The sequence below is a fragment of the Papaver somniferum genome, chromosome 9, assembly GCF_003573695.1.
Source record: "Papaver somniferum cultivar HN1 chromosome 9, ASM357369v1, whole genome shotgun sequence".
NCBI classification, from domain to species: Eukaryota; Viridiplantae; Streptophyta; class Magnoliopsida; order Ranunculales; family Papaveraceae; genus Papaver; species Papaver somniferum.
The window spans coordinates 114,113,982-114,186,070 of NC_039366.1; the positions used below are offsets into that span (position 1 = coordinate 114,113,982).

At 37.1% G+C, this 72,089-nt stretch overlaps 2 protein-coding genes and 2 non-coding genes across 4 annotated transcripts; 1 reads left to right on the forward strand and 3 right to left on the reverse strand.

The window, feature by feature from the left end:
- Positions 1-27,790: 27,790 nt before the first annotated feature.
- On the forward strand, positions 27,791-28,468 carry LOC113312443. Its single transcript, XM_026561196.1, has one exon. The coding sequence runs from the start codon at positions 27,791-27,793 to the stop codon at positions 28,466-28,468; it is 678 nt and encodes a 225-aa protein (XP_026416981.1).
- Positions 28,469-47,272: 18,804 nt separating this feature from the next.
- LOC113309903 (flavin-containing monooxygenase FMO GS-OX-like 4) lies at positions 47,273-54,490 on the reverse strand. Its single transcript, XM_026558421.1, has 7 exons — positions 53,741-54,490; positions 53,153-53,223; positions 51,066-51,218; positions 50,866-50,948; positions 48,235-48,370; positions 47,944-48,117; positions 47,273-47,801 (listed from the first exon to the last, which is right to left on the reverse strand). The coding sequence occupies exons 1-7, from the start codon at positions 54,387-54,389 to the stop codon at positions 47,610-47,612; spliced, it is 1,458 nt and encodes a 485-aa protein (XP_026414206.1). The 5' UTR covers positions 54,390-54,490; the 3' UTR covers positions 47,273-47,609.
- Positions 49,173-49,244, reverse strand: TRNAP-UGG. Its single transcript has one exon. It is a non-coding gene; the product is annotated as a tRNA-Pro (tRNA).
- Positions 49,800-49,871, reverse strand: TRNAP-UGG. Its single transcript has one exon. It is a non-coding gene; the product is annotated as a tRNA-Pro (tRNA).
- Positions 54,491-72,089: the final 17,599 nt, after the last annotated feature.

Genomic DNA, 72,089 nt, shown 5'->3' on the forward strand with positions numbered 1-72,089 from the left:
GCCGAGATGGAGATTACTGGTAATCGCTGGTACTTTAAGTGAGTCTCAGTCCTGGTGATGTACAACAGCAACAAAGAAGTAAATAGTGTTGGTTGAGATGGCCGAAAATTAACAGAGAGAGAAAGTGAATAGATTGAGCGACTGCAACGGGAATTCAGAGATGGACTGTACGTTGTTGATCTGTTGCAGTCAGTGGAGTTGATGGGTTTTCGTCTGTCGTTACCAAGAGAAGCAGAAGATGTATCGATAGTTTGATCGAATAGCATCAGGGAATCGAAGAATCAAGGGCAAGTAGTGGTGTTTCACTCTAGCATCTATGCGTCAACGAAGTAATGAGGAGTATGGATCGACTGACGGAGTTTTCAGCGTGAGTATGGCTCGTTCGAACTGTGTATCTGATCTCGATTGAGCTTGCCAAAGAGATGTGGATTTTATACTCTCAAGCTGGTGTTGGTTGTGGTGGCAATGACGAGAGGAGTTGTGAATCGATGATCGGCAGCGAATAGATTATTTGAGCTGCTGGTGTTGGAAGGGCCTGAGGTTATCGGTTTGGTTATAAAATGAATGGTTGTTTTCTAGTACCTGCAATGGAGCTGGATGCGTTCGACGGAACGGGTTATGTATGATTGGTCGGAGTTGGGAGATGGATCTTCTCGGTGGACTTATGGCTGGACGAACGGACAAAAATCATAAGAAGGTGATGGGTCGAGACGAAGCAATGACGACAGTTGTTGGCTGAGATGGGAGATTGAAGTTAGTGGTGATAAACCAGGCAGGTGAAATGATTGCAGCAACAGATGCCGATTGGGTTGGAGAAGGGTGTGCGAAAGGAATACAAGGAACACCGAAACTGGTTGTGCGGCTGGCCTGGCATGCTGATATAAAGAATTATCTTTATAAAGCTAAGCACCTGAGCCGAACTCAAGGACAAAGATGGGAGACGTGGCCAACTCTTTACCACATTTTTGTGCGGTATTTATTCCTCGTAACAACAACAGGATCTTCCGTTTTTGTCAAAGCAAAGAGATTTCATTTCTCATTCGAGAAGCTACTGCCATCCTTCACTTTGTAATGGGAGATTGAGACTTCGCAGAGGGGTACAATGAACAGAAGATGGAGATGTCATTCCACATAACGACTCAGTCCATGAAGATTACAGTGATGGTATAATTTGGGGTCTGTTGATCAAGACATTATGAAGAGAGTACATGCATGAGCTGTGGTGTTGAGTGACAAGTCTCAGCTTCTTCTTGTGCCTTTGAAACTTTAAGTCCAAACTCCATTGGTATCTTAGTTGGATTACAAGTTTCAAGTCCTGCTTCTTTTAGAATTCTCCTTGCATAAGCTTCTTGTTTAATCTGAATCCCATCTACTCCTTGATGGACTTCTATGCCAAGATAATAAGTGAGTTTTCCGAGGTCTGACATCTCAAACTTTGATGACATTTCTCTCTTGAACTCATTGATCACCTTAAGGGAGTTGCCAGTCAAAAATAGATCATCTACATAGACTGCAATCACAAGAAGCGTTCACTTTTCTTCTCTTCTGTATACTGATGTTTCTTTAGAACACTTTATGAATCTCATTCCCTTTAAGATTTGATCTAACTTTGTATTCCAGGCTCGAGGGGCTTGTCTTAGACCATAGAGAGCTTTTGACAACTTGTAAACCTTATGCTCTTGTCCTTTTACTTCAAAACCTTCTGGTTGTTCAACATACACATCTTCTCGCAATTCACCATGTAAGAATGATGTCTTAACGTCTAAGTGGTGAATTTCTCATGAGTTTGATGCTGCTTCTGCTATTAAGAGACGAATTGTCTCTAGTCTAACAACTGGTGCGAAAACTTCATCAAAGTCTATGCCTGATTCTTGAACGTATCCCTTAGCTACAAGTCTTGCCTTATATTTGTTGACAGTACCATCAGCATTCCGTTTTATTTTGAAGATCCACTTAAGACCAATCACTTTTACCCCACCTGGCTTATCAACTAGAAACCAAGTCTTGTTTCTATTGATTGAAATAATTTCTTCTCTACATGCTTCATTCTTTTCTTTCATAAGAATAGACCACATATATCTTGAGAAGTCATCTATAATAACAAATATGTATTTGTTATTTGCAAGGGTTTATGGTGTAATAGGACCACATAAATCAGCATGAAGAAGCTCTAATGGATTTGAGGCTCTGAATGTTGTTGCTTTCGGGAAACCTTGACGAGTTTGTTTCCCAACTAAACATGATTCACAGATTTTTGCTTCATCATTTATCTGTGGTAGTCCTCGAACCATCTTGTTCTGAGACATTGCCTTTAAAGTTCTAAAGATTATGTGTCCTAACCTTGCGTGCCACTTCCATGTCTGATCTTCCACTCTCATATTCAGACATAATGGCCTTCCAATCATGAGACTTATCTTGTAGAGTCTATTCTGTGAGCGTGAGACTCTAACTAAAAGTCTTCCACTTGGGTCATGAACTGTTAGATAATCTTGTCGCATTCTAACATCACATCCAACTTCTGTAGCTTGTCCTAAACTTAGAATGTTGCTTTGTAAGTTTGGGATGAAATAGATGTTTGTGACAAGATTCTGTTCTCCGGTCTTGCTCTGAAATAGAATTGATCCTTTTCCTTCAATTTCTACAGAAGATCCATCCCCAAACTTCACTTGTCCTTTGATTTTCTCATTGAGTTCAGAAAATTAGTGTCTCTTACCAGTCATGTGATTGCTGGCTCCATTATCTAAATACCAGATTCCTTCTTCTCTATCCTTTGATTCGTAGTTCTTTGGTATTAGTTTCCCTTCGTTTAAGAATACAACTTCGTGCATGAAAAGAGCTGTATCTGCTTCCCTTGTTTCATTCTTGTTTGTTTCTTCCATCTTTTGTATTCTTTCAGGGCATACAGAGGAGAAGTGTCCTGGTTTATCACATCTTAACAAATAATGTTTGATCTATCCTTCTTTTCTTTCCCTTGGTTTTGATCATTCTGACTTGTTGTTCTATCTTGTGATTTAAACCTTCCTCCCCTTCCTCGGCCTCTGTTTCCTCTACCACCTCTTCCACGACCTCTTCCTCTTGTCGCAGAGTTTTGTTGGTAAGAGTTTGTGTACAAGAGTTTTCCTTGAGTTTCTCCATTGTTTTCTTCATCAAGGATTCTTTCTTCATATGCTTTCAATCTTCCAATTATATCTTCATAGCTAGTCTTCTTTAAATCTAAGACTTGTTCGAGAGAAGCTATGATATGAATATACTTGGATCTTGGTAAACTATTGAGAAACTTCTTTACCAATTTATCTTCATCAATGGATTGTCCAAGTGACGCAGCTTTTGAGTCTATCTCTGATAGCTTTCCTGCAAAGCTATCAATAGTATCAGTGTCTTTCATCTTCATTCTTTCAAATTCATACACTAAGGTTTGCAGACGGGCTTCTTTAACTCGATCAGCTCCGAGATTACGTGCCTTTATTGCATCCCAAATTTTCTTTGAAGTTTCCTGTTCACCAACTTGTAGAACAAGACATTCTGGTATTGCTTGAAAGAGTAATCCAATGGAAACATTGTTTTTGTCTGGGTCCAACGTACCAGGATCAGTTGTTTCCCAAACTTTGTAGATTTTCATCAGTACCTTCATTCTCATGGCCCATACTGTGTAGTTTGTGGCGTTTAGGATTGGAACTTGTATTGATGGTGGCGTGAACTGTTTTGCACCCACAATGGTGGTTTCATTTTCCATGGATCAGAAACAAGATCTGATACCAATTAATGGCAACTGCAAGATGAAACTTAGCTTATATAAAGACAACTCTCTTTATTGATGTTTAGAAAATCTCTCAAAACTAAACACAAGCTCTAATCTTGCTCATATGATCAACCACAACTTTGGTGATCATATATATATAGAACTATGAATTGCTTTTCCTAGTCCTATTACCTTATTACATGTCTTTCCTTTTCTTAGAACTAGATGACTTCTAATTCCCTTATGATTACATCAATTTCCTAATCTTGTCCTAACCAGCTTGTTAGTGACTTCTATGTTGAAGTTAATCCAACAACAAGTTGTGTTGGCAGTACCGGTTATAAGATGGGTTTGATCTGAACTGGATGCTGGTGGCGATGGACTTCGTTTGCATGTCAAGAAAAGAACAGAAACTTCATTCTACGCAGCAACAACAAAGATGGTGTTTGGGGTTTATATGCAGCCTGAGATTGGATCTAAAGTGAAACTGTGACCAGCAAGGAACGAGATATGAACGTAGCTGAATGAGGTGATCAGTGCAGTGGCCTGAGAGAAAAGAAACGAATGAGAGGAAGAAAATGGAAGCAAACATATGCACTGGATTGTAAGCTGTTAAAATGCTTGCAGGCAGTGCTGGTATTAATTGATGGTTGTGTTTGAGGCGTAAATGGAGATGTCAGTTCCAATCGGTACTTCGGTGGATTTCTACTCGGTATAATTGGGGTCTGGAAATTGGTGTTGGCTGCAGTCGGTGGCCGAGACTGAGATAATTGCAGTTAGCAGTGACGAGATTCAGGAGGGCAACAGATGGACAAAAATTAAGATGCTTTTGTTGCTTTCATGGCCGTGAGCAATGGAGCAGTCAAGCTCTCGAGATTAAGAGACGAAGTGATGCTGTGAGTTTTGGCCTGAGATGATCTCGATTGTGAATCAGTCAAGATGGGTTTGTTTCGGTGATAATTATTAGTTTAGCCAGCAGTGGTGCTTTGTGGCGATGACGTTGTGTGTTAGATGAAGTGGTGATCGGATAGACAAAAGTTGGGCTTAGGTGCTGGAGCTAGTAATGGACCGGTGGTTCACTGGGCCTTGCAGAAATTCGCGAGGTATGATTTCTCGCAACACCTATATGAACTGAAAAGAAACAGATGAAGGGGGGAGAGAGGCTACAGACGGAGGCCGTTTTGGAGTTCTTTGGAGGCTGCGGCTATACAGCCGTGCTTAGGGTTTGAGAATTTTGATTTCATTTTTCTCTTTTGATTAGCTAGAGTTTTATTGAGATACTTTTATGGCTTTTGAGAAAGCTATTTCTAGCTAATTCATGTTAGGGTTTTGGTAGAACCCAATTTTATTATGAAAACTCTACATTTATATGCTTAATAATGAGTTGATTGATTAGTAGTTTTTCTTCATTTGGCTTGGTGTTTTATTGGTGATGTGATTTTCTAGATTATTTATGCTTTTGAATTGATATTGCGTGCTTCGGTTAAATCCCTTGACGTGGTATGCAAGGATAGATAGGTAATACTTTAGAATCACTACCCATGAAGCGAAGAAAACTATAGCGGAGAAACAATATTTGAATAAGCATGGAATTATATTTTTAAAGATTAGTAGAGTTTGCATAGATAATTGGTGGAAACCTAAAACCCTAGCAACCCATTCCTATATTGTTTATCGTTAGAATTATTGTCATTTCAAATTTTCTAAATTTCTGAAAAATTGCTAAAACATCATCTTGTCGATTAGTTACTTTTGATATTAGTTAGTAGTAGTATTTTCACACTCCTCGTGGGAACGACCTGTACTTGCCATTGTCCTACTAGTTAGACACTGTGCACTTGCAGTATTTTATTGTAGGTTTCCGATCCTATCAGAGGATCCCCAACTTTTCAGATTATTGGTGTATGGGGAATTCAACTTGCATGTCGGGCTGACGACTTTAAACCAAGCGCTGCATGGGAGGCAATCCACTGGTTTTGTATTTCTTATCTTTTAGTTTTTTTCTTGTCTTGTTTTTATTTATTTTTTGATTTCTTGTCGCATATCATTATAATATTTCCCACCTTGACTTTCTTAAGACGATTCAATTTACATTGAGGACAATGTAAAGTTTAAGTGTGGGGGAGTGGTTAAGCATTTGCATTGTAAAAATTTCAAAATTTTCAACTTTTTTGTAAATTAGTGAATAAAAAAACTCCAACTTGTAGTTAGTTTAGAGTCACATAGTATACATGTCGCTATGATTACATCGAAATTCTCATAAGAGTAACTGAACTTAGAGATGACAGAGAACGTGATCGGGTTTCTTACTTGTATGAGAGTTAAAGTTGGATTTAACCATGCCAGTGGCAAATGAGGTGCATAATGAATTCAGTATTAGAGTTGTGGTCCCCTATAGTGGAGACTACCCATGTTACATAATGTGAGGCACCGACCTTCAATTCTTTGTACCTGTCTAAATATGTGCTTTTAGAGTGTGTGTCACCGTACGGTAATTCCGAGTAGAATGGTGAGCTACCCAACCTCCCACCAATAGAAGCACTATTTTTATCTCTTGAGTGCTATCTTGTCAATCATGATGGTGACATCGAATTGCTAACTTACATACCACTTGTAATCTTTTTCGCAGTTAGCACTATCCACTTTATCTCTCTCTACACCAACAGGTCCATAGAAACACCATCATCATCAACAAGAGGAGCATCACAAATTCGAAGGAAAGTTGAAGACGTTCAACGTTTACAAGCAACGGTACAGAAATGAGCAGATTTTAGATTCAAGTAAAGCAACAAGACAAGGAGCAGAATTTTTATAAGTTGAAGACTTGTGTACAAGAGCGAAGATTAGCAAGATGAGAGTTCAAGAAGATTATGATATCGAGACATACAAGTTGTGAAGAATCAAGCGGTAAAGTACTTACACCATGGCCTTTGTACTTGCATTTTCATTTTATCTTTATTTGTATTTTATTTTCTCTTGTCACACGAAAAAAAAATCAAAAAATCAAAAAAATCAAAAAAAAAAAAAAGAAAAAGAAAAAAAGAAAGAAAGAAAAAAACTTGGGACATGGTCATCAATATGCTAGGTCTCTTGTTAATAAAAAATTGAAAAGAAAGAAAAAAGATTGAAGAAGAAAAAAAAAGACAAGAGAAATTTTTGCTAGGTTCATTATTAGTTTTATTGTATTATGATGTTTGGTTTTTATTTTGTATTTGGTTTATTTCTCTTGTCTCATAAAAAAAAGAAAAAAAGAAAAAAAAAAAAAAAAAAAGAAAAAAAAAAGAAAAAAAAAAGAAGAAGAAAGAGACAAGAAAAATGTGTTGTATTATATTTTGGTTTGTTTTTAGTTTTATTGTTTCAATAAAGCATATGGAAAGAAGGAATATCTATAGTGCAGTTTCAAGCAAAAGGAATTAAAGGAAAGAATCACATTGTCAAGATTCTACGAAGTTCAAGAGTTATCATCGACAGTTGAAGACCGAAGACGAAGATGAAGACACCGATTGAAGACCGAAGACGTTTCCATGGATGCTGTGAGAGTGGTGCTAGCTGCACGTCGAACGGATAACGAGGTAAGTAAGCATATTCCCACCTTCGTTAAGTGGTTGATTTCCTTTCTTAAAGATCGTCAGAAAAAATGGTTTTCAAAATGAATAAAAGATATGGGTTTTCAAAACAATTCGGAGGGTATTTGCCATCCTACCATTCAACGTGTCGCAGGATTCTCTCTTCATTCCTACCTCGACACATGTGTGACCCATAAAAAATTATTTATTATTGAGAGCAACTTCATAAAACCCTTTCTTGTGAGGCAGAGTCGAGACTTTTGATCACTCCGAACCCGGATTCTCTCGATAAGGGATGGATTTCTCTCTCAACTTTTAAGGATGAGATTGTGTTCATTTATGTGTCTAACTTCTTATGACTAGTGTGGATGATTTCTTTGTCTTCTTAGCGCGTTGGATGTTATCATTTCGGAGAACTAGAAAGTTGGAAAAGTAGGTTTTGTGGGTATATCTCTAATAATAACCGTAGTCTCGACGACACAGAGTTGTTGTATTTTATTTTTATTTCGTTTTGTTTGCTCGAGGACTAGCAAAGTCTAAGTGTGGGGGAATTTGATAGGTGTTTCAAAACACCTCTCTAAGTATCGATTGATTATGCTTTCTTAGCTAGTTTGCTTGTTGAAATTGTATTATTAGCTTTCTTTTATATTCTATGAGAATTTTGGAGTTTATTCCCGAAAAGAATAAGAAATCGTCCAATATGCTATAAAAGATGCACAATTATCTAGGAGTCCTTGATATCATCTCGAAGAGCACGAAAAGACGAAGCCAATGACGAAAGAATGGAATGAATCCGACGTCGTATGAAGAATCTGAAAGCATATGAAGCAAGTCGAAGTTGTCGAAAACTAGAGAACCTACAGAACTGTTATTGGCACCCGATTAATTTACTAAGGGCCACCTGCTTCTTCTTCCTAAAACTACAGAAGTTGGTCGAGATTTTCATAACTCAGTGTTCCCATTCCAGCTCAATCATGAAGACTACCTCTGCACCAAGTCCTTCTCGCCGGAAAGCCTTATGTGACGATGGCTCATCGGTTAAGGCAAAGGCATTGTGTGTTATATTGAGAACCTGGAGAAGATTCAGATATGGTTATTAGCCGAGACAAGACAGGGATGAAGAAGAGCTCGTTGCCATTGAAACAGAGAATGAATGAAGGAGATAATGAAGTTTTTAGAGTTCTCATAGAGCCAGGAAGGATGGGTCTGGATTGTGTATGAATTTCAATGCTGCAGGGAAGGAGATGTGCAAAGTATCATCAACAACAAGCTCGATATCTGCATTACCAGCGAATTACACGAGAAACGTTTGTAAAAATGCCTGAACGACCTGTGCCTCCAGCCGATGGTAGTGAACCTCTGGTTGTCTGAGTTCGGGAACTGAGATGATAAGCTGGGATTGCTGTTGGTTAATGAGAACCAGTCGAGCTCAAGTCGAACAGAGAAGATGCAGGGAGAGCTTGAGAGGTCTGTTAGGTGATCAAACTGAAGCATGACGATGGAAGGTCGAGCTTGGTAAGAGCATGTAGCTGCTACCACTATCGGTGATGGTTACTAATGGGACAGTGACTGTGACGATTGGAACTGAGAGAAGATGATCGATGGAGTAACTGCCAGTGAGATGAATTTGGCAGCTGCCATTGAAGATGGAGTTGAATATGAAGCGGAGTATAGCCAGAGTCGAGACCTAGGATTATGATGTAAGAGATAGAATCGAGTTCGGGTCTTTGAAATTATTTGATGGGAAAACTAAATCTGAATGGACCATGACATCATCATCATGTGGCCATAAGTGGTCCCTCATTAATCACACCTTTAGCCTTATCGGATGTTAATCAATCCGTTGGTTATTCTTATTCCATAAAATCATATAAATAGAGTTACAGGAAAATCTGGGAGACTTTATTGCATATCGTATATTCTCCCAGATAAATAAGGTAACAGAAATATATTGTCTATTACACCCCCTTAGTCATAACGGGAGAGGAGCACACGTTAAGACTAGAACGAAAACGAACAAACAATACTCGAGGAAGGCCCTTGGTGAAGATGTCTGCATATTGACTGTCAGAAGGAACGTGCAAAACATGAATCTCACCGATACGTACACGCTCTCGTACAAAATGAATATCAATCTCCACATGTTTAGTGCGTTGGTGCTGGACAGGATCCCCTGACATGTAAATAGCACTAGTGTTATCACAGTAGACAATTGTGGCACGACGTAGAGGGATGTGGAGCTCGAGAAGTAAGTTGCGTAACCAAGTAGTTTCAGCAACGGCATTGGCAACTCCTCGGTATTCGGCTTCCGCACTAGAACGAGATACAGTGGCTTGTCGTTTGGACGACCAAGAAATTAGGTTGTCCCCAAGAAAGATGCAGTAGCCAGATGTCGACCGACGAGAGTCCGGGCAACCCGCCCAGTCAGCATCAGAGTATGCAGTCAAGCCCGTGATAGGGGAAGCGGAGAGAAATAAGCCGTGATCAAGAGTGCCTTGAAGATACCTGAGAATGCGCTTAATAGCTTGCATGTGTATCTCCCTGGGATCATGCATAAATAAACAAACCTGCTGCACGGCATATGAAATATCAGGGCGGGTGAACGTCAGGTATTGAAGAGCCCCTGCCAAGCTTCTGTATAAAGTCGGATCCTCGAGTGGAGGGCCAGATGTAGTACTGAGCTTCGGTTGTGTATCAACAGGAGTAGTGACTGGGTTGCAGTTCGTCATTGATGCACGAGCAATAATATCTTGTGCATATGAGGACTGTGATAGAAATAATCCTGAATCTGAGCGAGTCACAGTAATACCCAGAAATTGATGTAACGCGCCAAGGTCAGTCATAGCAAATTCACATTTCATCAACCCAATGAAACGCTCTAAAAGTGCATCATTAGAAACGGTTAAGAAAATATCATCCACATATAATAATAAGTATGCAGTGTCCGAACCAGAGTGATAGACAAAAAGTGACGGATCACAAACACTTCCACGAAAACCGCAACCAGTAATAAATTGTGCAAACCTTTGAAACCATGCTCGAGGGGCTTGTTTAAGGCCATAAAGAGACCTACGGAGGCGACAAACATAATCAGGATGAGCGGAATCAACAAAACCTGGTGGTTGATGCATATATACTGTTTCAGCCAGATCACCGTGAAGAAAGGCATTTTTGACGTCTAGTTGACGAATGCCCCAAGAACGAGATGTTGCGATACTGAGTACAGTGCGTATAGTCGCTGGTTTAACAACCGGACTAAACGTCTCAAAACAATCAACTCCAACCTGTTGAGATTTGCCATTGGCCACTAGTCGAGCCTTGTAACGTTGCAAAGTTCCGTCAGCGTGAAACTTGTGACGGAAAATCCACATTGACCGAATGATATGAGCGTTACTAGGGCGAGGAACCAGCTCCCAAGTGTTGGTCATAATCATAGCATTATATTCGTTCTTCATGGCAGCATTCCAGTTTGGGTCCCTAAGTGCATAAAGATGAGAACGGGGAAGAGGGGAAATGGGAATTGTGGATTGGACATGAAGATTGAGTTTTTGGATGGGACGGAAGATGCCCCGGGAGGCCCTGGTGGTTGGACGGGATGCCGCTCGAAGCTGTGGGCAGGAAGGTGTGGCTTGGTGAAGTGGGATGGAAGAGGTAGGCACAGAGATGGGCTGAGTTTGTGAGGTTGTTGGGCTGTCGAGGGAGATGGGCTGTATAGAAGTTGGCAGAGGAGAAGTGGGTTGAGTGGAAATGGGCTGAGTAGAAGTGGGCTGAGTAGAAGTGGAAGTGGGCTGGGTGGAAATGGGCTGAGAGGGATAAGCTAGCCTGCGGTGTGGAGGAGTGTACAAGGTCGAAGGAGATGGGCCTTGTTCAGGAGGTGGAGCGGAGCTGGGCGTGAATACAGGCTCAACGGAATTTGAATGCACAGGTGATGGATAGGTGGAGGAATCCAGGAATGAATAGAGAGGATGGGTTTGTGGGTCGTGAGTATGGGAGGAGCTTGGACAAGAGGAAATAGAGAAGGGAAATACGTTCTCATCAAACGTGACATGTCTCAAAATAATTATTTTGTTTGTGGAAATGTCAAGACAACGATAACCACGATGATTGGGTGGAAAACCAAGAAAAACACACCTAGTGGAGCGAGGAGCAAGTTTGTGTGGTGTGGTGGAGGAGAGATTAGGGTAGCAAAGACAACCAAAAATGCGAAGATGAGTATATGTGGGTTGGCGTCTATATAAGATGGACATTGGGGATTGGAAATTGAGGAGTCTAGTAGGAAGAATGTTGTGGAGGTAGACAGCCATAAGGAGAGAATAAACCCAATATTTGGGAGGAACGGAGGCATGAGACATTAGAGTACGAGTGATATCATTGATTCGGCGAATCATGCGTTCAGCCTTACCATTTTGAGATGATGTGTGAGGACACGAGAAGCGAAAAACCATGCCATTTTTACTAGAAAAGTTGTGAAAAGAGGAATTGTCAAATTCGCGACCCATGTCGCATTGGAATGATTTAATTTGGCGTTCGAATTGAGTTTGAACAAAAGATTGGAATTCCAAAAATTTGGTGAAGACTTGGGATTTTAATTTTAGTGGAAAAACCCATAAATAATTGGTGAAATCATCCAGAAATAGAAGATAATAACGAAATCCCGTATCGATATTCAACGGAGACGTCCATAAATCACTATGAATAATATCAAAAGGAGCAATACTAGTAGACTGAGAGTCATAAAAGGGAAGACGAACATGTTTGCTAATTTGACAAGAGTGACAAAGATTTGGAGAATTATCCTTATTACATTGAATAAAAGATTTTGTGCGTAAAGTATCGAGGACAGCTTTGCCAGGGTGGCCGAGGCGACTATGCCAAACGGTAGGTGAGCATACGGCAAGAGAATATTGATGAGGTGGTGGCGAAAAAGAGGATTGCACGACGGAGGTGGTGATGGGATAGAGCTCCCCAGAACTATCACATCGGAGAATAGTCTTCCTCGAACTCAAGTCCTTCACAGAAAAACCATAAGGATCAAATTCAACAGACACATGATTATCAGTGGTAAATTTTCGAACAGAGATTAAGTTTTTGATGATGGAAGGGACGACAAGGGTGTCGTTGAGGTGAAGGGTGTGAGTTGGAAGATTTATGTACTTAGAGCCACTAGCAGTTACCGGAATGCTATTGACATTTCCCACCAAGATAGAACGAACATTACTAGAATTAAAAACTTTTTGTAATGTACCTGGATCCGAGGTAATGTGAGAGGTTGCTCCGGTGTCCATATAGAAATCATCATCAGGTGTCCGAATACTCATAGAGCTGTAGGCTTCGGCGATATCTGACGGTTGTAGGTAGTCTGTGGTCGGAGCAATGTAGGCTTGCGGTGATCGGCCGGCAGTAGGATGGCGACCACGACCTCGTCCTCTACCACGGTTCTGGCGACCTCGTCCGCGGCTGGCAGGTGAAGCAGCATTCCAGGGAGAAGCCCAGTAGGGAGTAGCCGGATATGGGCCAGGTGCAGCAACGTTCCAGGGAGTAGCCGGATAAGCCCAGTGTGGGTAAGGGGGAAATGGGCTTGCTGGGTTGGGCAGTAGTGGGCTTCTGTTTGATTCAGTAGGGAGTTGCGGTTGAGAAAACGCTGGGCCTGTTGGATTTGGAAGCAACGGCGCTGTGCGATCCAGACTTTGTTGATGACGCTGTGCAACAACAGGAAGATGATGGGAGGTGTGCGGTGTTGTTGGTGTTTTTAGAAGAAGAAGGAGGAGGACCGTTTTTGGCCTCGTGATACCATATCGGATGTTAATAAATCCGTTGGTTATTCTTATTCCATAAAATCATATAAATAGAGTTACAGGAAAATCTGGGAGACTTTATTGCATATCGTATATTCTCCCAGATAAGTAAGGTAACAGAAATATATTGTCTATTAAGCCTGAGAATTACATTGTATATATAGTCAGAAAGGCTTGTTTTGAAAACATGATATTTGATCAGTAAGAATTTATACTTTATGTGTTCTCTCTCTCTCATATTTCTCTTTAGTGTTAAACTCACTTAAAAGATAATTGAGAAACCCCAATTGGTTTGTGTTTGATTAATTAACTAATAAGGACATTGAAGATTGATTAAATGAAAGTGATTAATCTAATAACAGAAGTTGCATCAGATCATTCAGATTGAGCAAACGATGCTAGGTGATGGGTTAAAGCTCGAGTGCAGGAATAGATTAATGGCACTGTTAGAGACAATGGAGAGACTTGAGTTATTTGTTGCTGAGAAGAGATTGAGCAAACGATGCTAAGTGATGGGTTAGCTGATGGCAGTTGCAAGTGAAGATGGAGATGGGATGGTAGCTCGAAATGGTGTGAACCAATGTAGTCAATATCGTCCGTACCGGCAGATATACCGACTCGAAACGGAAACAACAATATCGCGATATGATATTTTGCCGATAATATCGGCCGGTAAGGGCGAAAACCATACCACCGGTCTTCCGGATCTTCCCGATATTTGATATTTTAGGAATTTGTTGTTGAACATTAGGGTAAACATTGTTGTCAACCATCAAAAAAAACTAGTTTCATAGTACTAGCAGAGATTTGATAATCAAAACCTCAGCCCACAAACAATATCGATTAATATTTTATCTTGATTTGGTGGTTTTATGGTTAAGATTTGGTACATAGTGAAGGAAATATGAGTTTAGAAGAAGACCCATATTTCCATTTATCATGTATTGTTTGATTTTAGAATATTTTCATTCAATGTATTTACAGGACTTACACTTACAGAAGCAAAAGAGGAGATGAGTTAAAAAGAAGGAGACGGACAGAGGTTGAGAACATCTTTTTCCTTTTCTTTTCTTACTTTATGGTTTGTTTACTTAACAATGGGACACTTGGACTTTTGGGGATGTGCCAGCTTGTACTACACACATATCACCATTTGGGAAAAGAAAGAAAATTACGCACGTACATAAAGCTGGCTTGTTTTCCCGATATTTGAAAGCATATTCCGTATCTTGTTGTGTTTGCATCCCGGCGTGCGCTTCAATGGGTGTTTAAATTTTGGTGGCTGGTATACCCAATAGTTAATACTTAATACAATGTATGTTGTTTTTGAAATAGTCCGGGAAAATAAATTGAGTACCTCGTTAACACGGTAGCAGAAATTTTAATGGGTATTTATTTTTCACGGAACTATATATTATGATGGATAACTAATTTTGATGTCAGAACTATATATTATGATGAATTTAGAACCGATTTTGCACCGATATTTGAAACCGAAATCTCCCCAGTACAATGTTGTACCAGTGTATCGGTCCCTGGTCGAGACAAACCGGTATCCGATATTAACTATATTGGTGTGAACTGGTGAATGGTTTCGAGCTGAGTTTGTGTGGTGATGTTGGTAGAACAACACTGCAATGGAGTGTTGGTCTTGGCTTGTGTTGTCTGCTATTCAAATGGGGTTGTCTCGGGCTGAGTAATGGCATAACTAAGTGAATGAGTTGAGCTGAAACGATAGGTGTATGCTAGGAATGTAATTTTGCAGGGATTGAGTTCTGAATGGCCTAAGTTTGGTTGGGAAAACAAGCCAGAACACTCAAAACTCGGAAGGAATCGGTTATGTCTGAGTCGACTCAGTGAGTTATCCCGAGTTGACTGGGAAGGACTTGGACCTGTATTGGCTGCTAATGGGCTGGAATGTGGTGAGGCCTTGGTCGAGATTTTGCTACTCACACAACAGGAGGAGATATATAACTTTTCTTTTGGGATCTCTTTGGGGAGGCTTATATTATCTTTTGCTTCTACTTTTATCTTAGGGTTTGAACATGATAGTTCTATTTTTCCTTCTTGTTATGAACTCCATTCACATGTTTAGATAATTTTATCTTGGTTAAGGAATAAGTTGGAATTCCAACCATGGTTTTTATGCCATGAATTAGTTTTGTCTCCATACTTTGTTGCTTATGATTCACTATTAATATGGTTATATGATTTGAATGCATGTTTAGTCGAGTCGCGAATCGGTTGAATTAGTTTTCATCTCTATTGCTAGATTAGGGTTATTATACGTAAAAGTGATAATTCCTGATTGCAAGTAGCATAATTGTGAGTATTGCTTGTAGTGATGCATCCTAGTAGTCACAAGTGGATTATAACCTTTGTTAAATCGGATTAGTGCTTTTACACGTTCGATTGCTTTGATTAGTCTTATTCCATATAACTCAATGCTTTTAGGGAGTTAAACTTAATTGTGCTTTTACACTTTAGGTTGCTTTCTAGGAAGAATTCACATATGCATCTTTTAATGTGGTTGTGATGAAATCAGGGAATTAGCGAGATATACTTGCGATCAAGATATCTTAGGACTCTTAATAAAGTTGAGATTAAATATCAATTCTAGTTATTGTTGAAAAGCATGTTTGTGGATGAAAACGATATCCTTGACCAATCCTTTCACATATTTGAATTGTGTGTTTTATTTCTTTGTTTTGCTTTTATTTTATTTTAGTATATAAAAATCAGAAAATCCCCCTGGCTTTACATAAGAAACCGAAATATATCGACAATCTAGTCCTCTCTGTGGGAACGATCCTTTCTTACCCTTGCTATATTATATATTTTGAGTAGTGAGAAAGTAATATTATTTTTGACGCATACGACAGCGATCAGTACGTGACTTGTAACCCTAAGAAGCTGGATATTTATTCTTGGGGACGATTATTTAGGGTTTCATCTAAAGCATTGACTCGGGACAGAACAGAATCCGTTCGAGTACAACAAATACCCATTGAAAAATAAAGTCCTTAAGATTTTTGAAAAACAGGACCTAAACACAACTTTTAAGACAGTATGCAACATCTTCTTTTGACTTAACCAATACTTGATCTTAGCAGATCTGTCAACACAAGTTTATCTATGGACGATAATAAAATAGCTTAACTTAACAGATGCAAGCAACAAGTGTACCTGTTTTTTAACACTACTTACTCAACAAGAGTTTATATGAGTAAGTTCTCGATCCTCGTGATTAATTAGCACAAGTACGAGTCACGAGCTCATCACGAGGTTTATATCTTTGGTTAAGTTTGTTTTTCCTCTTAGTCTTAGAGAGGGATCCTATTTGACATGAGAAATTATCATAAAATTTACTGTCATCAAAATAAGAGACATAGTTAGAGTTCTTACCATAAGTGCCTTGACATGAGGAAGAGGATAATCTGTCGACAAGCTCTTTATATCTTCCAACTATATTTTTAATATCTTTTCTCATCTCATTGATTTTCCTTTCTTCTTGGATGACTCTCTCAACAGGATCAACGTTACTTTCAGAAGCACACCGGTTAACTTCCTTAGGATGATGTTTATTAAGACGTTTATTCTGCCTTTGAACATTGGAGGAACTCATTGTACTGACATTCCTAGTAGCATACACAAGATAGGTACGAAAATCAATTGGCTCAATTATACGTATGTCAGTCACACCTTTGAGAATCAAATCTAGGGTGTTTTGAAGTTGAACTAAGGAGTCTTTATTCAACTTAGGGTTTCTATTTTGTCTAACAGAACTCTTGGTCTCACAGACGAGACATACCTTTTGATTATAAGAATGATTGGAGGAAGTCGTCTTAATATCATCATCAGAAGATTTGTGCTTTTTACAGAATGTCCTAAGTTTGGTGGAAATATTAGGAACACCTGTTTTTACTTCTGAATGTAAAGCATCAGAAGTTCTTGGTATATTAGACTGCTTTGAACAACCTTGAACGGAGAGTTTATTCAAACGGCGTTCAATATCCAGTGCATCTTTTTCGAGGCTGGCCTCAAGAGTTAAGCACGAAGAATGATCTTCAGCATTGCCATGGACTTTGCAATCTCTTACAACACCAAGAAGAACATTGACATGGTGTTTTAGTTGATCCAATCTGACAGCTTGAATTCTAACAAGATTTAGAATCAAATTACTCTCTTCAGCTGTATCCCACTCATTAGAAGAGAAGGTCTCTTTCGAAGGGAGATCAAGAACACGCCTGCCATTGTTTGTCTGTCTCGTCGAACCACAAGATTTTTCTATATTCGAGATAGAATAGCCTTTCTCTTTAATAGAATTAGACGAGAGAGAATATTTATTACTGGTGACGCGTTTATCAAAGATAATACTCTTTTCCATAGAGTCAGATCACCACAAACACAGACTGATGAGGTCTTTAACGTGTTCACCTGCTCTGATACCAATTGAAAAGGCGGGGGTCTAACAACACCACCCAATATTTCGCTTAGCAATCTGTATGGACTAACTCCGAAATACTTTGCTAGAGAATTAACTAGACAGTCAGACTCAATCTAGATAAAAGTATCTCAAGGAGTTAATGTAACTCTCTTGATTTGATTTTTACTCAAGCTAAAAACAATAACGAGTCTTTATCAAATACAAGGAATACTTGGACAGTACCAAAGACCAATGTCCAAGGATCAATCAATATCAATCAACAACCAAGTTCCAATTGATGATCACGAACGCACAACCTGTATTATTTCAGTTATATAAAATATAATGCGGAAAAGAAATAACACAGACACCAGAAATTTTGTTAACGAGGAAACCACAAATGCAGAAAAACCCCGGGACCTAGTCCAGATTGAATACACACTGTATTAAGCCGCTACAGACACTAGCCTACTGCAAACTAACTTCGGAATGGACTATAGTTGAACCCCAATCAGTCTCCCATCGATCCAAGGTACAGTTGTACTCCTACGCCTCTGATCCCAGCAGGATAATGCGCACTTGATTCCCTTAGCTGATCTCACTCACAACCAAGAGTTGATGCAACCCAAAATCACAGACTTGATAATAAACAGATCTGTCTCACACAGAAAAGTCTGTCAAAGGATAAATATGTCTCCCACAGATAAACCCTAGGTTTTGTTCCGTCTTTTGATAAATCAAGGTGAACAGGAACCAATTGATAATCCGGTCTTATATTACCGAAGAACAGACTAGATTAATCAATCACCTCTCTACAATTCATCCTGACTACACAAGCGGATTTTCGAGGAATCACAAACAGTGAGACGAAGATGTTTGTGACTTATTTATCTTGCCTATCGGAGAACTCTCACGATATCAAGTCAATCAATCGATTGTACTCGTACGATAGAAGATGCAAGATCATATCACACAACTACGATAAAATAGTATCGGTCTGGCTTCACAATCCCAATGAAGTCTTTAAGTCGTTAACCTGATTTTAGAGAAGAAAATCAAAGGTTAATGGAGATCGACTCTAGCGGGCGCACTAGTAGCACACAGACGTGTGGGGATTAGTTTTGCATAATGCTAGATGTCTCCTTTATATAGCCTTCAAATCAGGGTTTTTCCTTAGTTACAAAGCAATACTTATTCACCGTTAGATGAAAACCTGATTTAGATTCAAGCTAATATTTCTCAACCGTTAGATCGAAAACTTAGCTTGTCACACACACTTGGGTAGACGTTTACTGGGTTGTGAAAACCATGCCCAAACGTGTACGTGTATGTTGGTTCAACATAGTAACCCAAAAAGGTCAACCATATGAGCATTTCATATTAACCTTGTTCTTCTCCACCATAACTAGTTCAATCGACTCAAATGAACTAGTTAAAGAGTTGTTCAATTGCTATGAGATATTATGTAACTGCACAAGACACAATTGAAACAAAGATGATTCGATTCGATTGAATCGTCTCATGAACTTTATAGCCACGGTTTGCATAAAGCATTCCTTAGTAATTTAAGTTTCATGTTCAGAGCACATCTTTAGATCATAACCTCTTAAGTTCACAAACAAGTTCGCGGACTTAAGTTAATCGGTTGAGTTTTCCAAACTAAGCAGAAATTCTCGGAAAGAGAACTTCCGCCAGTTCGCGAACTTAGTTCGCGGACTTAGCACACAAACGAGTTTTGGAAAATCCAGCAGAAATTCTCGGTCGAGAACTTCCGTCAGTTCGCGGACTGAGTCTGCGGTCTGGGTTCGCGGACTTGGTAAGCCAATTCCACAATCCTCCCGATTTCTCTTGATCAACAAAGTTCAAAAACTTCGGTTCAAGGAATACATGGTTATGTAATCTAAACTCTCATTTCAATCATTGAGACATTCTCAGAGGATGCTATGTAGCCGTTATTCACAGACCGATTCACGTCAGAGCAATTCTCAAAGTGATTGAAACTTTTCATGACTTTCGTCACTAGGTGAAGATAAACTTGATCAAAGCGAAACGCTTTACCAACACACGATTTCGAGATAAAAGGTAAGCAATGAATGCTCAGCTCGAAATGTCAAATGTGTATGATCTAGTCTATATAGAATACGGCTTTTGTCTCATAAGAAGTAGGAGATAGAAGAAATAGACTTTTGAGTGATAGATAAGTTAAAGTCTCATACCTTTTTGTTGATGAAGTTCCACGGTTCCTTGTATAGATCTTCGTCGTTGTATGATGAATCACCATGAAGTCCTTGAGCTCAATTACACTTTTCTATCCTAGTCCGAGACTTAGCTATGTAGGCTATAAATCAAGACTTATAGTTTTGATCACTAACATTGAAAAACATGCTTGAGATAACAACGCATGCGAGGTTGACCGAGCTATGCTCTAACAGCCACCTTAGATTTTTTAACCGAAATGTCCAACTAGAGGATGTTAACTAGAGAGCAGAGGTAATCATAAGGACCCAATAAAAGTTTGCGATGGATCGAGAGATCATATTGGAGCAGACATTGGCACTGGCAAATAAACTTTCTTATGAAAAACTTAAGGAGCTCAACAACTTTGCAGAAAGGAGGAGAAGAGAAATTAGAGCTCGGATTGAGATAGAAGAGTTGTATCAACTTGGTTATGAAGCTTTAGCAGAACTTGCTCCTGCCAATGTTGGTGGTGTTGCAACTACTCCCAATGTTGTTGTTGTTGATGCTACAGCTTGATGCACAATGATGCTTTATTATGCTAGTTAACTATAAGTTTGAGTTTTTAAGACTTTTAGTGGTTTGTAATTATTGTAAAACTTGTTTGGATGATGGTTTTCTTTAATTATGGCACGATGGTGTGATGCTACAATGAACTTATGAGTTTTAATTATAATTATTACTATATGTAATGGGTTTATGGTACAATATTTTTATGCATGCTTCAAATTGTGTTTTGTAAATACAAGCACACGATCGGTCTATATGACTATGCCTATGAAAATATTCTACGAGGTTCATCCATGAATCGTTTCTATAGGTATTTGTATAATCTGATTCTTCAATCCTTAAAAAATGTCAGTTTTCTGTATCTATTTCTAGAAAGAATCGGATTACATGTTGTTAGAGCATTGGTCGGTCGAACTCGCATGCGTTTCTATCTCAAGCATATTTGTCAATGTTAGTGACCAAAACTATATGTCTTGATTTCTAGTTTACTTATGACTAAGTCTCGGTTTAGGATAGTTAGGTATAGTTGAGCTCCAGACTCCATGGCTATTATCTTACGAAGACGAAGAAATACTCAAGGAACCAGTGGAACTTCATCCGACTAAAAGGTATGTGGAGAATTGAACTCATCTGTCACTTAAAAGTCTATCTACTCTATCTCCTACTCTTGAGATAAAAGCCGTATAAGTATGATAGTTTTCATACATACACATTTGCTATTTCGAGCCGAGTTTACTCGCCTATCTTTTTCTCGAAATATGTGTTGGTAAGATTTTGCTTTAACCATTTTCATCTTTACCCGTGACGAAAGTCATGATGACGTTTCAATCTTGAAAATAGCTTTGATGACGATAGTCGATTCTTTTTGTCTAACGACTATTATAACATTATAGAAGAATGTTTCAATGATTGAAATGTAGAGTTGAGATTACCAACTATGGATATAAGCATATAGTGTGTTCACACATTAGTGTATAAATCCATGTGCCGGAAACCAAGTGCGTGCATATGTGTGCATGCGTTATTGGTAAAGGAGACAGGTTAGGTACGCGTACCCGTACGCGTACTGCCGGAAGTTTTCATACCGAAAATTTCTGTTGTAGTTTGTGAAGTTTGCAAACTGAAAACCAGTCACCTTAGGTACGCATACCAATGAAAGTTTTCGAACCGAAAATTTCTGCTGAGTTTGTAAACTCAAATCCGGTAGCTAAGGTACGCATACCCGTACGCGTACCCAAGCTGGTTAATTCTCAAATCGGAAGTTTCATGAACTTAAACAATAAATCAATAAGGAATGCAATCTTTGCAAACCGTGGCTATATTGTTCATGAATTGATTCAAGTGAATCAAACCAATTTTGTTTCAATTGTGTCTATGAATAAAGACCTAAGCAATTGAACAACTTTTGAACTAGTTCTTATGAGTCATTTGAGCTAGTTATGAGAAAGATGAATACGGTTAATATGAAAGTGCTCATATGGCTGACCATTGGTTAACTATTTGTGAACCAACCAAATGTACACGTTTAAGTACGGTTACTCAAACCTAAATGAATACATTTCATTTGTGTGTGAGACGAGCTAAGTTTCCATCTAACGGTTGAAAGATATTAGCTTGGATAAGTCAGGTTTTTCATCTAACGGTGAATATTGCATGCTTTGTTACCAAGGTAACTAAGATTGCAAACCCTGATTTGAAAACTATATAAGGGAGACGTTTAGCAACTGGAAAAACTAATCCCAACACCTCATGTGTGATACTAGTTGGTTTGCTAGAGTCGATTCTCCTTTAACCGTAGGTTTCTTCTCGAGACTCCGTCGGTTAACGCCTAAAATACTTCATTGGGATTGTGAAGCCAGACGAAACTACTTCTCTTGTAGTTGAGCGATCTGATCTTGCCATTTTCTATCGTACGAGTTCAATTGAAATAATTGACTTGAGATTATATCTCCAATAGGGCAAAGACAAAAAGAAATCACAAACATCTTCGTCTCATCGTTTGTGATTCCACGATATCTAGTTTCGCTACCATACGATTTAGATTATTGTGAGGTGATTGATAATACTAGGCTGTTCTTCGGGAAGATAAGTCCGGTTTATCAATTGGTTCATGTTCACCTTGAGTTCTATCAAAGACGGAACAAAACTCATAGGTTTATCTGTGGGAGACAGATTTATCTATCATCGTAGACTTTTCTGTGTGATACAGATTTTTTTATTGAAGTCTTCGACTTTGGGTAGTAGCAACTCTTGGTTGTGGGTGAGATCAGCTAAGGGAATCAAGTGCGTAATATCCTGCTGGGATCAGAGATGTAAGAAGCGCAACTGTACCTTGATTCAGTGTGATATTGATTAGGGTTCAACTACAGTCCAGACCGAAGTTAGTTTTTAGTAGGATAGTGTCTGTAACGTCTTAATACAGTGTGGTGTTCAATCTGGACTAGGTCCCGGGGTTTTTCTGCATTTGCGGTTTCCTCGTTAACAAAATTTCTGGTGTCTGTGTTATTTCTATTCTTCATTATATTTTGTTATATAATTGAAATATCACATTTGTGCGTTGTATCGATCAATTGTGAAATCCAACCTTTGGTTGTTGATTGGAAATTGATTGATCCTTGGATATTGGTCTTTTGTACCATCCAAGTTTATTATCCTTGTATTTGATAAAGACTCGCAAATTCTTATTTTCTTGAGTAAAGATCAAATCAAGTGACAGAGATATTAACTCCTCGATATACTTTTCTCTAGATTGAGTCTGACTGTCTAGTTGATTATCTAAAAATTATATTGGAGTTAGTCCATACAGATTGCTAATCGAAATATTGGGTGTGGTTGTTAGACCCCCGCTTTTTCACATGTGCAACAATACGATCAATTCTAGTCGGTGTAAAGTTAAATTTTTTCATTGATTTTCAAAGCCACAATCGGTAAAGGTTGACAACTATAAGCACCAATTTTATTTGGCGTCAATCCTAATCGTCGTTTTTGTGTGTGTGTGTGTGTGGGTGGTGGTGGTGGTGGGGGGGTATTCGTGAGGGAAGATTGTGCCCTATTGTTTCACCTTTGCCGAAAAAACTAGTCGTCGGATCTTCCTCTATATAAGAATGACCTCTTTCCCAGAACCAATTTGGCACAAACTTGCATATTATATTTACTCCTACTCCATCCACTAGTCAAACAACATACACCTACTTTCATATACTCTACAAACACACATTTCATACCTTTATAAGCATGGCGTCATTTGACTCCACCGAAGGTTTGGCCATAATCAAAACATGGTACAATGAAACGCGACGTGAAGATGTCACAGTCGAAAGGATTGTACCCAAAATATTTTTGGGTAGGGTATATATCAAATGTGTGGATGATTATGAAAATACAAAGGAAATAACTTGGAGACAAATGTACGATAGGTTCCAACTTATCCCAAAAGAGATAACTTATTATGTAGGCATACAAGAGATATTTTTTGTTGTAGATATTTAGGCTTGTTAATCCGAGAATTTGTAAGTATGTTTCGAATTCCTCTTTCATAAGATAGGTTGTTTGATCTTCCACTTGAATACTAATAAAGTAAGTTTGTGTTTTTGCTTGTGTAGGAGGAAGTCGCAAAAATACACTACTTGGAGGAAAAATGAGAAGAATTTATATTTTATGAAAGCTATGATGAATTCATGAAGTACAAAATTCCAGAATTCAAGCTGGACAATATACCATTCAATGTTCCAGATAGAGATTCCTCCGATGAATATTGAGAGTTTTGGAAAGTTTTTGTGGAGATTTTGTGGGTAGATCTCTATGTAGACCCTCATGGGACTATAACTCGTCCACTAGGATCGTCCAGGGGTTCAAAAGCTTGTTGCACGTGCTAAGTGCATCCGTGATACCTACGAAAGTGAGTTAGATTAATTCAAAATGAATGAGTATGAATGAGAAAGTCGCAAAAATTACGATGCCTTATTGACTTTTATATAAGCTTATTCATCTACAGATTATATAAGCTTATTCATATACCGATTGCCAGAATTGACTTTTATGTTTATCTACATCCACCGATTTTTCATGTTCTTGGGTAGATGAATAACACCAACCCAGAATCGATTTACGTATGTCTTATCCATCGATTTTGGATCAGAGTTCTTAAAAAATTCAATATCTTTCATTTGTTTCATGTTTTGAAATTTGATTAACATTAGTTGACTTCACATCTGACACAGTTAATTAACAAATAAAACGATTAATTGACACCAATCAATCAAGAATAAATTAATCATTAACGAAAATAGATCGGTAAAGAATTTTTAATTTTACTTTAAAATGATTCGTCTTCTTCTTCTGGTGATAAGCCCTAAATATAGGACACCCAAATTAACCGTGTCTAACGCTTTGACTAACCATTATTACACCCTATATCATCTGCCTTTAAATGCCGGATAAAATTTCCAATTCTTCTCATCCCAAAACTGGTTATTATCTCATGTTCAAAGATTATGCATCTTCCTTCAACAAGTAGGAACTCTCTAGATAACTTGGTTTGTAGTGTTATTAACAGCATGGGTTTGATGGATATGGGATTCATATGATCTAAGCATACTTGGTATAACAGATTAAATGGGAAGGGTTATAAAAGAGCTAGGACAGACATGGCCCTTCAAAACTCTCAATGGGTCACTGATTATTCTAATTCAAAGATTATGCATCTTCATTTCTTAGGTTCATACCATTGCCCACTTCTTCTTATTATTGAAACTAGTACCATCCAGCCTAAAAATGCATCGAAGTTTTACAAATGATGGCTTTCAGACTCTACTTGTTCAGAATTAATTGGCGATACTTGGAATGCTACACAGTCTAATTTAGAAATTAATTCTAAATTGGCCAAAGTAAGAAGGAGTTTATCAAGATGGAATAGGCAGCATTTTGGTAAAATTAATATTCAAGTCCAACAACTGCATCAATATCTTTCTCAGTTACAAGCTTTGCCTTATAGTGACAATATTTCTGAGAAAATTAATCTTACTATACAAAAGCTTGACTATTGGAAAAGAATTGAAGTTGATTTCTGGCACCAAAGATCTGGAGATCATTGGATTAAAGAAGTAGATAATAATACATCCTACTTTCATACCAAAGCAAATGGGAGAAGAGCAAGAAATCACATTTCGGCCCTAAAAGATTCTAATGGTCAATGGTATCATACGCAGGAAGATCTTGAAAACCTTCTTACATGTCATTTTGCAACTATTGCTACTACTATTAACCCAGTTTTCAAGACTGATTCCTTTGATATAATTCGTCCAATGATTACAGAAGAGGAAAATCATGCCTTGACTTCCATTCCTTCAGAAGAGGAAATATATATTGTGATGTAAACTATTCCTAGCTCGAATGCACCGGGTCCGGATGGCTTTCCGGCGGGCTTTTACCAAACCCAATGGTCAATTGTGGGCTTGGATGTAGTTAATTTAGTTCAAACCTTCTTTCAAACTAAGCATCTTCCAGCTCATATTAACCAAACTACTACCTGTCTAATCCCAAAAACTCTACATCCCTCAACTCCTGGAGACTACAGACCCATTGAACTTTGCAATATCATTTATAAAATTATTTCCAAGCTCCTTGTAACTAGGATGAAACCACTGATGGAGAAAATCATCTCACCCACACAAGCAGCATATGTACCAAAAAGGTATATAAATGATAATATTGTTGTGGCTCATGAGCTGATTCACTCTATGAAGAAATCTAAGAAGAAACAAGGCTTAGTGGCTCTTAAGTTAGACCTGTCGAAAGCCTTCGACGGGGTGGAATGGTCTTTTATTGATAGGATGTTATCTTCTCCGGGCTTTTGCGAGGATTGGAGAATCATGATCCAGGAATGTGTTTCGACAACCTCAGTTTCTGTTCGTCTTAATGGCAGCATGTGTAACCCTTACACTCCTTCTCGTGGTCTTAGGCAGGGAGATCCATTATCTACCCACTATTCATCATCGCAATGGAATACCTCACTAGATCTTTAATACATGCTGAAAATCTAGGTGAACCGAAAGGTATTCAACTTGTTAAAGATTCGATAACTATCAATCATCTGCTTTTTGCATATGACTGTATGGTATTCTTCCAAGATGATAAAGATGGTCTTAATAAAGTTAAATATATTTTATATAACTTTAGTAAGGTGTCTGGAGAAATGATTAACTTCAATAAATCCTCGGCTTTCATTTCGGAAGATTTATCAATGGACCAAAAGGCTTTTATCCAAAATGAGTTGGGAGTTAAACATCTTAGTTCTTCTGATAAATATTTGGGTCTTCCAATACTTTTAGGTAAATCCAAAACAAGCTCTTTTTCCACTATTAGAGATTCTTATGAAAATAGGTTACATGGTTGGTGTTCGAAAACTTTAAATCAAGCAGCAAGAACAACTCTGGTTAAATCAGTTCTCAACTCGATACCAGCACATTACATGAGTAATTTTAAGCTTCCAAAAAATGTCATTACTAAACTAGATTTAATCCAGAGAAAATTTTGGTGGGGTCACACAAAGAACAAAGGTTTCAGTCCCATTTCATGGAGCTCACTTTGTAGGCCTAAAGAAGAAGGAGGTTTAGCATTCAGAAATTTAGAGTTATATAACAATGCTCTTATCACCAAACTAGCATGGAGAATGTGCACAGAGGAAGACAAGCCATGGAGTCAGTTAATGAGGGATAAATATGCTCCCTACTGTCACTTTCTGCATTTACAGGAAACACATAAAAATTCTTCTTGGATATGGAAGGGTTTAGAGATTGGTCTTAATTATGTTAGACAATTTCATAGGTGGGATGTTAGACAATTTCATAGGTGGGATGTTTGAACAAAAGTCTTAGCATGGTATGATAAGTGGGTTAGAGGCTTAAATACTCCACCAATTCCTAAGGACAACTATTCAGACTCAGTTAGAATTGTCCATGTCTCTGATCTTATGCTTAGGAACCCAAGAAGACGGAATTCGGAATTGATTCGAAATGTCTTTCCAACAGAAACAACAAATCTCATTTTAAACATGCAGTTAGTGCAGTTTGGAACTGACAAGCTGATTTGGGAACTAAGTAAGACAGGAGAATTTACAGTCAAATCAACCTATAAAGAGCTTGTAAGATAATCTCAAGTCACTACAACAACTACCAATAACATCATACCTAACACAGTCTGGAAACAAATGTGGAAAATGAATGTTCCGCACAAAGTGAAGATCTTTATTTGGAAATGCATCAAAGATATAGTTCCTACTAAGATGAAACTGCATAAATATAAAAATGATATTCTACCAATTTGTTCGAGATGCATGAAGGATGATGAATCTTTAAATCATCTCCTTATTGATTGTGATTACTCTAGATCTGTCTGGTTAGGTATGCATGTTAATGTGTCATCCTTACAATCACAGCACATTCAAGCTAGAGACTGGATACTATCTTGGTTCCAACCAAGCAGCATTGAAGATACATAGGATTCATCTACATGGACCTCAATGGCTAAGATCACAACTTGGTTCTTGTGGAAAAATAGATGTCTGAAAGAATTTGAGAATAAAGATCAAAATCTTTCTTCAACAATATTTTCAGTTAAAAACATGCTGAGATTATGTGGTGATCAGCATAATCACACTTCTACTCAGAGTTTAACTCAGAGTTTAATCCACTGGTCTCCGCCTGTTACTGATGAGTTGAAACTGAACTTTGATACTTCTTTTGATCATGAAACTTCTTATGTTGGAATGAGCTTAATTCTTCGTAATTCTACAGGATCCTGTGAAGGTATCAGAGGGCGAAACTTCCATGGAGGAATAGATCCAGAGCATGCAGAGTGCCTTGCATTCAAGGAAGCTATCCTTTGGGAATCAGAAATTGGACTGCAAAAAGTAAATTTTGAAGGCGACTGTCTAAATGTCGTAAACTCGGTTGAATATGCCAAATCTTCAGTTCACTGGATGAATGAAGGTCTTGTAAATGAAATAAGACAACTACTATCTAAACTTTCTTGTTGTAAAGTTAACTATGTAAAAAGGCAGACAAACAATGTGGCACATGTAATTGCGCACAAAGCTAGAACAGGTAGACACTCTTTTGAATATCACTGTAACATCCCCGATATCTTCATAGAGGAAATCAGGAAGGATCAATCGTCTACCAATATGTGTCATATGTAATTTGCCTTTTAATATATGTTTGGTTTGCATAAAAAAAATGTTCTGTTTCACCTTTTTATTTTTAACCTTGTTGATTTGTCTATGTTGATATTCGTTACGCGGGAGAGTTCTGTTTTGGACACAACTGCTTGGTTGAGTTGTTAGGATCACTCTTTTGAGATATGGCCGTGCATCTGGCAGAGAAAGTGGCTTTGTCCATTTCTGTGGGTCTCTTTTCAACATGCATATCTCAAACTGGGTCTCAATCCATTCGCATTGTGAATGTTAGATTTTTTTTTTTTTTTTTTTGATCAATTGAATGTTAGTATCTTGCCGGCATATCTAAAGTCTAAGAGCAAGTTTTACGGTGGAATCCAATCTATTTCCAGTGTCAAGTCTAGTGGCTTCCAAGTTGGAGCTTTCCACAAAAAATCCAACGAGGATTCCACGGTTTGGTGCAAGAGTTCGTGTAATCCATCTAAATGCCAATAAGAATAGCGCTAAACGCAAATAAGATTGGCGCTAAAAAAACGCCATTAAGAATTGCGTTTCTATTATCCGTAGATTTAAAATGAGTTGTTGAAATCTAACGGCTGGAAAAAAGCTCCATTCTTAATTGCGTTTTTTTAGCTCCATTCTTAATAGCGTTTTTTTAGCTCCATTCTTAATTGCGTTTTTTTAGCTCCATTAAGAATAGCGTTTCTACTATTCCATCATTAAACTTGCGCTTCCATCCACAGTTTCAATTGCTGAGGTGTCGTGGAAGATGGATGAATTCCACCATAAGACTTGCTCTAAACACACGTCTTGGGGGCGGATATAAACTCTGATGGCTTCCTTCATTTGTATGACTACTGCTTTTATTCATGGTTAGTAAATGCACTTCCATCGGTCAACTGCTTTTAGTGGCTGTCTTATGCACCAACAACAGCTTCGTCATGAGTTTGTTTAAAATGCCAATTGATTAGTACTTAGTAGATACTATCTACGTTTTTGGAAAAATGTCATTTTTACTTTTTAATTTTATTCTAAAAATAGGTCAAATTTTACTCTAAAAAATGTCATTTTCACTTTTTAATTTTACTCTAAAAAATAAATACAAAATTGGTTAAAATGACCAAAATCAACAATTCCTGAATGAAATGAACAGTTAGATTTTGATACTGTTTAAATGTACAAAAATGTAAAAATAGACAGGATGTAACCAATTTCATCGTGCCCATTTTCAAATATTTTTTCTTAATTTTAATTTACACAGGATGTATCCAGTTTCATCCTTGCTAGCTTTTTTTTGCCCATTTCACCCAAAATAGTTTTTACTCGTTCATTTGAACCGTGATTTAAAAATATTTGAAAAAATGACAAATTTTTCGAAAAATAAAAATAACGTTTTTCAAAAAACGTAGGGAGTACTACCTAAACTTTCACATCTCGAGTTGCAATAGGACAATGTCAAAATTATACATCTAGAACATGTCACCTCTGAAGTGTCACTGGCGTTCAGTTTCCAGATTTATATGTCAACCCATACAATATTAGATCGACCAGTACATACATGGTCACCATGAATTTTGACATAGCACGAAAATACTGTTACAAAATACTCAAAAAAGCAATGTTTGCGCCACGTAAGGTTGCAATTGTGTCACAAAATCTCGTAAGAATTTACTTTAATATTTATGTACATTATTGAGTGTTTTTTATTGGTTTCCTAAGTTTGTTAAATTAAAATTATCAGAATAGACAAAGATGTGGAACATGATTGGGAAGACGAGGAACTCATAACGTGGCATAGCTGTTTAACGTTGAAACTTGCAGGCAACTAGATTCTCTAAAATGTAGCTGCTTATTTTAAAATAGTCGAACAAGATTTATTGTCCTGATTCCTGAACAGCAGTCTCCCCCACCACTTATCATTCTTTCCTGGGTCATGCCCATGCATGTTTGCACATGATTCCCGTTTCCGATAATCAATTCCAAATCCAAATCTCTTTTTCACCGTTTCCGATAATCAATTCCAAATCCAAATCTCTTTTTCAGTAGCAAGTATCTGGTCGAGCAAAGATAGTATCACGTAACGATAGATCTCTCCATATATGCAGCGAAGTTTTTACACCGGTTGTCAACCCGCCAAGACGCAACCCACCCGAAGGTAAGGAAAAATCCTTGACACATCCTGTGTCTTGTTCGGTTTCGGCACAGGGGGTATAGTGGCTCACCACTTCCATGGGATTACGTATTCGCGACCATTTAGGTGATGGGGCCACGTACTCCATGTCCCGGCTGCAGGGCTACGGGGTGATTCCCCTTCACGATCCTGCGAGCTGCAGAGCTACAGAGGGATGCCCCCTTTTCACAATTCTGCCATGACGGTTTACTTGTTCGCGGTTTGCACAGTCCTACAAAGAGGGAAAGCTTCTAACGAGTAATCAAAGGTAAAGAAGGGTCTAGTCATGCACCTCATGTACATACCTCTTTGACGTGGATCGCTGCCCTCCACGCTGTTCTGTCGAGCGCCAACTCTCTCTCCAAGCCTCGGTTCTTCAGGTCCCGTTTAATCAATTCATCCCAGGTTAATTTCGGCCATCCTCGTTTCTTCATTCTCCCTTCGGCTCGTCCGATACGTCCTACTCGTACCGGGGCCTCAGGTGGTCTTCGTTGGAGATGCCCAAACCAACGCAACCGGTGCTGCGTGAGTATCTTCTCCATCGATGCTACCCCAAGCTTCCCTTGGATAAAGTCATTTCGGATCTTATCGTGTCTTGTCAGCCCACAAGCCCATCTTAGCATCCTCATTTCCGCCATGTAGCCTTAAAATGTGTGGGTTTGTTGTCGCCTAACACTCCGCCCCGTACAGAGGTGCGGGACGGATTTCCGTCTTGTAAAACTTTCCTTTCAGTTTAGTCGGTATCTTACGATCACAAAGGACTCCCAAGTCTCCATTTGGCCCATCCTAAGTTAATTCTGTGTCGGATATCCTCGTCTATGTCTCCGTTACTCTGAATCATAGATCCCAAATAACGGAAGGACTCTTTCTTTGGTACGATCTGTCCATCTAACAACAGTTCTCCCTCGTCTGTTCTTGTTCCGTCGAAGTCGCACTTCAGGTACTCAGTCTTGGTTCTGCTGAGTCTGAAGCCCTTCGATTCTAGTGTTTGTCGCCACCACTCCAGCTTGTGTTCTACATCTTGTTTTGATTCCCCAATGAGGGTGACATCATCCGCAAAGAGCATACACCAGGGTATTTCCCCCTGTATGTCCTTCGTGACTTGGTCCAATACCAACTTGAATAGGTACGGGCTCAAGGCCGAACCTTGGTGTAGTCCAATCTTTATGGGGAAGTCGTCCGAGACACCGTCGCACGTCCGGACCCCTGTGACAGCTCCGTCGTACATATCCTTAATGAGGGATATATATTTTGGCGGTACCCTTTTCTGTTCGAGTTTCCACCACATTACCTCCCGTGGGACTCTGTCATAAGCCTTCTCAAGGTCAATGAATACCATATGCAGATTTTGCATTCGTTCCCGATAGCGCTCCATTAGTTTTCTGGCCGGGAAGATCGCTTCGATAGCACTCCATTAGTTGCAATGATCTATCCCCATCACGATGAAATTTTCGAAGATTACCCCGGGCATGTCGGCCAAGGCTATATACTCATTGAATACATCAGTGTAGCGCGCGTGCGGCCCAGAACATCTAAGGGAATCACAGACCTGTTATTGCCTCAAACTTCCATGGTCTGAACGACCATAGTCCCTCTAAGAAGCTGGTCGCGGAGGGAATCCTCCGCGTAGCTAGTTAGCAGGCTGAGGTCTCGTTCGTTAACGGAATTAACCAGACAAATCGCTCCACCAACTAAGAACGACCATGCACCACCACCCATAGAATCAAGAAAGAGCTCTCAGTCTGTCAATCCTTACTATGTCTGGACCTGGTAAGTTTCCCCGTGTTGAGTCAAATTAAGCTGCAGGCTCCACTCCTGGTGGTGCCCTTCCGTCAATTCCTTTAAGTTTCATCCTTGCGACCATACTCCCCCGGAACCCAAAAACTTTGATTTCTCATAAGGTGACGTCGGAGTCCTAAAAGCAACATCCGTCGATCCCTGGTCGACATCATTTATGGTTGAGACTAGGACGGTATCTGGTCGTCTTCGAGCCCCCAATTTTCGATAACCATCCTTCAAAACCAAAAGCTAGATGCATGAGATGAAAAATCTAATTGTGATAGTATGTCTTAAAAACTTTTCATTTCTAAATAGGTGACCTCCTTGTATTCAAATTTTGTCTCATTAATGGGTGACCTATATCATTAGGTAAGAATAGAGTTACGTAAACACCAACCTTCTTACTTGAACTCCCTAAACCTGACTTATTCATGGGTTTTTAACCGAACTCTTCTGCGACAGTTTGGTATGTGGTTTTAATTTTGAAAACTTGCTATAGATGGTTCGGTCTATGGTTTGATGCAAAACCTGACCAACCCGACCCATAATAACCCGATAGCTATAGTCGCTGATGAGAATTAATCCTAGCCATCCATATTTCAATATCCTAAAACCTAAAGACCTATCTCATTCTCTTTAACTTTGGTTTTTTATTTTTATTCTTCCTCAGTTTTCTAGTTCTTCCCTTCTTTTCGCTACGGGTCTCATCTCAGTTTTCAATCTCAAAGTTTCACCACTTTTATCGAAGATCCAATCCATCACCATGTCATCTTCAATTCAACAACCAACGAATTCATCAATCGTAGTCAACAACAACAGACACATTCGTCTTCAACTAATGAAATGTAAAATTTGGGGTTCTGATTAAATTAATTAAATCAATTGTTTATCTGAATTGATTCAATATTCGTTCTCTGAATTGAATCAATTGATTATTAAATCTGTTTGAACATGAAGTAGTGCAAAAAGTTTGGATAAACCTGCATTTTAACCCGAACCCAACCAATCTGATGCAGGGCACTTAAAACCCGAATCGAAAATAGGTCGGGTGGGGTTGGTTTGAAATTTTAAAAACGAGGACTAGCGGGTCGGTTGATGGTTTTAGGTGAAACCTGAACCTACTGACTCATGTGCAGCCTAGCTATGAAGGAGATATTAATTTATAAACTACCATATTAATTGATTATTATAATTATTATTATTTTGTGATACAGACAGTGCAGGATTCGAACCCCTAATCTTAACTTGGAAGTTCGACCCCTAGCCAACCGGGCCATTCACCGTTGGGCCTTTTTTATAAATTGGTTATTGTTAGTATAAGAGATATGTGTATTTAATAGCCATGTTTACATTCGTTATGTAGGTGTTTTAAAATGCTTCCCAATGATATAAAGTTTACGAATATCCATGATATAGTTTTAGAGATAAATCATTCTATATTTTACTAACTACATTATCCATAAGGGTATAATTGTAAAAAATACTTAAAAAATACTCTTTTCTCCTCCTTACCTGAAGAATTGTGAAAACTTGAACTATGTCATCTATTTAGGGAAGAAGAGATTATTATCAATTGAGTTTCTTTTTCTTCCTTTTTCTTTACAGGTTCACTTCGGTTCATTTGATTTACAGTATTCAGTCATTTTTTACTTTTTTTTCCTTTTAAGCATATCTTTGAAGTGTTATGTTTTTTAAAGTTGGTTAGTTTAGAACAACTGTTTTTCTAGCGAAAGTTAAGTACAAATTAGAATCTAACCGAAAGAACTGCATAGTTCCTCAAATGAACTTTTTCTAGTTAGAAATGAATTTATCACATAATAAGGATGTCGATAGTCAAATTTTTTTTCTTCTTCCTGAAACTTCTAGTCACGTCGATTCAGATTTCAGACACCAGATGATATTTTATTTTGAAATCTAGTTATCATGTCAAATTTTACACATCGGGATGATCAACTAATATTTATGTCGCTTTAGTTAATATTGTTATATTATCTTCAGGGGCATGAAAACCAGTCCCTCTTGCCTACATGTTGTCTCAAGAGTTATGGTAAATACCTATGGAGTTTCAATCCTTTTCCCACAAAAAGTTCATTTGAATTATAATAATTTTCCAATGATCGGGGATAAATTAGCGTGTCATCTGAAAAATGGTAAACTAGCTAAGATAATTTTGTTTAAAACCATTTTACTACTTAAGAGAAGATTTTTCCTTTTAGCCTTGTATATGTCAAACAAAGATACATCTACTGAATATAGTGAAACCCAGATGTTGGTTTCATCTCGACCATGACCTAGATAGCTTGACAATAATATGTCGGTGAAACCTTAGATTTCTTATTTTCAAATTTGCACCACTTCGTTTAGTTGATAAAGACATTAAGAGTTTCAAACTAATTTGAACTCTCTTTGTTTTGAAAGGTGCATTCGGTTAAAGATTAACGAGTTGTTCTTACAGTGCGGGTGAGTGTAACCCCATTTCTATCATCCATTAAAATATTGGAAAGGAATGTTGGGCATATGTTGTCCCAAATTCTTGTAGTTGACGTAATTGGTATTTTTGTTGATGCTCTACGGCTTCGTTTTCCAGTTTATCTGCAGCATGATTGGTTTCCCTGTGTGTATGTGTGAGTCTAACGTTCGGTATGGTCTCTATTTGCATGTTGATTGCTTGCATCCTTTAGATACCATGGTACGTTTTCGTTTCTGTTTTGTATTAGTTTCACTAGTGCTGATGAGTCCATTTCGAACCATACCATAAGCCATTGTTGTTGTTTCGCCATTTTTGTTACTAAAAGGATTCCTTATGCCTCTTCTGCTATAGCTGTTGTGATAACCAAAGGGGTTGCCATTTCCATTTTGACGTGGCCTGTATTTGTTCTCCCGATACATCCTGCTCCAGCCGGTCCTGGATTTCTTCTCGACGCTCCATCAGAGTTGATTTTGGTCAATTGGGCCGTGGGTGGTTGCCAATAGATATGTAATGTTGTTTCCTCTGTTGTTGTTGTTGTTGAATGTGCTTGCGGTTGTTGTCTTGGATAGATTGGATCTAGATGTTTCTGTGCCCATTGTATTCTACAAACATTGTTAGAATTATGCTCTTGAGTTGGTTGGGTGTTTGTTTCTTCCGCTGGTAAACCTGATTATTGCGCTCTAGCCAAAGATGTCGGATTATGAACCCAAAGATGGTTTTGGTGGATGCTGAGAGGTTGGGTGCAATCATTTCTTTGTGTATGGCTTGACCCGCAGAGGTTGAATAGGAGTGTAGCACTTTTTGCAACACATTGCAAGTGTCCGGCTTAGCCATACATGTAATGAGAAAGTCATCGGCATACATCAGATGGAGGATTGGTGGGCCTTTCTTGGAAATTCTTAAGCCTTGTAGTTTTCCATTCATCTCCAGTTTAGCTAGATTTGTCGAGAGAATCTCAGCACAGATAATGAAGATATAAGGCGAAAGTGGGTTGCCTTGTCGTAACCCTCTCTTCGATTTGATATGCCCCTGCGTCGTGCCATTTATGTTGATAACATAAGTGACAGTAGTGATGCAAGTCATGATGCGATCGACAAATCGATTTGGGAAGCCCATTTTACAGAAAGTTGCTTAAATAAACCCCCAATCTAAGATGTCGTACGCTTTTTTGATGTCCAACTTCAGAGCTACTTTTGGGTATTTTTTTGGGGCTGAGTTTCTTATGTGGTGGAAAAGTTCGGTAGCTATGGAAATATTGTCATGAATTGCACGATTCGGTACAAAAGCGCTTTGGAACGGGCTTATAATGAATTGAAGGATATGCCACCAAGATTTTGGTTAACACTTTATAAGCCACGTTACAAAGGCCGATTGGTCTGAAATATGCCGGACAAGTGGGATTTGGATTTTTGGGTATTAGGGTGATATGGGTATGGTTTAACGGGTATTGAAGATGGTTGTTTGAAATTTTTTTTGCAATCATGGCCTAAAGGTCTGAACCGGATATATCAATTAGATCTTTGTAGAATTTACCCGTATATCCATCTGGGCCTGGAGCTTGCTCTGATCCAATGGACTTTAGGGCTACTTCGAATTCCACATAGATGACTGGAGCTACCAAATTGTTGCATTGGTTTTCTGATAATATCGGTGGGAAGTCTTCAAATAGAGTCCAATCGATATTTATAGGGGGGTGCCCTGTATTGTTTATTAAAAACACTAATAATAAGGTCAGCTACTTGGCGACTAGTTACAGTCCATGTACCTTGCTCAGACTGTAGCTGGTGGATATGGCTGTGCCGTATATGGATCGAAGCTTGAGTGTGGAAGTAGGTAGTGTTGAGATCTCCTTATTGCAACCAGAGTACTCGAGATCGTTGTTTCCAATATACTTCCTGGCAGTATGTCAATGCTAGATGATTGTTTCGAGTTTCTTGTTCTTTCCTAAGCCAAAAAAGCAGAGATGGGCCTGATGAGATGGTACATTGGTGTTGGGATTGTTGGACTAAGTGTTCGACAGCTTTGACGAGGGATGGTTGATGCACAAAAATTGCTTTCGCCCATTGTTGCAGAGATGTATTCGTACAATGTTACTTGCATAGGAAGTTTCGTGTTGGTGAAGGGTGGTTAAGTTGGTTCCAAGCATTTTCTACCATTTGTTTGAAGTGTGGGTGTAGGAACCACATATGTTCCACTTTGAATGCAGCTGATGTTGCCCATGTCATCTTTTGTTGACTTAATAGCATAGGAGCATGATCTGAGGCTATGCGTGGTAGGTGTTGAATAATTGTACCTTGGTTCAAAGTTAGCCATTCCTGATTACACATGCCACGGTCTAGTCTTTCCATTTTGAAGGCATCTCCCATCTGTTTGTTAGTCCAGGTGAAAGGATCTCCTTGGAATCCTAAGTCAATAAGCCCCATTCGATTGATCACGTCGATGACGTGTTGGGTTTGGGTTGAGCAAACTTGTGCTCCCCCTTTTTTCTCATCTTGGCATGTGATGTCGTTGAAGTCTCTCATTAGTAGCCAAGGAAGGTTGTGAGAAGGAATTAAGTTATCAAAGTTATTTCAGAAGTCCTTCCTAGTCGGCCGGTTAGGTGGTGCATATATTCCGGTGAAGAGCCAAAGATTTGGAGAAGACACAGAAAAAACAGAAACATGGATGCTGTTTTGATTTGCTATTAGTACTTGGACTTTGAAGTGGGATTTCCACATCAAACATAACCCTCCTTGTCGTCCATTACAGGGAATAACAAAACATTCATGGTAACCAAAAAAGAACACACACTATGCATTTTAACACTAGAAGCCAAAGTTTCAGATAAAAATAGTAAAGACAGTTGAAAATTACACGAGTACTCACGTAGTTTTTGAACTGTCAAGGTGTTGTTCAAGCCTTGACAGTTCCAAGCCATATGATTCATTGTTGATGCGAGCGTTGGTCTCTGCCAACGACTCGCTTGCCTTTGTCCATTGGTCCTTCAGTTGAATCAGTCTATTCCTCCAAAGATAGATGCCAGCCTGGTTTGGTTTGGTTGTGTAAGTTGATGGGTAAAGAGGGTGGTGGTGGATGGGGATGGATGGTATTATCTGGGTGTAGAAAACGAGTTTATCTAGGTTTCCTGATTCTTTTTATGGGTATCTCGAATTGAGGTTGAAGTTGTCTAGTAGATTGGGCAATGAGAGAAGCAATATATACATACTTTCTTGATTTGGGAGTTGGATGTGGAGATACAAACTCAAGAGTCGGTGGAAGGTCAAGTTGTTGAGGGATAATTCTCTTTGGAGGGGTTAATTTTCTTTTGTAGGTTTTGAGGGTGGTTGGAGGCTCAGTACTTGGAGGTATGAAATGGTTATGGGTGAGGTGACTTTCACATACGGCTCGCCTTCCTTGTTTGTCACAACAATATTTACTCGAGCATGCAGGTCTTCTAAAACGGCTTCAATTAGTTTATATAATTGGAGTTGAAAAGTATTCAAGTGAGTTTGGCTCTGTTGATGTGGGTGTGAATATAGGGTGTTGGTGTAGGTTTGAAGCTTGTGTTGGCTTAGAATGTGATGGACCCGCAGGTGATGTAGTCAATGGTGTGGATGAGGGTGGAAAAAGACGCGCTCTGCCAGCATCGCTGATAATAGCTTCTTTAAAAGATACTCCAAAGTGTATAAGGCCCCCACATGTGTTTTTGATATGGAACCTGGTGCTTGTTCCTTTAATCCCGTTGCAAAGTGGACCTGTGTCAATAGAGACATTCTAAGAACCATGTATTGCAGTATCATTTTGTTCTTCCGCCAACGGGGCTTTCCCAGGTGCATGTTCTGACCGTGCCACCTCATTATGGTTGTTTGTAGCTAGGGAAGTGTCAGTGTCCTTTTGCATCCTGTTTGGTGGAACTGGGGCCCAGTGTAACCCCAATTGTTGCATAGTGGTTGATAATCGAGATGGGACCGATTCCTTGTTCGAATCACTCATATGCTGTTGACTCGGCTTCTGGGTTGGATCGGCATTGGATCGAGAGTTATCTCCTTGTAATTTTTCATACCTACTGTTTGGTTCTCTTTAGATTTGTTGGTGGATAACATGTTGGGGATTTGGTCTGGAAGATGAAGAAGCTCCTCCCAAACTAGGGTTAGAAGATGATGATGATATGAAACCCATATGTTTAGGTTTTGGTGTTTGATCTCTCATCCTACCATTTAGCTTAGGATATAGAAATTTTGGGTATTTGGTATCCTGGAGAGCATGTTCATAGCTTAAGAAGTTGTGGCAGTTTTTTGCTACATGACTTATAAGCCCACATCTGTAACAGAGGGTTGGAAGATATTCATAGGAAAATTGGACACAACTCAGGCCTTGAATAATCAGTAACACTCCTGGAGAAAACGTTTTTCTAAATTCGTTTCCATTTTTGCTCTAACTGGTTTGCCACAAAGATCAACTTCGATGGACTTACTTTTCTCTTTCATAAGTTCTTCAATAGCAATATCATCTTCAAGATATTTAGGTAAATAAAGTAGTTGAGTCCATAACATAACTTTCTTAAAAAAAAAAGAAAATGGGTTATCTTGGTACTTACCCCAGTCCTCGAAAAGCACTACTCGGTTTTCAATGATCCGAGTTTTTTGAGATAATATCATATCTTTGTCACTTTCATGGAACATGAAGATCTTGTACTCTGGGTGTTGGTTACGGTCTGCATGTGTTCAAAGGTGAGGGGGTGCCAGTTCTTTTTGATGGCACCTTTGAGAGTTTCATAAGGCATTCTGTCTCCTAGTTCATGAAGAATTAAACATTTACTATGATGATTATGCATGAGGTCTTGCATTCGTACCGTTAACTGGAAGATATGAGTATCTTGGTGGGAACCTTTTTGGGTATGATTCCTTGAACTTTTAGGGTAAAGTTGATTCTTATTGTTTATTTGGAAAGGTGGTTGAAGCTTTTGATTTTGATTCTTTGTTTTCTTGTCACTTTCTTCTCTGAGACAGTATGGGGTTGATGATGGAGAACTTCGTTCTTTCGTTTTGGAGAAAGTGGAGGTAGAAGATAGGAAAGAAGAGGATGATGTAGATGATACCGAGGTTCGGTTGAAGAATTTAAAATTGATTGAGGAGGTTTTGGAACTAGGGTTGGAAGAATAAAAATCATTGTGATTTCCATTAGATTTAGATTCCTGTGAAAGGAGATCCGGCGTGGGTTTGGGTGGCTGAGGTGGTGAAAACAGTTGGTAGAATTTTCCGGGCATGCATTGGCGATGGGTGACGGTGGAACTTCATCCATTGGATAGCTTGAGTGGTGGGTGGCAGAACAAGGTTTGGTTGAAACTTACTGGGTGAGGTGAATCTTAATCCAAATGATCCATCTTGGAGGTGGTATTCGACTATAGATGATTGATGTTGAGTTTGAACTCAATTTCTTAAATCTTCATAGTGAATGCAAACCCTGCTCAAGCGATTTGGAGAGAGAAAGCTTCTGTTTCACCACAATGGGAACTCTTCACTAATTTGAACTCAATCCTTTTTCTATGATCACAACTTCAAAAAATAAAGAAAAATCAAGTCATCATGGGATGATTTTAACTTTTCTAGAATAAAGTTCTCGTACAACCCTTTGACTTGTCAATTCATCCAGGTGAGGTTCCAATTATCTCGACGAATTTCTCAACTGTTATGGCTAGATATCGTCCCGCCTAAATTGGAATATTCGTCTCGGTCATAGAATGAGCTCGAGAATTTGAGCAAGATCTTTCAAATTTACTTTTCTTAGTCTGCGCAAAAGACATTACATTTACATATGAACCTTTCAAATTTACTTTTCTTAATCCGGTCGTCATTTTCTTTTTTTAGTTTAATTGTAAGTGTTTAAGCTGAACTCCTCGTTTCCTATAATTGGATCACAATACATTGCTAAACAAAAATATAACAAAATTTATTCAACTAGAAAACTAAGAAACATCTGCAGCTATGTAATTTACTAGTTTTTCACCGAAAAAGCTAAGGGTGGACCAATTTGGTGTACCAAATAAGTGGACCAAAATTCTTTACCATTAGATTAACATGTTAGGGTCCCGCTACCGGATTAAAACCTCCACCCCTTACCAATCCTGTGGTAGAAGAGCAGGTCCCCCAATTGGTCCCCGCCCCTAGACAGGTCGTTCTTCACGAGTATAAACCAAATAGTAGAAATTGACGTTTAGTCCCAAAGTTACTGGGCTTTAGACAGTCTAGTCCTGCCATCTCAAGCCTGGTACACGTTAGTCCAAAAAAAACCGTCTCAGACGGTTTGGTCCAAAATTTATCGAGTTAGTCCAAATTCGTACCGATTCAAAAAAAATTAGTCCCAAAATTACCCTTACGAGAGATTCAGAAATAAGAACGAGTTTTTTTTTTAATTTTAGATCTCAGATTTAGCCTTAGGAGAGATTGAGAGAGAGAGAGAGCCAGAGAGTGATTTTTAGGCGATAACAGAATATTGGTGGAAATTCAAGGAGATAACGTTTCAGAGATTTCGTTATTAAATATTCTTCCGAATTGAAAAATCAAATTCAGAAATGTCAACTTTCTCAGAAGTATCGAGCGATTATTCTCCAAATTAAGCTCCGTTGGATCTCATTTTAAAGTCTCCTCGCAAATCCATCAAGAATTCACTGTAAGTTTCATTCTCGACTTCTTAATTACTTCATGTAGATATGTCTGATCTATACAGTTAATCATGCTATTAACTTCATATTTAATTATCGAGATAAAATTTTCTAGTCTGAATCTCTTTACTGTTTTTTTCCTTGGTTTGAATTAATTAATTGCTTTTCTTATCCTTGAGAATGGATCTGTAGCAGACAAGTTTTGATTTAGTAAGGTATCCCTTAAACTACTAAATTGATTTAATATGCACAATAAAATCTCTTAAAAATGTTTATATGGACTTAAAAGGTTAAACTAATAGTGCATGTATAGTGCTCGTAGAAATGTTTTGACTACTGCTTGGTCGAAATTGTGTATATGTGAAAATTGAGTTAAGAATTGGATGATGTCCATTTAGAAACATTTTATTCTTGTTTACGACACAGTAAATATCTTTGGATGAGCATGTGTGAATGTGATTTCACATGATCTAGTGAGGTGATATTGTATAAGCTAACTAAACAATTAGTCTCAGAATATTAATATGAAGCTAAGCTTGTTGTGTTGTTCCAATAATGTCATGATCCAATTTGGATCCTTGTTTCAACTGCCACTAGCTACTAACTAATTAGTTTCATGAATCTTATAAGAGTAAATGATCCCGAGTATGATGGTTAGTACTATGACTTTTATAAGGACTTAACTCTAATGGGGGTATGTGGATAGTAATGTGATTACAACTTGCATACCCATTATTTTATATATATTCCAGTTTTGTGATTGGAAGCATTGTCAAATGTTAGGAATTTTGTGCGTATGTACTGTACTTGGTTTAATTAATTTTATTGGGTGTCGAGTATTGACACTGTTTGACATGTTTGTTTTATTTAGAAAGAGCATTTAGCTGCTCTTAATTATTTATGTTTCGCTCTGACATGATACTGTTATATATGCAGTTATAAAAAATAAGATTAATGTGCCCAAATATAGGTGTTGAGTGAAGGTCTCACATAAAATCTGACTTTCAGCTATTTTTGTATTGAATTGTTAATGTGCACGTAATTGTACACATGTTGATTCTTAATGTGTACATAATTGTATACATGTTGATTTTTCTCCAATCTTAAATTTCAATAAGTTGTTGAACCTTCTTTTTTTTCTTCTTATTTCCGTGACCATTTTTTTACTCAACTATTCACCCCTTCACCTTACATAAGTTCCTATCTATACTCCATCATGATTGGGTTGCCGATATTTAGTTATGTATCTGTCTCAGTGTCAACCGACACGTGACCAGGGATGACGTTTCTGAATTTGAGACTCAAAATCTCGATTTGTAACTAAGATATCCTGTGTTTTATTTTGATATGTATTTTAATTTTTCCATTCCATTTGCATGTTGCACATATTGGACGATATGCCAAGAATAATGAAGCAGATACCACCACTTTCAGTGAAGATGAATGAAGATCTAGCCAACTCCATACTCCCATGGTTGTCCTTGTCCATGCATCAATAAAAGTAACCACAAGATATCAACTCTTGTCTCCTTGATTCTTTGGTTGGAGCTCTAGCTATAGCTTTACCTTTATATGTGTTAATCATTGTGTGGGTGGTATTGACTTCAAATTCATGGAGGATTGATTTCTTTAGTAATATCGGTACGTACCCGTCTTTAGAAACCATGAATACTTCTACAACATTTTAGATTGATTAATTTCCTTTGGATTGTTCTTACATTTTTAGGTACTTTAAATTTTGAAATGAATTCCTTAGTTGATGATAAGGTTTTTACTGTCAACAGAATTATACACACGTTGATTCTTAATGTGTATATAATTGTACACATGTTGATTTTTATTTGTGTACATAGTTTTACAACTGTTGATCGTTAATGTGCATGTAAGTTTGATTATGGGATTATTTTTGTTTTGTTCGCTTGTAGGTCATGATGATAATAGATTATTTAGGAGATATGAGAGATGAAATCCAGTTCATCCAACTACTTAAGCATTTTGGGGTATGGGATTAGGGATTGGATGTGGTGTTGGTTGGGGTATTGGTTTTGATACAGAGGTTATTGGTTATGTTGGTGATGGCTGCGGTGTTGGGTTTAGTGTTGGTACAATTTTGCTGGTGTTGGCATTGGTCTTCCTGCTATTTCCTTCTTGAATCTACATACGAAGGTACATTTCTCTTCTTCGAGTTACAACACTTAGCTTGTATTTAGTTTGCGAACTATAACATCAAAATGTGCATACAGTGTCACTCTAAGCATGTCGAATCCATTGGACCAGTACAAAAATGTTTATGTTCATTAGTTCATGTAGTTAAAAGTGTAGCTAAAGTGTATAACAATGTAGTATAGAGCGAGAAGTAACTAAACAATCACTAAGTAATGATTACATATAATTAGGGTGTACAATCTGGTGCACATGTGAAAAAATGACTTCATAAGCTTGTTTCTAAGGTGCACAAAAAATGATTTCATAAACTATATTATATGAAAGAAAGCCATATTCACGCATCTTTAACATTATCACTGTCATATTTTACTCAAACTAGAAACAGTCGATGTGTGTTACATATGTGTACAACATGATACACATGTATATTTTCAATGTGTATACAGTTGTACACTTGTTTATTGTTATTATCTAAATAGTTTGTTATACTTTCATCAGTAGTATTCGTTATTAACAACAAATGATGCTTACTAGAGGTTGACATACCCCAGCCGTAACTTCTTTCGTTTTACCTTTTGGACACAATATTTTACAGCATAAGATACATGAGAAATCAAACTTTGGATAAGATTTGAATTAACAGAGATTTTTAATAAGTAAAAGTCTAATGTGGTTGTCATCAGGTCTTCGGCGTCATCAGAAAACAAAACAATCCATCCCAAATGCTGAAGCTGTTTGAACCATGATTGCATGATGATACTGAAATTGTCAAACGTCTATGGAGGGAACTTCTCATACTAGTAAAAATATTACATGTATAAATGAGCATGGCATGACATCCCCTGATCGTTATTTCTTTCTTGTCCCTTTTTGATCATCTGATTGCTTGTTGTTCTTTCATGTCAATATACTGTGTTTAATGATTATGCGTAATCCTAATAGTAGGAATTAACTGATGTATTTTCTTGTACACCAGTTATATGGGTGCACATAAAAGTGCATTTTTTTATGCTTGTTATACTAGGTGTATACTAGTTATATATAATGCATTTTTATGTGCATTGTTTATTCTTTTGTATTTCCTATTCAATGTCGACACACATAAAAGGTAATTTCCTACTCACAAGATTGCAGTTTAGTCACTTTCTTGTGAAGCAATCTTACAGCAGATTAGCTTCTCTCATTAAGGCTAAAATATTTTCTAGCATATTGATTTTGGTTGATTCTTGATCGTTTTGGTTTAGCTTTTATGAAAATGTTTTCAGTTATTGTGGCCCTTTATGTGTGCACCATATTTATAGAAATGAGTTGCTAGAATTACAACTACTATGAGTCAGAGCATATTTATATTCATCGTGATCTTTTACTATGCATAATATTTATTGTTATAATGATTTTACAGGGTTTAGACGAGTTGCAGTGATACATTATTGTTTAAAGGATTGTATGTGAGAGAATATTTAGTTGATTTTAAAGAAAATGAACGTCTTCATTTGGTTAGTAACTTCATTCCGAACTTCATTTGATTTTTGTAGGTGTGTACATAGTTGTACACTATGTTTATTCGTAGAAAAAATCGTGAAATGTCGTGTGTACTCTTTTTGACAGTAGTGCACCTGAAGTAGCCCTCATGTCACAAGAAGGACAAACCACATATTTATGTCAGATTTATAAATAGTGAGTGCATGAAGCAGAATACTTATTTGAATACTAAATCTTTAGTTATGCATAATACTTATTTGAATATTACATACAGGGCAACAAGACGTACTTATCCAAGTAAGCACTTTGTTAGAATGCTGAGTGCCTGAAGTAGTAGATTATTTTGGGATAAAACATCTTCATTATTGGTAGAACCTTATTTTACTTTTATTTCATATGATATATAGCAAAATCATATGTACATTACTGTACACTGTAGTTGTTCTTGGTAATTGTTAATAGGCATATAGTTGTACACATGTTGAAAATTTCAACATGTGTACAACTATTATTACTCGTATACTATTGATTTGATTTAAAATTTTCAATTCGGCATGCAAATTTGATAATGGTAGACTGGAATTTGTATCAACAGATGAAACACTATCGTTGGACTGTAGAGAGGTGCTAGTAAGATTGGAAAGCTACAGAAACGGATGAAAAATTGAGTTTAATGGTTGAGGTGTTGTAGTTGTTTGTAGTAGCAGGGTTAAAAGCGGTTGAGCGTTGTAGCTGGTGTTGGTAATGAGTTTGGGTTGTTAACCGGTTGTATTTTTGTAGATGTATACATGTTTATACACCAATGTAAACTATGTTTTTTAAAAAATGAGAATTATATAGTCGTATGGGTACTCTTTTTGTAGCTCTCGGAAAGAGCTTTCCGAATATATAATGTTTGCGAATTTTGGACACACGGTTCGAAAGATAAATTGATTTTAAATTTTTTTATATTATTTAAAACTGCTGACATCATCATGAGTCACTTTGAACTAAACTGCAGATATTTGGACTAAATTGTATACCAGGAAGGTTATTAGTTACTTTCCATAAAAAAGAACTAATTTGTACCTAATTGAATGGGTTAGAACTAATTAACATATTTGGATGGGATTTTGGACTAAACCGTATTTTTCCTAACCAAATATCAGTCCCAAGAGGGCAGTAGGCCGTAGGCATCACAAGTAAATAGACGGCCCCAAGTCACATTCGCGTTGACCTTTGAGAGTAGAAGCTATACGCGCATATCGGTTTGGTTGTGCATTAAAAAAAATCCCCGAATAGTTGTACGAATTTTTCATTCAAGTTTTCTATATAAATCAAATGAGCTAAACAAATACACATGGGAGGCCAATTTTCTTTGTTTTCTTTTCACTTTAAAAACATAATCCAACTTTCAAAAATAAAGAACCCTTCCCTTGAAGAGGTAGTTGGATCAGTTCCTAAATTCGTTTCCTCTTATTGGAACAATACCTACCAATCTACCATTCCGTTTTATATGTTACTACTGATAATTCATTTATTCAACCATGACCATTTCATAATAAATTCACCGGTTTTCAAAATAAATAAATAAACAAATCCACCAACAAATTAAATAATAACATGACCATTTCTCCCAATGATGCATGTAGCAACGACATGTGTTTATCGCATGATTTTCAAGTAGAGCCGAAATGGTTCAATCGAAGTTTTCTGCATAGGAATCATGAAAATAACTTGTGATTTTCTCTTAATCTAGGCACAACTCATGAAGTAATAATATACACGCAATAACTGGAAAAATGGAGATATAAACATTTTCAGGATATTTTCTTTTCAGGTCTTTATGTACTGAGATTGCGTTACACTTACTGCAGCAGGGTGAGACTGCAGTACTTTGGACACCATTTCAGAGAATGTTTACAGTTTACATGACACTAAAATGACTGAGATTTTAAACATATTGACAGCAGTCCAGGTGAATATGGACTCCACCCTCAACCACCTATTCAATCCCAATACAGCCCAAATAATTTCTCAAGTTGAACTTTTCTTCATGACAGGAAGAAAAGATAACCTGTGATTTGCTCCCAATGCACTTGCAGTTACATAACTCTTTAAGCCAGAAGTGATAGAAGTACATACAAAAAGACATCACTGAAATTGAAATGAAAATATAAGCAAATCAAATTATTAGCAATGTGGAATTTTCCCATGCTCTTTATAATGAGACATACCCAGTTTACGGGCGTGGAAATTTTCTCCTGGTCCGCAATACAGTTCCATACGGCACAGATGGATGGATACCTTTTCTTAGCCAGGGAGGAATAAGAAAATGCGTCTTGCTCGAGAATCAAGATTGACATTTACAGCAAAGAGTACCTGAATGTTTTGGGTATACGTCTAAGCCCATTTAAAATAAATCAATACAATATAACAGTGTATCATGCACAATGGGTGCGAGAAGGCAACGACGTTATCACACTGATGTTGGTATACACTGCCGGAAGTACTCATATGCTTCCAAAATTAAATGATTGGCTTCCCATTCATCGCGATAAGTTTCTGGTTGACTTCTCTTTTTCTTTGAAGCCTCGTAATACATAAGCTTTCTCCATTTTTCTGACGGTGTACACCCACACTGAGCAGCAAGCCAGTCACCATACTCGAACTGAATCGATGAAAAGAGAGAAATATTGTTATTTTATCACCATTTTAGCTTAAATTGGTACAAGGCCTTCATTCAAATTTTCAACAGATACAAGTTAAAAGTTTTCTAACTGACGAAGAGGATGAGTTTACTCAAAGTATACCTGATAGTCTGACATGTTATGAGTGAAACGTTTTGGTAAACCAGCAGCTTCAAGTTCCAAATAGAAGGCTTCTACATCTGCCATCATCTCTTCTTGAGATGGAAGTGAAATCCGACCAGATAAGACACCGGCAACCCACTTACTTTGTAATTCTGATAAAGGGAAAGGGATAACCTGGAAACAAGAGGCAATCATGAAACCACCTTTTACGAAATGTTGAACCAAAGCATCCACAGTGTCAGCAGAATAAGCATTCTGCTGGAGTCATTTCAAAAGGCGATCAACTCATACCTTCCATGGTAAACCAATAAAAGAAAGCCCTGGAGCCAACAATGGTGGGAAAACATGCTTATAAAGAGGTCCTACACGATTTTCATCCACAATCACAATATTATTGGTCTCTAGAAAAGGAAAGTGGTATTTGTACCTGGAAAATAAAAAACAACATAAAAATATGATTGTGATATTAAAAATCTATATCAAAATAAAATCATTACTCAAGATTTGATTGGTAACACAGTAGTTCATATTGATTATATGCTTCATTTGCTAATGGAGAGTTTTGCACATTTATGTTCCCATTAGAAGTCCATGAACTAAAAAAAGATTAGACATGGTAAAGCCAGGTTCAGTTAAGATATCTACTAACGGTCTCTTACAAAACACTGAGAAGACTTCGAAACAACATAAACACATAGCTGGACCCAATAGGTACTGACAAGTATCCTGTCTAACAGAACAATCATAATAGAACTTAATAACTTGCTAAAGGTGTCCACAATCTACACAACCATGGCACAATATGGATTATGCAGATGTTGCAAAAGGTAAAGTTATCAAATTATTTTGAAAAGAACAGCCACGATAATATGTTCTCAATGTCAAAGAGTTCATCTTTCTTTCTCCATCTTCATATCATTGATATAAAATATGAAGGTAGCCCAGCTGCCCAAGTGCACAAGCGAGTGATGCAAAGAATTGTTTTGAAGGGGAAATCATGAATAGGTCATTGGGTAATGAATGTCCTTTATTTCTATGTGGTTTCTAATTAAACTTAATTGGTGACTTAATAAAATGGTAAAAACCATGATCCATGAAGAACGTGCGGTGATAACATGATCTATGTCTCGTTTCTCGACCATCTTAATAGAAGAAAAAAGGTTAGGGGCATTCCGAGAATCAAACTCGGAACCTCTCGCACCCAAAGCGAGATAGATCAAAAAAGGTTAGGGGCATTCCGAGAATCGAACTCGGGACCTCTCACACCCAAAGCGAGAATCATACCACTAGACCAAATGCCCAGTTGTTAGAGAAAACAGAACTCATTTCTTTTCATTAGAATTAGAGATCCAACTGATCAAACTTTGGAATTCTAAAATCAGCATCTCAGACACATGATATTAATTTCCATCAAATCCAATGACTTCAAACCAGGGAACATAATGAAGGATATAGCTACAACAGCCAAGACAAAAGATAAAACTCATTACGTTCTGGCCAATGCATACAAAAGAGGAAGCATCTCTTCAATGATTCCGATCAGTTTTTCACTTTCTAATTGTCTATGGATTATATAAGTTAGGAAATGTCATAGATCAAACAGAAGACCCAGCCGTTCTTCAAACTATGCAACACAAGTAAATGTGTAACTTGCTCTTACTGGCAACAGTAGGGTTAAATTGACATCAGCTCAGACAAAAGATAAAACTCATTACGCTCTGGTCAATGCATTAAAAATGAGGAAGCATCCCTTCAATGATTCAGATCAGTATTTCACTTTCTTATTGTGCAAGGACAATAAAAGGAAATGTTATAGATCAAACAGAAATGACCCAACCCCTCTTCAAAAAGGGTTTGGGGGATTCCGAGAATCGAACTCGGGACCTCTCGCACCCAAAGCGAGAATCATACCACTAGACCAAATGCCCAATTGTTATAGAAAACACAACTAATTTATTATGATCAAAATTAGAGTTTCAATCTGATCACAGCTATCAGGCATCATCGAAATTTACAGGCTCGGATGATATACTAAGCACCATAAACAAGATGAGAACATTAATCAAATCTAACAGACTGGCACAACTATAGGATTCGGGAAAAGTAAGAAAAAAATTTCTGAGTAGGTGATGTACTTGAGCATTGTGTAGTGCCTCTTGGGTAATCGTACTAGAATGTTTAGGGAGATATGACTAGTTGGAATTGCTCCTTTATTGTTAAATTTATGACAGTGTTTAGTTTTAGTAAATATAATGGCTGACAGTGAATACAATGAGAATTTCAAGTTTGCATCATTTACTTCCTCCCTGTTCTACTGATAGTCCTTTGTGTTAGATGAGTATCAGATACAGATAGCCAGTTGAAATGGGTCAGTCACGTATGAAATGATCAAGAATGAAGACCCTCATGACCTATAACGAATTGAGTAGATGAATAAGATTCATGATCAGTTTCTGGACCCCAATATGATAGATATAAAATAGCCACACAAGTAGAATTAAAGTACTAGTAATTTGCAATAGACCACGTTAATTATATTGCTTTAGAGTAAGAATTTTACAACGTTTACCTTTTAGGTTTTCTGCCCTAGGTGTTGTTTCTTCCTCCAGATTCGTTTTCTGCTAGTATTCTTCTAGTCTTCTGCGTGTGTCGTCTACAAGAACTCTAGGTCCTTATTTATAGATGATATCTATGCTAAAACTAGTAATACACAGATTAGGTAATTCTCTCTATTTTTGTAACCTTCTAGGAATAGAACTCCTACTTTTTCCTTCTAGGAATAGAAATCTACTTCTAGAATTACTTGGAGAGTAATTCAGTTGTAATTTGGACATAGGTTTAGGGTATTCTAATGGGCCTATACCTAAAAAATGGATCAATTCAGCTATGTCAAATTGCCAAAGCAAGGGTGGTAAAACATACCCCGTACAATGTAGAATGACACCAGCAGTGACCGAGCTTCCATCTTGAAAAACCACTCTGCCATCATCATGGGCACTCTCTATCTGCACTGTTCAGTCTATAATTAGCAAGTCTCGTCAGCATCATTATGTCTAAACAATTTTTGAATATATCTGTTTTGAAACAAGCAGCTCAAACTTGCAACCAAAGAATTGGCTTACCATAGAATGAAGCCACATGTTTTCATGGCCTGGCAGCTTTGTAGGTACCCCTTCAGTGAGAGATCTTCCTGCAATATGAACTTCTTTCGCAACTTCAGCAATGTCCCTGGAGATGTCCTGACCACTAGCAGACGTTCCTATTACGACCACGACCTGTTAAGGGAAAGAAAAGTATAAACAAACTTAACTAAAGAAAGAAAGGATATGAGAGGATGACACAAATATCAATGACATTCAAGCATGTTCTCTTTGCTTTTCCCATAAAACTTGTTTAACTGCAACCAATATCTTCCCAACTTCTATGAAAAACATGGACAGATGTAAGAAAGAAGTGGTATTTCAAATTGCTGATTTTTGTAAGTCTACGGTGTTAAGTTTTCGTTTCAACAAACCAATTTGCAAAACTTCAAACTCTTAAATGTTAAGCCAAGCTAGCCACAGGTATAGTCAAAGCAATCCTTGGAATTGGACTTGCACAATGTAAAACATTCCACTTCAATCACTGAGAAAAGTTTAACAATTTTACTTAACTTCAGACATGGTCAAACCAATCCTTGAAATTTGACTCACACAATGGAAAGAATTCTGATTAAAAAATTATTGCTTCTTTTTTACTCTACGCTAAGGATTTAGTTTCTGCGGGTTACTAGTTTGAAGAAAAAATGAAGCTTCTCTTTAATAAAATATACTCCCTCCGTCCCACTAATAAGTGACCTAGTTACTTTTAGATTTTGTCCCACCATTAAGTGACCTATATCACTAAACAAGGAGATATTTCTAAAATTATCCTTTTAGTTGATTATAAGAAATATAAGAAATATGCATAATTTGATAGTCATGTTTATATTCGTTATGTTGGTGTTTTAAAATGCTTTTCAATGGTACGAAGTGTGCGAACATCCGTGCTGTAGTTTGAGAGATAAATCATTTCAAAATTTCACTATTTATTATCCATAAGGGTATAATTGTAAAAAGTGCTTAAAAATACTTTTCCTCTTGCTTGTCTTAAAAATTGTGCAAACTTGAACTAGGTCACTTCACTTAATATTGGGACGGAGGGAGTATATAAAAAAAAAAGAGGGATAGAGAGAAACGACGAAGCTTTATATCTAACTGAATTCTTTTATCAGAATAAATGAGGTTTTTATCAAAGAGGACACTTGCATTCTGTCTCAGAACAGCAACCTCCAGTGGCCTTTGAATATGGATATAGTACAATGACAGTGACCATCTGTTCTAAATAGTAAAAACTGCTAGCGAGAGGAGTAGCTATAATATGGACTTGGGTTTGCAGGTCCAACGGACTCGTAATTACCAAAAAGAAGTAAGAGATACACTCTCAGGTAAGCACTCTTTTCTTTTTCATTCCCTTGAAAAGACATAAATTTCAGAAATTGTTTTCTGGCAGCAGAAGGACAGACTATCAGCCTGCGCTCTTGGCAACACAACTCAGAAGAGGCAAAGTTAATGTCTACTTACATGCTTCGAATCATGTAGGAGTATCCTGCACATTAATGGCTATAAGGGTCTTGAGGAGGTGTCTTTTGTAATATTTATATAGCGGTGGACAGACGTCGAAGTAGAAAAACATTTCAAAAGATAAGCAGGATATAGAGTTATAATATAGACTTCTAGAGGTAGAAATGGTTCAAACTTGCCATCAAACTAAAGAAAACTACCTGAGTTAATAATACAAACTTTTGTTGTTAGGTTAATCCACCTTTGGTACTACATGAAAGACATAATTTGCTACAGAATGTCACTTTTCCCATGGAGTATGAACTACACGTTTAAGTTGATACTATCCTCCTCCTTGTCACCATTATATAAATAGCTTTTTTTTTCAAACCATTTTCTGTTTAGTTACGAATTTTACTTATGAACGTTACATCGTCTATCTTGTTTCCGAATATTGTTTCTAACGAATGACTTAGATCCATTACTTCGTCATCACAGAGTCACAAAACATCTAACTCTAGTGCTAATACTAAGGGAAGTTCTAGAGCATGCGTCTATCAACAAATACAAAAAATATTGTTCATTACACAAAACATATAGTATAAGAGTAAAAATAAATTGTTTCATACTTGATCACGAAATGGCTCAGGAACACGGTAATTGTGGCTATGCATTTGCTTTCCAGGCCATTCATCAATACCTATACAGAACACATACAACACATATGAATGAGGCACACAAAAGAAACATTCATGACCACTACATTTGTTGCTAAAGTTAATTAAGCTTAAGGACCAAATTAGAAGCACAATCATCCACCGTAGGTATATCTAAATTGAACACAGTTTCTGACATCACCAAGCTCAGAAATCATGTGGACCTTCAACACACTTCTGTTTCACCGAATCACTCTATCAAAGACAATGTCTACATAAAAACAGTGATACTGACTTTGGGTAAGCTTAGTCACTCAAGCTCTAATTTTCTTACACACATAAAGGGAAGCAGGCATATTGATGGCCATTTGCAGCAAAACAAGAAACAACAACAATCGAAGCTACTTCGCAAAATGTCATCCTTACACATTTGATACTTGTTTTACAGGACTATAAGATTCATGCTATCCTAGTTTTTGGAACATGCTTATAGTCTCGCATAATCCAATTGACCAACATTAGAATATTCAATAAACAAAGAACATGATAAAATTGCTATACCTGGAATTTCAGCAATATTTGGCTCGGTATAGTGACCATTACAAACAACCACACCATCAAAAACCTCATCCACAGCTTCTCCATCACCACCACCACCTCTCATTTTTTGAGCTGATCTAACCACCCATTTCTTCCCATCTTTATCATCATCTTTCAACAACCCAACATGAAACACCTCCGTTTCAAACCTAATCAACTCAGTAAGTTTAAAATCATTAGCAAAATCTTCCAAATAATTCAACACCTCTTTATGACCAGGATATCTTCGATTATCTCTCTGATCATTCCCATCTTTGGTTACAAATGGGTAATCTCGGAAACCCATCGATTCTCTTGGGAGATTTGTTCGAAGAGATTTGTATAGACTAGTATGGATTATATTACGAGATGGGTTTAATCCTAACGGATCGTCACTTTCGATGTTTGGATCGTAAACCCATGTTCCTCCGATTTGGTTACTGCGTTCGAAGACTACTGTTTTGTGACCTTCTCTGCGTAGCTCTCTAGCTGCAACTAAACCAGCAGCTCCAGCCCCGATCACTGCTACGTTTCTTGATGTTAGAGATGACGGAATTCGTGAATTCATTGTTGAGATGAGAGAATTTGAGAAGCCACGGATGTCACCACCACCATATGCTGGTGATGACATCTTTTAAGGTTTTCACTGTAATTAATAATTTAACAGGAGATTCCTTATTCTGCTGCAGATTTGTTAATTTAATGTTTTTTATTCCGATTGAATATGGGTGTCGTATCGACTGTGAATTTTTCTTTAACTGAGGTCTTTATTCTTTTTTCATCAGTAAAAGTTACTGCAACTTGTACCCCTGTCTGCTTAGGATCCCTTTGGCTCGTTTCTTATAGCCGATAGGCTAGCAAAGCATCATGTTTGACTGATGTAGCAGGATGTTGGAATTCAGCTTTTTGTAGGATTCATAGCTGATTTCTTGTAAAAATACTCTTTATCCAATAATAAAAGAAACAGAAAACAACAATAAGTATCGATAATAATAGGCCAATTGAACGATTATATCTAGTATTTTTATTCGATATCTCTGAATGCTAAGCATGAAGAGAATATATGATGTTTGAGCTTTGTTGATGACAACAACTTTAGAGTTTTCTTAGGTCTATGATTTCTTTCTTTCCAAATATTTCATAAGATCACAGACGGAATATCCCTAATTTCATTCAGGAATAGTTATTGTCACCATCCATACGATAAATTTGCATATATTATATTTGAATCTATCGACGAGTAGTAAAAGAAATAAGTTAAATCGAGTTGGTTGAGATATTAAATCCGAAAAACATAATAATTTCAGTAAATTATTATTACATTAGATATGACTGACCATGTTTTTTTTGTCTTCACTGGTTATAACTATAATGTGAAGATATATTAAAGCTCGAGTTAACTTCTTTTCCAAAAATTTGAATGACCAGTATATGGTTGATTTTGTTCTTCTAGTTGATATCCCAATGGTTGATTTTGTTCTTCTAGCCGATATCCCATTCGTAATTGGATTTGTGTATGAACTAAATAAATTGTTGTAGGATCGTTTTCGTCTGTTACGTCACTCATGCAATAGATATTAATATTGCTGGTTAAAATTCCATTGATTCTCCATTCTGAAAAAAGATAGATCATTGAATGACAGTGAATGCGTTTGTTGGCTTAAATAGTTAAATCTGGAGTACCAAGAGAAGTTATCACCTGAATAATGAAACTATGTATTCATTTTGAAAATCAAAAGATAAAGCTAACCTGTTACGTTGTAAAATATATGGATCTTGTTGTACATAACCATACTCTTGATCTTGAGTACCAAGTAAACACTAACAGAAATGTAAAATGAAATGACGAGAGTATCGGGTACACCACAATCTTTTTGTATCAACCTACTAAATGCATACCTAGTGTAATCTTACAGAAATAGTAAATACAAAGATATTACCTTAGCAAGGATTAACTCGGTACATAGCATAATTTCAAAACCGAACCAATTACAGGATCAAATACCAAGTGGATTAACGTACTAGTGTATTTACTTTAATTATAAAGATAACCAATATAATGCGGAAGTAAAGTAAATTACATAATACACAAGAGTTTGTTAAGGGGGGAGATTGTTTGGGAGAAAAACCCTGGGACCTAATCCATTTTTGAATACTCTCGTAATTAAGTTGTTATACAAATTAACTACTGCAAATTCGTACAGTTGAGACCAAGTCAACTACTCGTAATTACTTACTTCTTTCAGTGTCCTTGTGCTACAACCAATCTGGTCTACGCACTTGAATCCCAAGACTCCATTATCTTGAGTTACTTCACCTGTTGTGAAGACTTCTACTCTCAACTCCTTTGGATCGTAACTCCAAATACTAAACGAATAACCCCTTCCAGTAACCACCTCACTATATATCTCCCTAATCCGACAATGATTGTAGATAAAGTTGAGTGTAAAGGATCTTCGATTTGATCAATAATATAAACTCCAAATATGAAACCAAGAAAAAAAATATAGAAATAATAAATCACGGTGAAAAAGCTTTATCCAAGCTCTTAGAGCAAAGCTCGGTTGAGCCCACGAGTTTGATATCTCAAGCTTTTTTTCAATGTTAGATGGAACAAAACAATATCTTGATTTATAGTCTACTAAGTCAAGTCTCGTACTAGGCTAGAATTTGGTAGTTGAGTATCATATATCACCCTCGAAGACCGAAGATCGACGAAGACACTTGGAGAACTTCCATATCAGGTATGTGAATATTGAACAATTATATTTTACTCACTATCTTACCCATTCTAGCTTTTTGAGACAATGTCGTCTGACTTCTAATAGATTTACAAAAAAGAAGTTTCGGGTCAAGTTTGTCTTGTTAAAAATCTCAAAATATGAATCTAAGCAAAGATGTTCACCGATCCTTAACAACATCAGTACTAAACAGTTTGTTGTGTGAATTAATTATTTGTGGATCAATTGAAAATTTCCCACGCAAATGGTTCTGTCACGCGGGAATATTTCAAACATCATAAGAGAGAAACATTGAACTATCTGATATTTATGCTTAGGGTAGGTTGGCGAACCAATTAGAAACCCATATATATTTGAGTTTCAGAAATATTAGAGCGTTGGCGAACCAGTTCGCATACCGCAAGTTCAGATGGGGACAGTTCACAAACCGTTGTGAACTGAAATTTGAAAGTTGGTAGTAATGGCTAGCAATTGACAAACCCTGGTCCACTGATTTTGGTAGTCTTGTAGGGTTAACGAACCCGGTTCACGAATTTTTTCACCCTGACTCACGAACAAGCTCAACGGCTCACGAATCGTTGTACCAATCGTCCCTGTTGATTTCAGCAGATGCTCAAAGACTTATTTTTAAAATATGTTTAACATTCCTAGAATTCTCTTAAACATTTCTAAGACTTCATTGATCACTCAAACACTTATCTATGTGCATCATAATTAAATTCTTTAGTGCTTAAATGAATATCAAATTGCTTTAATCTTTGGAAGACTTGCCAAACCGAACAATCATTGTACACGGTTCCAGATTCGGTTCCTAGTGTATATTCTTCTATTGTATTTTCAAGATCTAAAATTGTTTGCTTGATTCTCAAGTTATCTTAGCTTGAATTCCAAGCAATTTTGGTCTTTGAAAACTATAAATAGAGATGCTCTTTCAACTGGGAAATTCAATCCCTAACACTTTGTGTCCTAATTGATTCTAGAGTCGTCCTCTGTAGACCTGGGTTTCCTCTGAGAAACATAATTAGGTATACGACTAAAAGACTTCACTTTCGGGATTCGTGAAGCCAGGTCCGACTATATTTACCTTGATAGTTCGTGTATTCTGATCTTGCTTTTCTATTATCGAGGTTTTTGTAATATCTTTTAGACAAGATAGATAGTAATCGCAAATTTTTCTTTGTCTCAGACTTTGTGATTCCTCAAGACAGATATCTGAAATCTGATCTTAATTGATCATTTGAAGATTGTTCTTGAGAGGTGGTTAAGAATCTAGGATGTTCTTCAGGACTTGTAAATTTCGGATATGTGAGGTTTGCTAGCATTGTCTATGGCAAACAAATTTTCTCACCTTAATATTTGATCTAAACGGAAATCAAATAGGATTATCCGTTAGAGGAAGATTGGTATCAAAAAGTCTTCACTTGGCTGAAGCAACTCTTAGGATATAAAGGACGTCAGCTAAGGGAATCAATTGCGTAAAGCCTTGCGAGGTTCAAGAGACTTAAGGGGTGCGACTGTAACTGAATCGCTTGGAGGGTGGACTCGATCTTAATTACAATCCAGTGCGAACTCTGATAGTAGGCTAGTGTCTGTAGCAGCTTAATACAGTTTGGCGTTTAAATATGGACGAGGTCCTGGGGTTTTTCTGCTATTGTGGTTCCCTCGTTACAAAACATCTGGTGTCTTGTGTTTTTTCGTTTTCACATTACATTGTTTATCTTTATAATTGGATTTATGCAAGTTGTACGTATTGAATCTTAGTAGATACGTCCATATAATTGTGATCGATTACGAGACTCGTTCTTGTAGAATTCATATCTTGAAATATAGATAACAATTTTAATTACTTGGCACAATTCTGATTGGATTATTTGGATACGACAAGATTGATCTTGGATTTTTGAGATCGTCCTTCTTAATAATCAAGTTCACAGATTCTTGTCTATACACATACTGATTGAGAAGAGGTTAGAGATATAAACTGTATATTGTCAAGGATCATTCAGTTGGTCTACTTGCAATGTATTAGGTTTTTTCCATACAGGTTGCCAAATGAAAAAGTTGGTGGTGTACTTGGTACCCCTGCGTTTTCAATTGGTATCAGAGAAGGAAAACATTATTAGACCTAATAAGTTTGTGTTTTAAGCGATATGTATTATGGACATGAGTGCAATCTTTATTAACATACCACCAGCCTTCGATGGCACAAATTACTTTCGGTGGAAAACTATTATGTGTTCCTTCTTACAAGCTCATGACATTCAGACATGGGTTCTTGTTGTAAGAGGATACAATACTCCAACGGTCGTAAAAGAATCTAATGCAGTTCCTAAAGGCATAAAAGCATCGGAGAAGAAGCTAATGCAGTTCCTAAAGGCACAGAAATATATATCAATGTTGAAATCAGTGTTGCTAAACACAACTCTGATGGATTGAATGATATTATCCATTCCATAAGCTAGGATCTTCAACATCATGTGTCTACGTGCACCAGATCAAAAGATGCTTGGGATGTCTTAGAAACAATATTTGAATGGAATTCCGTATAAAAGGAAGCACAATTTCGAAACCTAACTTCCGACTGAGAAAACCTCCGTATGGCCGACGAGGATTTGTTTGAGGAATATAATCACAAATTGTCGGAAATAGTGAACACTTGGCATTCATTAGGAAGACTATTCTTGAACGGGATATTATGATGAAATTCTGAGATCTTTACCAGCTCGATACGAGTGTAAGAAACATGCCATCACTGAAGGAAATGATCATACTACACTTTCCATAAGCACCATTGTTGGAAAGTTAAAGATCATTGACCATAAATAGCAAGCTAAAGATGATGAAAATATAGCCTTCAAAACACTTAAAAACACAAGAATAAATTCTTCCTAGACATTAAGACCTCTGAAAAATTCTTTATCGTTCCCGAACTCCTTGTCGTCAACAACCATTTGAACATAATGTTCATGAAGAAATGAGTCAATCCCAACAAACCTTCTTGACTGATGCGGAACCAGGGACTTCTGAATTTCAAGAATCCTTAAAACAATAGCCTTTATTTGTTGAATCTCCTTCCTTGTTTCCTTCAGCTCTTCAAGAACACTAGAAAACTTCTGAAGATTAGAGGGTATAGCCCTTGGTTTCTTCATATTCTTCATTTTTCTCTTCAAAGTTGTAAAGGAAGGAGACATATATTTTTCCTTCATGGTTGATGGCTTAACAATCATATTAACATCTTTTCCATCAGAAGACATGATGCTTTAAGTCTCCATACAAGTATGAAATTGTGAAAGAAATACACAAACAAATCTCAACAAGCAATGCTGTGATAATAAGAGTTTTCCAGGGAAGGAAAAATGAATGTTGGGTTACGGAACCTATACACAGAGTAGGATTCACGTGTGACCAATTCATAACCCTAAAGAAGGTAGAATTGTTGATTTTAAACCTCTTTTAATGAAAAAGGAAATTCTTTTGAATACCAATTTATGATATGAAAAGATCTACAAAATTCCAGAAAATAGCAACCAAAAAGATGAAAAAATTTCTTTCCCTAAAGCTTGAACTGTGCAAACTCTTGTCTCTTTGAAGTCAGGCACAAGAGACAAGACACACTTTCAACACAATTAAGCTGTGTCGGGGTGAACAATAATCTGTTCACCATACATGGAATTCTTAATAATCATTTTTCACAGATTGTTTAGACCTTGTTCTTTTCCGGAGAGGTCAAATTAATTCTTTAGAAATTAACTTTTTCGGAGAGGAATTAAGTTTTTTACTTACCTCAGGTGAATTAGACTTATGAACAAGTTTTAACTTGTTTGCTAATCGATTTGCTCTTCATTGAAGTTTATTGACATATCTTGTATATTTTATGTTTGTGCTAGGTCTCAACCCGTGCCGTAATGGCACGGGCAAGGATATGTGTTTCAAATGTATCCATCGATCCATGCATGTCGTAATTGTCTGAGAAGAATCGAACTGATCGATACAAGTATAAATGTTTTGAGGAGTTGGTTAATAAACATGTCCTTATTCTCGAATCTTTTAATATTGTGTATGTAAGTCATACAACTCTTTGGGACAAACATAGTTAATCGTTAGAGAAAATCCTATGGGTAGTAGAACATTACTTCGTTCACTACTTCAAAAAATATCATCAAAGGTCATTCACCAAACTTGTATAAAACAAAAAACACCTAAAATTACTTTAAAATCAATTAGATTAATCTTGCAAAATCTGTTAGCATTAAAATTTAATTTTTCTCTTTGATATAAATTGTTGGGTTCCCAATTTACATAGATTTGTATTTATTCATTTTCCTAAAATTTATAATAATATTTAATCCTTGATCCATTCTTTTCTTGTTTATTTACCTATTATCATGAACTATTTCTCAAGCATGCATAAGTACATGAAGTTGGGGAGAAATGACAAAAACAGAAATCATGATAAAAAAGGGGAATAAAGAGAGATGTGAGAAACTGAATCGATTACAATTAATTCACGTGTAGCCTTGCATAATCCCATGAAGTAGGGGATAAATAATGACAGAAACAAAAACCATGACAAAAAAGGGGAATAAAGAAAGATGTGAGAAACTTACTGATTACAATTAGTTCGCGTGTAGCCTTGTGTTTGGTCAATTTTTTTATAGGTTTCATTTTTCTTCCGGCCCCCTACTCGGCAAATCTTAAAATCACAACATTTTCTTTTTTGGAAAAATCTGGACTTTAGAAATTGTTTTCATTTTAAAAAATAATAAAAATAATAATTTGAAAACTAAACCAAATTAAAACAAAACAAAGAAAAATTAACCAAGGATGACTGAATAATTTACCTATCTTAGGATATCTTTTTTCACTCTACTACTACTACTTCTACTTCCACCACCTCATCGTCATCACTCCCCCAGTTTCACCAATACCCTCCACCATTATCCCCACCGCCGATCCACGACCACCACCCACCATCAAAACCACCATTAGTGCTTAATTTACCTATCTTAGGACCCATTTTTCACACTACTACCACTACTTATTCCACCACCACATTATCGTCACCACTCCACCAGTCTCACCAATACCAACCACCATTATCCCCACCACCATTAATGCTTACTGATATGGTTAATATCAAATAAATTTATTATATATTAACAAAAATATATTCATTTGATTAATTAAAGAAACATTTATTATGAAATATCAATTGAATATTTATTATTAAATTTTAATTAAACGTGATCATTTACAGCGGTCGATTTATTTTCTGCAAGTATAAATTGACCGTTCTTTATGTAGCCTAACTTGTCCAAACTTTGTTTTGTATTATGGAAATGTAATCAATTTTATTTTAATACTAAAAACCGTGATTTATTCGATCGGCACTATAAATAGCTGGGATCTCATTTGGGTGATCCAGCGGTCATGATCATATTGTCTTATATAATTTAGTATCCTCCTCAAAATATTTGTGTTTTATCCTTACCAGTTGTGCTAAAAACAGCCAACTACATCCATCATAATAAAATGTTTCCCATTTTGTAAAGAAAAACTATTATTCTCCACTGCTATTCACTAACATCCACCACCGTACGTAAAAACCAGCCACACCCACTATTTTTTTCCACCACCAGTAATGTTATCACCTCCACCACTCACAAATACCCGCCACTGTTTCCACCACCCACTGCTTCTTTCACTACCACCATTAAAAATTATTAATATAATTTTTAACCGGGTCACTGTAGTACAGTGGTAAAGTCATTGGGTGATGATACCAGTTACCTGAGTTCGAAACTCGCCAACACCAATTTCTTTACCGACTAATATATATATAATATGTACTTATTAGATTCATTAAATGAACATTTAATGTTACCACCTCCACCACTCACAAATACTCGCCACTGTTTCCACCACCCACTTCTTCTTTCACTACCATCATTAAAAATTATTAATATAGTTTTTAACAGGGGTCACTGTAGTACAGTGGTAAAGTCATTGTGTGATGATACCAGTTACCTGAGTTCGAACCTCGCCAGCACCGAATTATTTACCGATTAATATATATATATTTCTTAATAAACTTATTCATTAATAAAAATATGTATTTACTGGATTCATTAATGAACATTTATCATGAAAAAATAATTAATCATTCATCATGAGAAATTAATAAGACACTAATTAATAAAGTATTTATAATGGTTAGTTGAAAAAACCACGGCCGTAGATTTATCCCTCCTAGACAAATCTCGGCCGCTCTTTATCTAGCCTAACTTAGCCAAGCTTTGTTTTGTATTCTAGACTTGTAACACTTAGAGATCATGACCCGTAAAAGTTTATAAGAACATGTCAATGTGGAGGATGGTTCAAACACCATAGTTGAGCATGCTGCTAAACAGATTGAGGTACCTGAAACACATGAAATAGAATTTTCAGGAGACTGGAAAAAAATCCATTTTATCCTCCATAGTGGTTGACGAAGTTTCTCCACGAAGAATATCAAGATTGATGTACGTATTGCTACAATTATCAAAATCAATATTCTCACCAAGGAGTGCAACACTTGAATTTTCATCTTCATCTGAATCATAGTGATCAAACATCTCATCAAGAGTTGCAGCAAGACCTTTGTTCCTAGTGTATTTTCTACGATTTGGACACTCATTCTCAAAATGACCAAAACCTTTACACTTGAAGCACTATGGCATATCCTCATCATCAGTATCGACTGTGTCCCTGTTTTTAGATAGAGCACGGTCATGAGGTTTTACTAATGACCTGGATTTATCTCTTATGAACCGTTTACTTTTCTTCAAAAAGAGATCTCTAAACTGTCTTGTGATCAGTGAAACCGAGTTGTCAATATCTTCATCTGATGAATCAGTCTCAATAGGATCAACAACAGAGTTGCCAACACTTTTACTTTTGTCAAGAAATTTAGTGTTCTTTTGTACTTTGAAAGCAATATCCTTCCCAGATTTGGATGTATGCTCATGATCAAAGATCTTTAACTTCCCAACAAGAGTATTTCTGAATACATTATTAAGGTTATTTCCTTCGACGATGGCATGCTTCTTAGAATCGTATTTGGCTGGCAACGATCTGAGAATTTTCATCACAATGTCCTTTTCAGGAATAGTCTTATCCAACGCAAAAGATGCATTAACAATTTCAGACACTTTGTCATTAAACTCATCAAATGAATCTTCATCAGCCATACGAAGGTTTTCCCAATCAGAATTTGGGTTTTGAAGCCTAGCTTCTTTCCCAGAGGTATTTCCTTCGAATATAGTTTCCAAGATATCCCGGGCTTTTTTACACTTAGTGCACGTAGTCACATGGTGCTGAAGATCTTGGGTAATGGCATGGATGATAGCATTTAATCCATCACGCGCTTAAAGAAAGGCACGCATAGAAATTTTCTACCATAGATAATTCGAGCCTTCAAAGAGTGGTGGTACGTTTATAGAGATAGTGTTTCTGTCCATAGAGTCAGATTGCTACAAACACAGACTTATGAGGTCTTAAACGTGTTTGCCTTCTCTGATACCAATTGAAAAAGCGGGGTTCTAACAACCATACCCAATACTTCGTTCAGGCAATCTGTATGAACTAACTCCAGTATACTTCCAAGAGAATCAACTAGACAGTCAGACTCAATCAAGGAAAATACATCCAAGAGTTATATCTTTGTTTGTCAATGTAATCAACAAATCCAAACAGATAGAAATCCGCGAGCCTGATTATTATGAGAAACCACTTGAACGCTACCAAAGACTAATGTTCAAGTGCCAATCAATTCATATCAACAACTAAAGGTTGGATTATCTAATTGATTGAACTACGCACAACCTGTGATATTTCAATTATATAGAGAATATAATGCGGAAAAGAAATAACACAGACACCAGAAATTTTGTTAACGAGGAAACTACAAATGCAGAAAAAACCCGGGACCTAGTCCATATTTGAACACCACACTATATTAAGCCGCCACAGACACTAGCTTATTCCAAGTTAACTTCGGACTGGAATGTAGTTGAGCCCTAACCAATCTCACACTGATCAAGGTGCATTTGCGCTCTTTACGTCTCTGAATCCCAACAGGACTCCACGCACTTGATTCTGTTAGCTGATCTTACCCACAACTAAGAGTTGCTATGACCCAAAGTCAAAGACTTGATAAACCAATCTATCTCACACAGAAAAGTCTATTGAATAGATAAATCTGTCCCCCACAGATAAGCCTATGACTTTTATTCCTTCTTTTGATAAATCAAGGTGAACAGGAACCAATTGATATACTGGACTTATATTCCCGAAGAACGGCCTAGAAATATCAATCACCTCACAATAATCTTAATCGTATGGTAGTGAAACAAGATATTGTGGAATCACAAGCGATAAGACGAAGATGTTTGTGACTACTTTTTATCTTGCCTATCGGAGATTAAATCTCGATCAAATCTTAGAGAAGATAGTACTCAATACAATAGAACAAAGTAAGATCAGAACACTCAACTAAAGAGAAAATAGTTGGGTCTGGCTTCAAAATCCCGATGAAGTCTTTAAGTCGTTAACCTATAATGGTTTTAGAAAAACCTAGGTTATAGGAGAATCGACTCTAGCTTATACAACTAGTATCACACAGGAGGTGTGGGGATTAGGTTTCCCAGTTTCTAGAGTTATTTCTTATATAGTCTTCAAATCAGGGTTTGCAATCAATATTACCTTGGTAACAAAGCATTCAATATTCACCGTAAGATCAAACTTGATTAGATTCAAGCTAATATCTTTCAATCGTTAGATTGTCTTAGATTGTTACCCACAAATGAAATGTACCTTCATTTAGATAAGGGTAACCGTACCTAAACGTGTACACTTAGTTGGCTCAGCAATAGTTAACCGAAGTTAGCCATATGAACACTTTCATATCAACCTTGTTCATCTTAATTACAACTAGTTCAAATGACTCAAACTAAAGTAGTTCAAGAGTTGTTCAATTCTTTATATTCTCATAGAAGTATACAAGACACAATTGAAGCAAAATCGATTTTGATTCACTTGAATCAATTCATGAGCATTATAGCCACGGTTTCCAAAACATTGTATTCCTTAATTTATAAATGTATTTGTTCATGAACAAACCGATTTTAGAACTGAACCCATTCAAATATGCAAATGGGTACGCATACCTAAGTAGACGGACTTGGTCTGGGTTCGCCAGTATCCGAACGGGTTCGCATACTGTCGTTCACGACCAAACTCAGTTGAATTCCCAGACTTGAACTGTTAAGCCGGTATGCAGACGGGTACGCATACTAAGTTCCCGGACTTCAACTATTAAACCAGTACGCATACTATGGTTCCCAGACTTGGAATAACTTGCAACAATTAGCATACAAGTACGCATATTGTGTTATACCAATCAATGGTTAATTGTTTTAAACTCTATTTTAGTCATTGAAACATTCTTACAAGACGGGAATAACTCTCACACAAACTATTAGCTTCAAAGCAATTTTCAAGTGATCAATAGATCAATACGAAACATTCTAAGTCTACATCAAATGATTGTCGCACACAAATCATGTAAGATGTTACCAGGAAATTTTCACATGATCATCTTTTGACTTTCGTCAAGAATAAAAATGAACTTGGTTAAAGCGAAAGCTTACCGACACATATTTCGAGAAATATGTAAGCGAGTTAAACTCAGCTCGAAATATCATATGTGCATAAAGTAAAGTTTATATTGCTATACGACTTTTGTCTCAATAGGAGATAGAATGGAAATAGACTTCTGAGTGATAGATGAGTTCAAGTCTCCACATACCTTTTATTGATGAAGTTCCACAAGCTCCCCTTAGTAGTTCTTTGTCTTCAATCAATGAATTCCGTGAAGTCTAAAGCTCAACTACACATCCTATCCTAATCCGAGACGTAGCTATAAGTAGACTAGAAATCAAGACTTATAGTTTTGGTAACTAAACTTGACAAACAAGCTTGAGATAGCAACGCTTGCGAGTTCGACCGAGCATTTCTCTCACAATGTTTTTGTGTAGCTAAAACAAACTGTTGACGAGTGCACTGTTTTCTCTGAAACACTCTATTGTATCTCTCATTCCATACAAACCACATTTTAGTTAGTGAAATTTCCATAGGAACGAAGCTACTAGGATTTTTTATCCAAAGTTTACAAATATCAATGAGTTTCACTGCAAGGGTTAGATCTACAGCCAAACTGATTTAGCAAAAGGACAGTGAGAAAAAATGTTCTTGTTTCCTCCTCATCACACCCAATAGAACAAGAGGAAGGAATGTCCTTAACTGTTCTAAACAATCTAGAATTTGTTGACAGAACATTTTTTTAAAAAAATTATCCTTTGGGATATTTCAATGTTCCGTAATTAATTACTTTCAGAATTCATCTTGCATATTAAGATTATTCAAAATATTTACATGTAGTTTGTTATACATGGATTTTATTTTGAAATAACGAGGGTACCAAGTATACCACAACTTTTTCATATAAACCTATGCAAGTCATACCTTGTGTAACCTAATACAAACACGAACTGTCAAGAAGATTACTTAAACAAAATGTACACTTGGTATAAAACTTAAGTTCGAAACCGACCCAATCTATGAGACCAAACCAAATGTTGATTAAAATACAATTATATTTACTTTAATTATAAAGACTAAGAAGTATAATGAGGAAGTAAAGTAAATAACACGACACTCAAGATTTTGTGAACGAGGAAAATGCAAGGCAGAAAAACCCCAGGATGTAGTCCAGTTTTAAGTACTCTTAGAACTAAGCAGCTATACAAATTGACTACCACAACTTCTTATAGTTGAGACCAAGTAGTTAACTCCCAGTTACTTAGTTCTTTCAATATCTCTACGCCTACAACCAGTCTTACGCATGTGAATCCCAAGACATAATCCACTATCTCAAGTTGTTTCACCTGTTGTGAAGACTTCAGCAACTCAACTCCTTTGGATGGTAATCTGAAACAGTAAAGTACTAATTTGTATTATTAACCTCTCTATCAATCTCCTAGATAAACAAATTAATCAGAGATAAGTTGAGTACAAAGGTTCTTCCGTTTAAAGAATATAAAGTCCCTTGTCAGTTTATAGCTTACAAACTATCATACTAGATCTCAAAGACAAACACCTAGATAGATTTTCGATTATACAACAAGCTTTAAAGTTTATTTGAGATAAACAACTTGTTGTTGGATCCCAATAAATCAAATGTGCAAGAAATATATCACAAAGGTCAAAATACCAAAAAGAATATCTTCTTGTATTTAATCTCATTCATGTCCATCTTTTTTGCTAACCAGATAAGCCACCGATCTCAACCTGTCTCCTTTTATCTCGTTCGATTTAGGTTTGATAGCTGATTTATTTTCTTAATCGATTAGTTCTTTTTTTTGTGTGATATAGATTATGGTTTGTTTTGAAATTTTATTATTTAGGAATTGTTGTGTTCCTACGGAACAATTTTTTTTTAATTACTTGTAGTTTTACCGCTTTAAATACAATAATCAAGAAGAGTATGAAACTTGCAATGAGCGTATATGCAAATCGGTTTCCGGATTTAGATTCCGAACAATCAACCAGCGTCTCACAAATACCACAAAGGAATTCGTTCCCCTTAGGGAAATTCCCATGGAATTAACAAACTACTAAAAGTTTGTTCATTTTGCTCCCACTCTGGACTCAACATGCGGACTAACAAGAACCGCGCGTTTCATTTGAAACCGCGCGGACATAAAAAAAACTGCCAGCGGGTGAGAGAAACCGCGCGGATTGAGTTTACCTGCTGAAGGGTAATGTTAATCCGCCAGCGGGTGATTATCAAACGCCAACAGGTATATCTCAATTCAACCATCCAACAGCTCTTACTCTTTTCGCTATAAATTCAACTCATTTCAAACTTAAAATTCACACCTTCTACACCTCTACCTTTAAATTTCTCAATTTCATATCATCTCAATACCCTTTTCCCCTTGTTTTTCACGCACAACTACTCATACCATCCCAATCTATCAGAAAATTCCAAAAATCCTTTTTTCTAACAAATATGGCATCCCCCTTACAACAATCCCAACAACAAATGCAACAATCACAAGTAAGAACCACTAGAATTTGTGGTGTCAAGTATACGATGGATGAAGACGAATCAATTTGCATGAATTATATATTATTTATAGTAGATCAAATCAATGCTTGCTCACAAGAAAAGAATACTTTTTGTGGAAAGATTTTACAAAGATCTTGTGAAGAAACCGGTAACATCAATAGTCGTGATGCCGAAAAAATTTCTTATCGTTTTCATGAAATTAGCAAAGACGTTAGTGAATACGTAGCTTTGATCATGCAAATGTGGAGCTCCAAAAGAAGTGGTGAAACTGAACCGAATGTGGAACAAAAAAGTCGGGAAGAGGGGCAAAGATCATACAAAATTGGTTTCCAACATGAATCTTGTTTCAACATTCTGAAGGTTCTTAACAAGTTTAATCCATACTTGTTGGAAGGTAATCAAATGTCAGCAAGATCACCATATGGTCTAATCTCGCAGGATTTTCAGAATTATCGGCATGGTTCCTCACCGGAAGCAAACATATCTCTATATGCTGAATATCCATTTAGTCAGGAACAATACAACACCAATCTGTACGTTAACACCAACGTCAAGAGAAGAAGAGGAGGAGGTCAAAAAGCTGGAAAAGCATTGAGATATAACCAAAGAGAAAAAAAAGGAGGTTCAAACGAGTACAACTATTCTGAGCACAAGGAATTTGAGCTGAAGGTAGAAAAAGATAAAAGAAGAGACCGACCGTGGCATTGCAATAAGGCAACTTCGAAAAAGTCATATTTCGTAAGAACAACACTACATGGATTTTAAGATGAACAAGCTACTCTCCTTGAATACTTCAACAATGAATTCACGACAACTTGCTATATGGACTAGGGAAATGGATAAAGCGGAAAAACAATTCCCTTAACAACCTAGCCAGTATGAGAATGAGGAAGACAATGTCGATGATGCCTTGGAAGAAGACAAAGATGAATACCACCTTGATTAGTTATGTAACTAATTTTAATTTTTATCGGTTAACTTTAATTTAAATGTAATAGTTTAGTCAAAATTAATTAATGTAATTGCCTTAACTTATCAATTAATTTAAATAGACTCACTACATTACATCTAATTAAAATAAGCAATATTAAATTGAAAACACAACATCTATCAGCCTCGTCCTCAACAACCCTGGTTTGACGCCCCCGTACATCGTCTCTTCTTCCAATTACATCTCAAAGGTGCTTAGTCAGATCTTTCCTTATCTGTCCATAGAGTTGCCTGTTTTGGTTTCTGTTAGTGGAAAGTCTACATTCTCTTGCTGGATGTCCATGCTACACCACAATCTTCGATCTCAAATCTTTTTCTAGAAAACTAATTCAGGTTGGGTCACATCTGGTTTGCTCAATGACCATGATATACAGAATGATTCACGTTAGCATAATCTTTTTCATTTCTTGAAGATCAAAAAAGCGTGTCGGGCTAGCTATGATGACGAACTTCCTTTTCAGTATGCCAAAAGCGCGTTCAACATCCTTCCTCAATTTAATTTGTTGACCGTTAAAGTACTTTATATCCTTCACAGTTGTCGGTTCAAATCTTGTATGACTATAAGCTTGAACCAAATTTGACCATTCTGGATAAATCCCGTCTGCTAGATAATACCCCTGAGTGTAGTCATTTTTTACGGGGTCAAGTGGGGTCACTTGAACCCTCTAAAATTAGTTTGTTAGAGTACTTGGTAGTGAAGGTTATAGTTGTTGAACCCTCTCCAATTTTTTTGAGAAATCAATTGACCACCTAAATTTCTTTAGAAACCGACTTTTACTCACTTTTTAGAATTTTGTTTGCAAAAACCATTACTAGGATCATGTATCAGATGTTTTTACTTGATGTACAATGTATATATCTAGAATTGGTAAAATTTATAACAGTCCTGAAATTTCGGTCGGCCTTCAGCCACATCTATGCTACTACTTTGACCCCATTGACAAAATTTTCTAGGTCCGCCACTGCGACCCTTGATGGTAAAATTACAGTGCGGCGCTATCCCATGCTTAAGATCTTCAAACAATGGTGTATTATGCAAAACGATGGCATCGTTATTTGAACCCGTGAGTCCAAAAAAAAAACATGCCAAAACCAACAATCATAAGCAGCCGACGCTTCCAAAATTACAGTTGATTTTGGATAATGACTCTTATATTGACCTGCCTATTCAACCGGAAATGCATGCCAAGTCCAGTGCATGCAGTCAAGACTACCTAGCATTCCTGGAAAACTCCTCGTGGTGTTTTTGGCAGTGATGCTTTCAACATGTTCTTGAGTAAGCTTTCTTTAAGAAGTTGGACCAAAATGCTCGACTATTGTTTCGCAAAACAATTAGAAATACCTAAAAGCAGTTGTTTTGCCAATACAGACGTAGTCATCTGTTGAATCCGCTGGTATCCTGTAACATAGTATATAGAGGGTGGAAGAAACCTTTTATTCGGGACTAAATCCTCATACATGTCGTGCATCGTATTGATAATTAAATAAAGGTTTTACCTGACAAAGCTCGGCAATAACCTTTGCGTCAAGTTACGGCCCATGCAGAATCGACGCTGTAAATATTCATCTGAATAGACACATCTATGATTAAAATAATCATGCATTATCTTGTCGTGGTAAAAGTGTCGATCTCACCATCTTCTGGTCATAACTTCACGTGGTTCTGAAGGATTTGGTATTATTCGTGATTGTAATTGCAACATAAAATTTCTCCTCCTTCTATCTTGAATCACGTCTTCATCCATTTGACGCAAATACATTTCTTCCTCTTCTTCTTCTTAAGATGTATCTTTCTCGCAAGAACCAAAATCTGGATTCGTGGTTGAAAATTGAAAGCGATTGAAATTGCGAAAAAAATTGATTGGATGAAAGATTGTTGTGAATTTGAGAGATCAAGCTCGAGTAGTATTTATTGGGGTGGAAACACTAACCGTTCAGGTGACCGTTAAAAAATAGTCGTTCGTGGTCTAAAAAAAACCGCCACCGAATTATGTTTACCCGCCAATGGTTGTACTTAATCCGCACGTCTGATTTTAATCCTCCCAATGCATTTTCTTGCCCATAGTGGAAAAACATGTTTTCCGATCCACCTAGGTAAACGACTTTTTTTACCCTTGTATTTTCTTGTAACCCTTTCCTAAACTTTTTTTTTGTATTTTCTTTTTAGATAAAGAGTATTACATTAACTAGTGGGAAGCCTAACAAGTTAAGCTCCAATAACGTATTACTACATTAATTGAACAGGTCGCCGTGCTAGCCTACCAGCAAGCCCCGTGGATAACCTAACCACGAGAGCCGAAGCGAATGCGGGGCGGAGATTGTGTCACAAGGGGTAAGCTAACTCTACCATTCATGTTAATTCCTGCAATATTACGTCATTTTATTTTTCTACTTTTCTTTTTATCTTAAAATAAAAATAAAAATGGAT

What these genes read in the sequence shown, in the direction of transcription:
- LOC113312443 (XM_026561196.1), top strand. Translation starts at nt 27,791, where the DNA reads ATGGCTAAGATCACAACTTGGTTCTTGTGGAAAAATAGATGTCTGAAA.
- LOC113309903 (XM_026558421.1), bottom strand. Translation starts at nt 54,389, where the DNA reads ATGTCATCACCAGCATATGGTGGTGGTGACATCCGTGGCTTCTCAAAT. An exon ending in CTGAGCCATTTCGTGATCAA is followed by an intron (nt 51,219 to 53,152) that starts GTATGAAACAAT and finishes TTCCCTTAACAG; the next exon opens with GTCGTGGTCGTAATAGGAAC. An exon ending in TTATTGGTTTACCATGGAAG is followed by an intron (nt 48,118 to 48,234) that starts GTATGAGTTGAT and finishes TCTTGTTTCCAG; the next exon opens with GTTATCCCTTTCCCTTTATC.